At 43.5% G+C, this 54023-nt stretch overlaps 2 protein-coding genes across 2 annotated transcripts; both read right to left on the bottom strand.

Moving 5' to 3' along the window:
• Positions 1-2190: 2190 nt before the first annotated feature.
• Positions 2191-29639, bottom strand: KREMEN1 (kringle containing transmembrane protein 1). Its single transcript, XM_009910271.2, has 9 exons — positions 29412-29639; positions 20153-20315; positions 15584-15675; positions 8847-8971; positions 8215-8368; positions 5110-5442; positions 4543-4701; positions 3436-3520; positions 2191-2387 (listed from the first exon to the last, which is right to left on the bottom strand). Exons 1-9 carry the CDS (start codon positions 29488-29490, stop codon positions 2225-2227), a joined length of 1353 nt encoding a protein of 450 aa, XP_009908573.1. The 5' UTR covers positions 29491-29639; the 3' UTR covers positions 2191-2224.
• A 6979-nt stretch (positions 29640-36618) lies between these two features.
• On the bottom strand, positions 36619-53765 carry SUSD2 (sushi domain containing 2; the record flags this gene model as incomplete). Its single annotated transcript, XM_054173260.1, has 11 exons — positions 36619-36744; positions 43300-43482; positions 43951-44223; positions 45516-45761; positions 47299-47454; positions 48927-49070; positions 49465-49733; positions 50321-50406; positions 51524-51725; positions 53183-53357; positions 53598-53765. Coding segments are annotated over 11 exons (1997 nt in total), but the record flags the coding sequence as incomplete, so codon positions are not given.
• Between the last annotated feature and the right edge of the window lie 258 nt (positions 53766-54023).

The following is a 54023-nucleotide window of genomic DNA, read 5'->3' as shown; positions in this document are numbered from 1 at the left end:
AATGCTGTGTATGGGGAGGCAACTCCTTGGGATTGTTTTGTTGTCAGAGCAGTTGCTTTTGAAAATTGTGGCCAATGTCACACTTGCAGCCTGTCCAACCTGTCGAGGGAACTGCTAGGTAGAAGGTCATTCAGATACAGTTCCAAATTCTCTGCATTTATTTGCTCTTTGCTGAGGAGAAGGCTGTACCACTGAGAGCCTGGGGAGCCCATGCCCTCCAGCTGTCAGCACTCAGCTGCTGGTGGCAGAGGGGTTTCTGTATGCCGAATCATGTGGGATTACAACAGCTGTGGGTGTCAGATTTTCCTTCTCTCTCTTCCCAGCCCCTTTCTAGCAAAGATCATCGGCTATGCTAATGGCTGTCTGTTGGCCATGTACCACACCATGGCCGTGTTTGTACCAGGAGTGCGAGCACCACACCACACTTTGAGGAGATCCACAGCAGAGACCTGCCTGCTCTTTAGCCTCTCAGGCCTGTGTGGCAAGAAGTGCTATTTAAGAGACCCTGCATTTCTACCTATTGCTCTGCTTCCTAGTGTTAGAAGTGCCTAGAATCAGACAGTCTGAAAGATTTGGGAGGAACTCGACCATTGCTTTGCACTCCAGTTCTTTCAGGACTTTGACCTCCATGCTGTGCAGTACCTTATGCTTGGTCATTGTTGCGGCGGCCAGGGAATGTGCTGTGACGGCTGGGCTTAGGGGTCTTTCATACAGAGGTTGGATAAACATTCCCTAGAAAAGGCCCCATGAAAAATACTATTTTATTATTTCAAAAAGTAGTTGAGGATCTAAGGAAGCAATGCAAAACCTGTTTCTAAATTCTCCAGGGTTTGCATTAGCAGGAGCACTCTGTTGTTTATAATGAGCTTTCTCCACTTTCACAGTGAAATTAAATCACTGAAGAAGAGAAGTTTATGAATTCTGGTTTTCCTTCTGCAGTAGGTAGAAATCAGTCATGGGGTACTCCTGAGACCTTTTCAGTGTATCACCGTGAGCACACTGCTTTGTGAAAGTCCCTTGCACTATACCTAACTGCTCAAGAATATTTGATAAGACAAGCAAACAAAAGCTTCATCAAACATAATTCTTAAGGATCCAGCTTTGGACTGACTCTCTCCATATAAAGCATCCTTAGGAAGCAAAGTAATTTGCTACAGATCTGTGAGGTGGACTTTCCCCCTCCACAGCATGATGCAAAACCTGACTTTCAGAAAGCGAATTTCAGAATTCCTCTCGGATCTGGAACAGAAAATGTTTTTTTGGTCCAACCTGATGACATGTAGGAGATAACCAGCATGTTTTACAACTTGTCCTGTCTTGATTTTAGGCAATACTGTAATTATCTCTTTCCTGTACTCTCTCCAGCAGCTCATGCATGGAAGTACTCCATGTTCCTGTGACATTTCTTTTTTTTATATAAACAATTCCATAACTGCTGGCTGAGTAGAATCTTGGTTCTGTTAAACATTTTTTGTGATACTGTTCAGCTGTGTCTGGCTCTCTTCTGTGGTGCATAAATGGTGCTGGCAGGAATTCATTTCAGGTAAAAGACTAAGTCTGCAACGGCAAGTAAGGCGCAGAGCTTGGCCTGGTGAGCGTTACTCCATCAAAAGTACTGCAGCTGAAACTCCAGGGGGTGTTTTGCCTTCTGAATTTGATTGTATTTTCATTGTGCTTGTGGAAACAGAATATAAAACCTGCAGAGCACTGGGTGACCAGGCTGATAGTTTCTAAAGTCTTAGACTCTCATGAGACATGTTTGCCTTAAGAGCAACAAGCTCTAGTTGCTGTGGCAGCTAAACAGGTTATCAGCATCCACCTCTGTTCGGCCTTGAGAGACTAAAGTAGCCTGATACAATACAGTAGTACAGGAAAGCAGGACACAGTAAGTCCTCAACCTGCAGACAGTCATTCAATTACTTTTGGCAGGGGAAGAAGACATTGTGAATTTTACAGGTTTTGAACATATATTTTAAGTGCATTGGTTTAAAGGCAGTAATTAACAGCATGGCAGATTTGATGAGCACCAGAGGTTTTCAAACTATTGCCCTAATGACGTCTGTTGTCACCAGGATACCCAAGAGAACAGCAGATATGCAAAGTCACTCAAAGGCCCTTTGGAAATGGACTTCTGGGAAAACAGGTATCAGTTGGGGAGGAAAAAAAAGGATTATTCCCAGGTCACCTGGATATTAAGATTGATTCCTGTAGAAGAAGAGAGACTTCAGTTTCCCACTAGTGGGCTGCAATCGTCCTGTTGACTTTGGAACTTTTTTTTGAAGATGGATATGGATGTGGATGGCTGGTAAAATATACTCCAGATCTCACCAGCAGTAGTAACCTCACTGGAATCTTCTCTTTCTATTGCAGACGGGATCCGATGGGATCTAGGAAGCAAGTGTCAAGTGGTAAGGTGCTTGGGAAGCTGCTCGTATAGCTATGTCTGCATTACTGCTACACTGGTAATGCCAGTGGCTTCCATTACATCTGTGACACCTTTTCTACCTGCTGCACAGTGATGTGGGGGTTTGGAGTGCTGGTTGGTTGGTTCTGGACCAAATGCAAAGCCAGTTATTCCATAGCTACCCTAGTTTCAGTGACATTAAGCTTAGTCTGTACTTAATATACATTAATTTTGTTGCATATTTAAACCTGTTTATGGTATAGAAATACAATATTCAGCATCTGTGATTTGCAGATCCTCCACTGTTTCACTCAGTAAGCGTCCGTCTAGAAATCACAGAAATTATTCGGTATGACTGTGAAGAAATGTCCTAATAAAATTATGCTGGGTTTAATAGGAAAAAAAAAAAAAAAAAAAAAGTCATGCTGGTTAAGTCTCACACCATAAAGCAAGGTTTTCCTTCTTGTGATTCTGTTTTGAACCATTTTCAATATTTTTGTTACATATTAACCAGCCTTTATCTAACTTTTTTCCCCCAGTTCCCTGTCTGGGATGAGGGTTTTATTTATTTATTTTTTTCCCCTGTAGAGTATTATCAAAATTTGAGCTCCTCCCACCATTTTGACCTTTGATGGATAACACTGCTCAGTGGCAGAAAGGTTTTTATTCCTTAAAATACCAATCTCCTCAAAAGAATACCAGAAGAGGGGTTCTAGTAGCAAATAGTATCCTAACAGTCCAGAAAGTTTAAATACGGTCTTATTTAGTATCTTTTGTGAGGATGCAAATGTGTAACACATAACTCGGGTTTCAGTATGACTTCAGGCTTTTTGGGTGTGGTGTAAGGGAACTCTATGCTTTGGGATATATTCACCACTATGCTTTGTAGGTTGTTTGTAGAATAATAATAGCTTTTCCATTTAATCTATTCTATTCAATCCGACAGTATCAGAAGGCAGAGGAATTAAGTTCCACATGTGGCACAAAGCTGAGAGGTCATTTCTCCAGGGACGGTTTTGCTCCATACTCACCTCATGGTGATGTGGAGAAATATCTTTGCTATTATGGCTGTAGCACTTAGGATGAGCAGTGCTGTGAGACTGTATATTGTCCACTCTGTAAATGAAAAGGAAAAGAGTTGAGAAAGAGAGGCGACACAGCACACTGCAAGGACCTTAAATTATTAAATCAACTGAATAGAGGCCACCACCTTCAGAATTCGTGAAGCTCAAAGCAGCAAAACAAGGAGTCACAAGTTCCCGCCCACCTAATGCCCCTTCCTCACAGCACTGACTTTTCATCATTTTTACAGAATTTTGTAACTGCATAAAGTCCCAGGGCACAGTTGCATCCGAGGTCAGCATGCTCACAGTAGTTTAACCCCAAGTGCAGCTGCGGTAACTCAGGCCCTGGCCTGTGCCTAGTACCACTACATCTGCCCAGACCCCGGGCTTGTTCTGAGGCCTGGCTGCTTTTGAGTCTGTGCAGCTCAGGTACAGTCAAGCCCTTACATTTCAGACTCGGAATGCAAGCAGCTATTGCAGCATCCATGGTGTGACCAAGACCCAGCTTCGACAGTAAGTAAAAGCAGGTGCCCAGAGTAGTTTAAAGATAGAAGAGACTGACAGTGACATTCACCAGGAGTGCATTTCCAGTCCTATGTTATTTACAACTCAAAAACCTCCTGAATGAAGTAATGTCTTGCAGGTGAGTTCTAAAAACATCACAGCTCCCCACCCATTAACTTGCTTCCCCCTTTTTCTGGCATTTCTGCAGCTTTGGTGAGTGGGGGTCACCAGGCTCTGCCCTTTCCTCGGCACCTTTTGCCACCTCCCTGGTATGCACTGCTCGCTGATGCTAGTAAGGAGGCTGCTGTATCACATTATTCCGATGTGCTTTCACTCTCATGGGCTCTCCATCTTCACACTGTTTCTAACTGATTTATGCTGAGAAGTGAGTTTTGAAAATTAATGACAGCAGCGCAGTTAATGGCAATTAGACTGGAAAAAAAAAATCTGTCTATTAGTAAGAGACACAGTGGGTCAGATAATCTGGAGGAGGGGGCGAAGGATATAGGAGCTCTGGACCGTGACTTGGCAAGATATTTTTCCTGTTTCCCCATTTTCTTGTAATATTACCAGGCATGGTGCTACTAGGATGGCTTGGGCTGGTTGTGATGACATAAAGGATCTTTGATGACCGGGCAGCATTGATGCTAAGGTTTGCTTGTTCATTTATCTTCTCTGAAAGGGTCTGATTCATTGAAATCTTGGTTTGATGCACATTGTCCTTCACAGCTGAAAACACAAGAGTGTATTACAGTAACCATTTCTTAACAGGTGCAATTGGACCTTACTTGGTGCTGTGAACAGCGATGTGCTGCTCTCTGGTTCACTTGGAGAACTCCAGCAATCAAATGGTGTCTGGTGACAGACAAAGCCTAGACTTCACCAAGCTGGAATCCTAAGAATTTTCCTGGAAGCCAATTGTTTATCACAAAAGTAGGTACAACTCAAGGACTAAAATGTTTTCGCCTGACACCTTTTGATCTGAGTGAAAACAGACTGTTGGACTACTGGTTTATTTTGTTTAGTCTACACCAGTAGACTAGAGAGTTAAAATACTCTTCCACCCCCCCCCCCGCTGTGTATTTAAATTCTTTAACTGCTCAATGAGAGGTATAAACAGCAAAGTTAGCCTCTTACCTCTGTATCTGATAGCAAATCCCTGGGCTTGATTGATTTCATCTGAGAAAAAGTATAAAATTACAAAATCCAAAGAGATGTTCAGGGTGTGGGGAGGCCTGTTCTTGCCATTAAAACGAGCTAGAACATGATAGGTATAGCCATCCAGAAATTCCACCATATCTGTAGCATCTTTAATTTCAAAAAGGGCAAAGCTGAAGTGGATTTGAGATGCTCCTGGAACTTGTATAGTCCAGTAACAGACTTTGCCTGTGCCATATGTGTCAGGAAAATCTGGGGAATAAATCACAGCTGTAGCAGAAGTGTAATTCCCTCCACAGGCACCAATAAGAGCTGCAAAAAGGAGAGGGAGAAAAATGAGAAAGATGTTACACCTTCATTATGCACGGCTTTAGCACTCTGTAATGCTCAAATGTGACTTGAAGATGCAGACTTGCTACCCTAGCAGGATGCACTCTGACTCAAACTGGTATTCTTTACCTTCCACAGCACAGGAACGCAGCTATTGTGTGGTATTTGCTTGGAATACAACCATTCTCTTCCATTACTTTAAGACCTGTGTATCAAATCTCAATGCTGCAACTATCCTTTGTCCTTGTATGTAACCATGTACCCTTCCCTGGATCCCTGAAAGGACAGGATGAAACCAAGTCACTGATTTCAGGGACTTCTACTCCATCCCTATCAGGCAAGCAGGCAAGTGGATTAGTGAGTGCAATACTCACTGTTGAATTACTGCACTTCTTTCACAGCCTTAGCAAATTGAAAACAACAAATCTGCACTGAACAGCTGAGCTTGGAAGAGACCCCTGGAGACTGTTTAGTCTAATCCACCTGCTCGAAGCAGAGGACATTTTCTAGTTGTGTTTTGAGTCTCCACGTATAGAGACTCCACAAGCTCTCTGGGCAACCTGTCACAGTGTCATTCTCCCCATAGAGAAAAGCTCTTATCACAGAATGGTAGTAGCTAGAAGGGACCTCTGTAGGTCAGCTAGTCCAACCCCCTTGCTGAGAGCTAGGTTACCTAGAGTAAGTGACACAGGAACATATCCAGGTGAATGCCTCCAGAGATAGATACTCCACAACCTCTCTAGGCAGCCTGTTGCAGTGCTCTGCCATCCTCAAAGTGAAGAATTTTTTCCTTATGTTTATGTGGAATCTCCTGGGTTCCAGTTTCTGTCCTTTGCCCCTTGTCCTATCACTGGGCACCACTGAGAAGAGTCTGGTTCCATGCTCCTGACATTTGCCCTTTAGAGATTTATAGGTGTTAATGAAATCCCCCCTCAGTCCCCTCCAGGCTAGGAAGATGGAGCTCTCTCAACCTCTCCTCACAAGGTGGATGTTCCAGTCCCCTATCATTTCTGTGGCTGTCCACTGGACTCTCTCCAGCAGGAGGAGAAGTGTTTTGAAGTGTATCAGTTTTCACAGGCCTTTGAGAAAGAGCTTTAATAAATACAAACTAAAAGGGACCTGAGGGAATGAGAACAAGAATTAGCATATGACTGCCAGAAAAAGCATGTCAAAACATTTCTCTTTTCACGGAGCAAGGCTCATTCACAGCCTGAGCAAATCTCGTGTTTCAGTGCCTTGCTATGGAAACGAAAGAATATGAAAAAAAGAATAGAATGTGAAAGCTCCCACAGAGGTACTAAGGCCCACGGAGGGATTTGTCCTTGTGATTTTCTCCTTGATAAGAGAGCTGATTCTTTAGTCAAATAGGTATAATGGTTTGGATAGATTGAACTGATAAAAATTGAGATTTGTCCTAGTGATATAAAATTTGTACTTTGCAAATATCTTGTAGGTATTGTTACACTCGTGGCTGGGCTGTTTGTAATTACTGAATCACAAGATGTTCTTCAAACCAGCAAGACTAATTAAGAATGCTAATGACTACTGCTCCACAGATGCCTAACAAAGTACAACATTGCCCTGTATGGACTGGGAATGATTTCCCTCTGTCATTTCCCTCTAGAGCTCACAGAATACTGTGTTGTGGGTCTGAATGTTCCAGCTTTAGGCCACGACAGCAGTGCACAAAACCATAAGGTTAATGGAGCATGTGGGGATGGGTGTGTACAGGGTATGGGTGAAGGTTCTGTGGATGACTCAAGCTGGACACGAATGAGGTGAGCAGATGTTGCTCATCAGCAAAGGAAAACAGGTGGCAGTTACCAAGATGACCTCTCTTACCTGGCAATAGCTCTCTCCTTTGCTGTTTACCAGAAAAGACACTGTGGGTCCTCAGGGCAACATCTTGCTGAGCTCTCGGTCACTCCAGAAAGAGAAAGCTACAAAGGAAGTCTTTACCCATCAAGGATTTGAGAGGCCAAGAACAGAAGGAAACAGAGGATATGCAGTGTGAAGCTACATGCTATCTCAGCATGGAAACCAGCATGCAGCTCTCGGGGCAAACTGGGGAGAACTTGGACATGAGCAGCAAGCTGTCTCGAATGAAATGTCTCTTTGCCTCGCCAGCCAGGAGCCAGAGCTTCAGCGTAAGGGGATGGGAAGTTCAGTTGTGTGCTCAGAAGGAGGAAAATTATACCCCTTTTAGTTCCAGAAAGACAGCTTCTGGACTTTGACTTAGAAGGTAGCTTCTACATCAGAGGCAGCAATGCTCTATTGGTGCATCCTGTGAACTCCTTCAATACTCCCAGCTGCACTGAGAGTCTGTGCTGTGGCCGGACAACTGGGTACTGCTACAAGAGTTTCTAACTATAAGAAATGATGACATCAGCAACAGTCATAATAGCAGCCTAATCTGTTTGCAGTAACTTAATCATACACCTACTCTCTGTTTAAGATCAGTTCTGAAGGAGCCTTTCCATGGCGTGCCCTTTGTGATAGCTGAGTCGATACCACTTGTGGGGAAGTAAAAGACTCTCTGGAGCAGGAATCATTTGCCTGAGCAGACATAATTTCTTGGAAGAGGTATTTCACATTACTAATGGATGTGAATTTTATGTGAGATAGAAAGCAGCTTTATTTTGTACTGAATTTGGGTGTTTTGCTGTTATGTATGAACTTAAACCCTTTTCCCTAAATTTGCTGAACATGTGAGGCCTCTCCTTTGGGAAAAACTGAGCCTGTTTCCATACTTACTGTCAAAAAGAATGACTCTTCCATCCCCACCACAAGGCTGAGTATGGTCTCCAAAGCAAACACTGTTGCATTCTGTACTGGCTGCCTCCCCGTATCGCCAGTAGTCAGGATTATTTCCACAGAAACAAGCATAACCTGATTCCATGCCTGCAAACTTTGACAACAAAGATGCGTAAGGAAGAGCCTGATAACATTTAAAGGAATGACAGCAGGAAGTTGTGTGAGCAAGAAAGCTGGCAGCAGAATATATGTGTGTTGGAGGAAGATAATTAGTCAGAGGTCCCACCACAAACTGTTTTGTTTGAGCTGTCAGGACGCTTCATAAGACTAGCGAGGAACACGGAATAGGGGGCTGTTGGTTCACCTTATCACTCCCAGCTGTAGTTAACAAGCATCCTTTCACCTGGCAGTATTAATTGCTTGTTTGCCCAGACTGGTCAGGATGCAGAGAGAGGTTGGTTCCCTGGACTTGGGAGTAAAGCCACCTTAGATCTACTAAAGCTTTTTAAAACAAACAAATAAACAAACAAACAAAAGAGGGTGAGGAGGGAAGAAATATGCTTGAGAGCTCTAGGTATATTGCCATCTTTAGTATTTGAAAATATTTTGTAAATGCATGTCAAAGAAATCACCTTAAATTGCTGACTTCGGCAGGAACTGATGCATGTTTGGATAGTCAGCTTGTTGGAGGTCTCGCTGGTGCCAGTCAAAGGTGGTGGCTCTCCATGGTCTTTGTAACACCCTAGATTCCCTGGCACTGGCAAGAACAACAGACAATAGTCATTCTAAAGGTATGCCTAGAAACACCCACGACACAGACCACTTTATGCACTACCTGGTTTCTAAGCATCTATTTCTATGTTCTTGTCTTGATTCTGCAGTATGGGAAATGTTACTCTGTGCTAGATCCTTGTCACATTTTTCCAAACATGCCCAGGGATAAATGACAGATGGTGAAAGAGCATCAAATCTTCTTGGCAATATACTTGCAGTACTCTGTAGTTGGTTTCAGTAAGCTGCAGCAATACAGACAAGAAAAATACCTGGCTGATTTCTCCTGATAGAGACAACTAAAAAACCCAGAAGGCATCAAGTGGATTCAGAGGTTTTGTGGGGGTTTTTGGCTATGATCATGAAGAGTCTATCAATGCAGATTAAACACTGATTTCTGTGTTTTCTGAAAATGTGGAACCTAAATCATTTTAGGATGGAATTAGGAAAGGTGTATGGGACAGACTATAGACTTACACAAGGCAATTTCCTTGAATTTAAAACTTGAATTCTGATAGGAATTCTACACATCATACTTTATGGCATGTACCAAGAGACTGAAAATGAGCAATATTACTTTTTCACAGTTAACCAAGTTGGAAAAGACCTTTGAGATCATCAAGTCCAACCTATCACCCAACACCAGCCAATCAACTAAACCGTGGCACTAAATGCCTCATCCAGTCTTATTTTAAACACTTCCAGAGACAGTGACTCCACCACCTCCCTGGGCAGCCCATTCCAATGGCCAGTCTCTCTTTCTGTGAAGAATTTTTTCCTAACATCCAGCCTAAACTACAAAATTGTTTTAGAATCATAGAATTGTTGGGGTTGGAGGGGACCTCAAGGATCATCCAGTTCCAACCCCCCCTGCTATGGGCAGGGACACCTCACACTAGAGCAGGTTGCTCACAGCCACATCCAGCCTGGCCTTAAAAACTCCCAGGGATGAGGCTTCCACCACCTCCCTGGGCAACCTGTGCCAGCCTCTCACCACCCTCACGGTGAAGAATTTCTTCTTAACTTCCAATCTGAATCTACTCTTTTCTACTTTTTCTATTCCCCCCCAGTCCTATCATTACCTGAAAAGTCCCTCACCCTTTTCCCCCTTTCTCCCCTCAAACCTGCAGCACCTGGGCTCTGCTGGAGTCTCCTCCCACCCCAGGTGTGGCCACTTGGCCCTCCCCACCCACTCCCCTTTTTAATCCCCCCCAGGAAAGGCAGAAGCCCCAAGCTGAGCCCGTCTGGGCAGAGGATCCTCCTCTCATCGCTGGTGAGTGCCCATGGTGCACACTGGGTGATGGTGGTGGTGACAAAGGCCGGGGGGCCTGGTGGCCCCCCGGTTAGGTAGGAAGAGGGTTGATGGCCCTTCCAGTATCATCTATGGGTGCTGGCTGGGCCTCCTTACTGGGGCCGAGCTCCTCTGGGTGGTATCTTGGCTGGTGAGGGTCTTTTTAAAAAGAAACATCTATTTATACTGTATTAATATAACATGTTGAGGCTCCTTGGTCACTATGAGAGGTCCGAAAGTTTTCTCCCTTCAGTGCATATTTTGTCCTCTGTTTCGGGTTTGCACTTTTTATCAAAGCACTGGCATTTATCCATGACTACTGGAGAGAGGGTGTGAGGTACAACGTAGGGCTGTATTCATGGCATAAAACTATCCCTTGCCTACTTGTCGTATCTGCTCGCACTCATGGAATTAAATCGATCGCTAGCTCTGTGGTCAGATAACTTTTATTCCTCTGCCAGAGCAACAAGGATATTTTTTTGTGTCCACCTAATCACCACAGCTCTGTACAACACCTGACATGCTCAGAAGATGATAGTTTCATTTATTCATCATTCCTTATTTCAGTACTCAGTAAATTCTGAACTCTGTCTTGCGAACATCTTGTTTCAGGTTTTTGGTTTTTTTTTAAGGCACTGCTCAATCTGGGACTTTTGCAGCTTCCAATGCCTGACAGCACATGGATTAGCTCCTTCTGAAGGAGCCATCTCTTGCAGGGGTGGCTCTTCTCTCTCATTGGGTAACCTGTGTGCTAGCAAACTGCTCCTGCACTATTGCACTTTCCCACACATACAGTAGGATTGTAATAATGCTTCTTGTACTGAGCACTGCTATACAGTAGTCCTGAAAGCATCTCTTGATTGGATTCTGGAAGGCACAGTTCAGGGATTTCTCGCATGTGTCCATACGCAGCAGCCACTGAAACGATGCCTTGAACCCAGAACTTCTGTTTGTCTAATTCTGACAAAGCGAGTCTTGCTCCTATTTTGGAAAATTATATACTGAGCGTGTAAACTGATGTCATCTTATGGTTGCAGTCTGACCCATCCTGACACCTGGAACAGTTAACAATTCTGAGAGCTTGCTCCCACTCAGGCCTGTGCTCCCTATGGCAGCTTTCTTATCTTGAAGAAGAGGGCTAGCACAGCTATTAGTGACCAGCAAATACATTGCTGTATACATGGTTACACTCTTCAGGAGGATGACTACAGTAATATAAAGAACAACTAATCAAATTAGGAAGAAAATTAACATATACTTCTTTAATAATTAAGGTTTCTTCAAATATTGTTCATAAAATATTTTTGTTTTCTAAAAATGATACAACTTCAATTATAAATGCTTGCATGGAGTTATGGCTTTGATATGCCCTGCAGCAACATGCAAGTACGTACTGAGACTTCAAGTTGCAGCCTGGTTTAACATACCTTTGGAAATCCCCATGTGCAGCCCCACCCCAGTGGAGCACAGCTGGGCAGATAACTCAGAGTTCAGGTGTTTGTACAGTGCATAATTTCACTGTCCTGAAAAGCTTCTAGGAAGCCTTAACTTACCTAGCTCATTTTTCTAGGGGACCCGGGCTTTCCGAAAAACACTTTATTTTATTTAAATAGCGTCATTTGAGCCTTTGACCTTGTCTCCAGAAGAGTAGCACTTCGGTATGTTCCATGCTAAGAAACTAGACAAAGTAGTTTGAAAATGTCTTACACTTTGTAAGTAAATCTAATGTGCCCTTTTGGTACATCCTAAAGCTGATTAAGTCTCTTCAGGGTCCCAGCAGTATTTTAACTTTCTCCTGTCTAGCCAAGAAATGGAGTGTCATGTGATTGGGAACAGACAGGAGACGCATCAGTATAGCCCCATAGCAAACAGTTATTTCCATGCCAGTGCCCAGCATTTCAAATTATTTTGCTATCAAATGAACAACCTACATAAGTCCAAGACATGTACTCAGCTAGAAGCCCTTAGTAGTTCCACATTAAATACATGATTGAACACTCTTTGGAACTGGGACAACATGCACAGAAGAAATTACTCCTACTTTAGGATTTTGAGATACCAGTTCCTCCTCCTGCTGCTGATGGGCTGCTCCTAAACCTGAGATGCTACTGAGCTGCTGTTGAAGGGTAATCAGAACCCATAGTGTAAGCATAATAGCAGAGGGGAGAAGATCTAACTGGCAAGCACTACTTTTGTATCAGATCCACAGTGATCACAGATTACTGCTTTTGCAAGGATATTTTGGGCATATTACAATAACATGCTTCTCATTCCCCCTATATTCAACTGAATCAGGATGTAGTAGAGGGAGCCACTGGACATAAATCTAATGCAAACTAGTGTATGTTTCTGCGTGCCAAGCAGCACTGCAGAGGAGACCCTGGAGATGCCAACAGACTGGGAGCTGAATATGAGCCAGGAGTGTGCTGGGCAGCCAAGCAGGCCTACAGGCCTGTATTTAAAATGAGCACAGCTGGAGGTCAAGGGAAGTAATTATCCCCTACTCAACGCTTGTTAGGACCACATGAAGACTATTATGTCCAGTTTTGAGCTCAAATCCATGTCCCAGCTATGCTCATCTAGCTGTCTCTCAAGAGCCTTTCTAGCTTTTTGCAGGAGGTTCAGTCCTTTCAGCTAGCAGGAGCCATTCACGCTCTTTGAGCTGGTGTTAAAACTGTACACAGGGCAGCTTTACAGAGCCATTCATACAGCTCTGGGTAACATCTCTGGCTCTGCCATGGAACACTTCAATGTTTCAGTCAAATTTATTATATGACATACATGTGAACCAGAAATATGATTCCAGTAATGAAATCTATTTATGGCAAGAGACTCATGTGGGCCATAAACATGGCAATGCAACTAAGTGAGACAGCAAGCATTCCTTCCTTTTACCTTTTGGGAGTTTAAATTGTTATTTCCTTTGAGTTTTGCCCTGACCTTGTGGGAAAAAAAAAAGACAAAAAAGAGTCAGGAATAGCTGCATCACTGCACCGTCTAAAGCATTAAGGTCAGAATTCTTCATGTGATGTGCACATGTTCTCTCGGGACTTGCTGCTGCCTTCTTGCCTTTAATTTTGTTTATGTCCACTCCCGTCTGCCCAGCAGACAAGCCATTACGAAGAGGAGAGGAAGAAAAAGCAAACCAGCTTCTGCTGGGCTAAGTGCTCCTGCCTTCTGTCATTACGCCCATCCAGCCTCTCCTCACACAGCTACACTCTATATAGCATGTTTACACATGCAGAAATCTAGAGCACATTTCTGAAGGAGCTATTAGCGTTATGCATAAATATTAGTGAACAGGACACATGATACAATCACATGAAATCATCATCATAATGAAAAATTCTTAACTAGAGAGTCTTAATTACTGCTACAGTGAATCACTGCATGCAAATCTCTCCAGGCAATCGAGACATTTCATGTTGCTGGCATTGCGGTGGTATTATGTGGGTATAGTTTATAGGTAGATTATGCTCCAGATACTTGTCTGGTAGCAAATGTAATTACAGAAACTTATGTAAGACTTTTTTTACTTTTCTGAAAATTTAACTAGGATTTCTTTACACAATTGTTTTCTTGCTCAATCACAAAACTCTATCCTTTATTGTGCACTTTGCAAGTTGGTCTTCATGGTCCTATGATTTAGCATCATGTTTACTGAAAACACAAGATCTGGTAAAGAACAAAAGTCTTTCTTTACTTCCAGAGCCTCGTAAACCATGAGGTTTGTATTAAGACTTGGATGGGTTTGCAATGTACAGTTTGTTCTAAATTGCTGCAATTCCTTTTTCTAGTATCCAGTTTCAGTGCAATGCTTGAAGCAGCTGCTACTGGTCAAAAGGACATTTTGTAAATGTAAGTCTGCATTATCTGTGTAAGTAAGTGTCCAAGTTTAAATCCTCTGCTCCCCACCACAGAGAAAATGAGCGAGGCTGGTTTTAAAAGGACCCTTTGTGTAGAACAAATGGAGTGGAGAGAATTTGCCTTTCAGCTTTTTTACTGGTGCCATATCCAGAGAATTTGTTAACATCTGTGGTCTTTAAAGAAAATGCAGATTCTTTCATTTTAGACCAAGCTAAATTTCTTAATTAGGAGGGTCATATTTCCTAAATAGAAGGCTGGTATATTAGAGAATTAAGAGTAAGATGTCCTCTGAACAATGAGTATTGGAGTGTTGAATAATTCTGTGTTATTAGGTGAAAGTTCTGACTTCTTTTAAGGTTACATTTATGTACTTATTTGCCTCGCCTGAAGTTGTGAATCATTTGCTTGGATTCATAAACAGATCAAGCTGTAAACAAAGTAAAAATCACTTTTGATCCATTTTTCTTTGGTTTTGTTCTTAACGTCAAGCAAAAGGCACTTGCCTCTAATGGAAAATATACCTGAAGACAATTGTTCTGATGCTTAACAGTGTCTGCATAAGTTACCCCAGAAACAGAGAGTACTTGCACAGAAGTAATTAGGAAAGCAAGTAAAGGCATGGCTGCTTAGACTCAAAATACATAATTCGAGTTGCTAGTTAGCGTGCAGAACTGAATCTCTTTTTTAATATTTAGGCATATTTTAAAGAATGTGATTCTTAGGAGTTTATCCTGATACATTCAGGAACAAAGATTTTGGAGCATACAAATCAGGACAAAACTTCCACATTTTAAATATTAACTATGGCAAGGACACTTCAGGTGAATAACTTGTAAATTATCTGTTTAAAGAAAAAACCAAACATCAAAGCCCAGTTTGTGGTTTCAGAGCAATGCTAAGAACATGCACTTGCAAGGAACAGCATTTTAGCCCAGAGCTGCCATATACCAAACAAACAGCCACCTTTTCCCTGTGTGCTCTCAGACTGTCTTTATTTCTTCCATGCAATTCTGTACAGGATGCATTATACGCACTAAACTAATGCCTTCCAGTTTACGAGCTAGTTGCAAGTGAGGAACACGCACATCTCATAAATTTCATACTCACTTTTGTCCTCCAATGTAATACCTGACTGACATGTTTCTAAGGATTCAAAAAACTAGCAGTACTTCACAGGTTTCCAGTGACACTCTGTTGTTATTGGCAAATTCTCAAACCCTGTAATTCTGAGTCGAGATGAAAAGGATAGCAATGGACAACAACTCGGTAAGCTTCTCATCAAGTCACATTCTAAATGGTTCTCTAGAGACAGTCTGCAAATGAAAATAGCCTGCTTTGTCCTATCCTAGTTTCTGTTGGAAAATCACTTCCCATTTTTGTGTAACTGCCAATCTCTGCTCAGGAGAGATGCAGGCCTAAAGAACTGCACGGTGCTCTTACTTCGGCAGGATGGAATCTCACAGTATTTCCAATATATTCCATCCTCATGCTCTGCAATGTAGCACCATGGACTGACATCTCCATCAGGGTTCCTGAAAGAAAAAAGCAAGCGACTGAGTGAAAAGTCAAATACTTTCAAAACCCACATAAAGATAAATCTTGTTAAGGTTTAGTGTCATTACTATTTTTGCTGTAATACCTATTGAATACATGTTGGACTTGTATATCAAGAAAAATGCAAGAATGGTCAGGAATTTTGGATAACTTTAGTTATTAGAGTATGTAGCAAGCACAAAATGCTAGTGATGTCTAAAATGTAACTTCTCTTTGGGTCTAAAAGGTGTGCAGCTATTTCTGGACAACTGAGAGGGAAATTTTCATCCCCACATCCTGCGTGGAGGTCTCTTAGACCCCTAAATTTGGTTTTTGCTTTAGTACAAAATAGTTCAGACCTCAGCTTTCCGTAAGTATGAGATGACAAGAACTAAGCAAGACTGAGGTCTTTCCTTCTTCAGTAGAACTGAATATATTTGTTCCAGCGATCTGAAACATTGAGGGGTGATAGAATTCCTTATGTGGTTTTCTGATGATTCTGATAGAATCATCACTGCTGATTCAGTCTGATTACTCTCTGCTGTTGTGTAGCATCATTTACAATTGCATGCCTAATTAATCATTAGGTTATTTAAGAGCTTTTTCTATGTATTCTTTGAAAATCTTTTCACACTGAAAAGATCAATTTGAGAAAATAAACAGTTGTTTTGGACAGTCTGGGTGAAATATGGTCTCTTTTTGGCCAACTGCAATCTTTTTATCATGTATTTTGTCATGAATTCTATTAATGAGACTCAAAAACATCAGTTCAGCGTGCACGCTGTCATTTGGCCAGATCAACAACTCTCTGTGGCAGATCCAGCCTTAGAACTGCTGGGGATTATTTTTTTTTTTTTTTTTTTTTTTTTAAATAGCAAAACACTGAAGGCAGAGAGCTGGCTGAGTAAAATGTTGCTAGTTAGCCTTTCAAATGGACTCGTAAAAGTAGTGGATGAGGAAAGACTAAGACTGGTGTCCTAGCAATTTAGGTGTAATGACAGAGCTTCCAGTGGCTAAAGAAAGACTAAACTCAAGGCAGGTTTGTACTCGAAAGAACACAGTTATCCTTGTGTTTACAGTTACAAGATGTTTTGCATTTACACCTGCATGACAGAAACAAGGCATCAGCAACTGAATCCTGGTAATGGTACTTGGCAAAAATGTGCCTGAAGATGTAAGGCAATTACAGAGAAATGCGATGAATGTCTGTAGAAATCTTTGCCCTGAACCTCAGAAGCGTGTACAGATAGCAAACAGTTGAGTGTCTTTCAAAAGTTCCAAAAACTTTGGTCTGGATAATTTCGTTATGGCTGAAATGTGGAACATTGTGAGGCATTTCCATCTTAGCAAGGTGTCTTGTTGCAAAGAAAGTATTCCAAGTAAGGCTCACCCATGGAGAGATAACATGCTTCTGATTAAAGCTTTAGTGTAAAATCAGATTGCTCAAATGTTGTGCCTAAACTTCAGCCTCACAGCAATGTGTTATGCCTTTAAAAAGAGCCCTGTAAGATGTGTGTTCCCTCAGAGCAGGAAGATCAACTTGTTGACTGCCGTCAAGCAAAAGAAAGGCTTAACCATCCTTCCATACATCTGTGAGAATATTCCTGGGCCAAGGCAAACGTCCTCGCAAAGAGGACATTCTAACGCCTAGCAGACTGAGGTTAGAAAGCTGTGTTTGGTAATCAAGCCATTTCTCAGGCTTCTATACCGGATTATAGGCTCCTTGCTCCTTGTAACACCTAGTGATTGTTTGATAAGTGAGACTCTAGTAAGGATTACTCTAGAATAAACATTCATCTTGTTCTGCACAGTTTTGCATAGCTTGGTTAGTACTTAGTACATGGGTTGCTTGGTACTAACCTAAGCATTAGCCAGAGATGATAGCCAAAAGTAAGACCCTGCAGATAAGTCTGTCTAGGATACTGCCATACAGTGACAATCAAAATGATGTTCTTGATTCTGGTACTAGTATCAGAGGAGGCTTTTTATAGCTCTGGATTAGTGTGAGTACTGAGACAACTCTCTGCATGTCAAGGAAATTGTTACGCATTTGCCGTCACTGGGATGAGGAAGTCTGCAAAGTTGGTGTGAAATGTTTTGGATGAGAAGAGTCCTTCCAGTGCTTACATGCCAGCCTGAAACAAGACAGCTGGATGGGTTGGTTTGGTTCCAGGACATTTCCTAAAGAGAATGATCAACTTCTGTGGAGTTTCTCTTGTTGGTTTTGTGTTTTTCTTTGCTCCTGTAAGATGCTGAACTGATTCAAAAGAGAGTCAATTCAAAACTTGGCAATACTGCTTTCTCCTGTTGCTGAGAACAGAGTCCACTGATGCAACATATTGAACAGTATTATCTTGGAGCACTGCTGCATCCACTGGAAGAGATTCCAAGTAAGTCTTTTTCTTCCCTGTCCTTCGCCAACATTCCTCAATGAGAAATATCTTCTGAGTCATCAAATACTCTGGAAATGCCACCAACTCCTTTCATCGGTGTGCTCATCTGTCTGCTACATGTCACAAGACCTCTTTTGTTTGCATTTTCTTGCTGATTCCCCATTAACTGGCTGGCTCTGCCGTATTCTGCCCAGGTCTGATTAAATACAGAGAAGTTCTTGAATCAAGAACCGGGCCCCAGTGTTCATGGTGCAGCAATTTGGTGACCTCCTGAGTATTAATTTTGACTTGCTTATCCTTGTTTATATTGCTTGCAGCAGAATGGTTTCAACACAAAGGTGGCAATAACCCCAAAGTAAAAGCACCTTCCAGGAGAACTGAGGCATGGTTTGAACCTCCCTGGGAGGAGACATTAAAGCTTTTCTTGCTATGCCCCAGATAACTCAATTCTCAATCTCTTGTTCTAAACATCTCTGTTGCCGTTAGTAAGTGACACCACTCAACTTTATATGCATCCTAGATGAGGTGGTGATTATCACAGCTTAAGGAATGTATCTATCACATCTATATCTTCCCACAGTAAGTATAGATGGACCTAAAAACTTAAGCGGTCAGTCCTGCAAAGGCAGAATTCCCTGCATAAATGTTGCAAAGCAGGAAAAAGCCTGCAGAGCCTAAACATCTCTGAACTTAGCTTCTTATCTGGCTCCTAAATTCAGAAGGTCTTAAGTTTCATTCTGAGCTCTATCCATAGTGATGGAGGACTTCTCTAGAAGGCAAGCAAATGAAAGTGGCCTGGTTGAAACTGCTGTAATAACCACTGACAGTTGAGATTCTGAATTCAAATGACAACTCTAGGTCACTGAGCAGCTCATGTTCACTGTGAACTTTTAGTTACTAACTTTCATTAGCACAGAATTTGGCAATGTAACACGTAACAGAACGTGACTTGTGGGTAAGGATACAAGCCCTAATGTTTCAGAGACTCCTGCAGACATTCACCAGTGGTCCTGTACCTGTGACTTGGACAAATTCTTTATTTAAGTAATCTATAGAGTCTTCCTCTGTCATGCCAGATTATAGCTTGGATATATGATATGGACTTTGGGTAACAGTTGCATAGAAAAGGCATGAGATTTAACACATCCAAGTGCCGGGTTCTGCACATTGGCCACAGCAACCCCATGCAGAGCTACAAGCTGGGGTCAGAGTGGCTAGAGAGCAGTCAGGCTGAGAGGGACCTGGGGGTGCTGGTTGACGGTAGACTGAACATGAGCCTGCAGTGTGCCCAGGCAGCTAAGAGGGCCAATGGCATCCTGGCCTGCATCAGGAACAGTGTGGCCAGCAGGAGCAGGGAGGTCATTCTGCCCCTGTACACTGCACTGGTTAGGCCGCACCTCGAGTACTGTGTCCAGTTCTGGGCTCCTCAGTTTAGGAAGGAGGTTGACTTGCTGGAACGAGTCCAGAGAAGAGCAACAAAGTTGGTGAGGGGTTTGGAACACAAGCCCTACGAGGAGAGGCTGAGGGAGCTGGGGTTGCTTAGCCTGGAGAAGAGGAGACTCAGGGGTGACCTCATTACTCTCTACAACTACCTGAAGAGAGGTTGTAGACAGGCGGATGTTGGTCTCTTCTCCCAGGCAGCCAGTACCAGAACAAGAGGACACAGTCTCAGGCTGCGCCAGGGGAGGTTCAGGTTGGATGTTAGGAAGAAGTTCTATACAGAAAGAGTGATTGCACATTGGAATGGGCTGCCTGGGGAGGTGGTGGAGTCGCCATCACTGGAGGTGTTCGGGAGGAGACTTGACAGGGTGCTTGGTGCCGTGGGTTAGTTGTTTGGGTGGTGTTGGATTGGTTGATGGGTTGGACGCGATGATCTTGAAGGTCTCTTCCAACCTGGTTTATTCTATGTATTCCATTAACAGTGTTTGCAGACCCAGGGTACTGATTACAGGATAAAACTTCTTAGATATCCATGGTTCTGACATTCCTTACTGTATGATAGGAAGTTTCCTAATTGTGTGTCAACTATTTAAAGAAACATTAAGTTTACAGGCAACGTTAGTAGCAACGAGGTATTTCTTACCTGCAGTAGTTATGTTCTCCAAGCCCTCCCTCCCCATTGGGATATTTCAAAGTATTATAAGGGTGCTCAAAGGTCTCATTCCAAAACAGACAAGGTTTCCCTGCATACTGGGAGGTCTGGTTCTGAGTGCCACGATAGTCAGCCCCATTTGCAGTGTAACATTCTGGGAAGAAATGGAAATGGAAAAAGAGAGAGAATGTCTATAGGTTCAGTGTTTGGCTATTGTCCCCTCACCTGCCACCTCATCCCCCGGAACCCAGGTTCCCTTTCACTAATGCTTATCGGATTGTTCAGAACCTAAGGATGCTGCCTGGGATTTCAGTTTTCTCTTAGTCAAGCATCTATTGAAGAGATTATGATTTCATTACTTTTCTAAACAATGTGTAAGACAGTTATGTCTGAAGAGTGGTTGATACAATTAGCAAGCACTTTCTGAATATTTCCTGAATTGCACTATTTTCCTTGTGTACTACTCATTAGGATGAATCTGTAACTTGTTAATTTTTACTGAGTTCCTACACAAAATCTCATGCCAGTGTAACTAAAGCAGTGAATATCTGTACTTTATGAAAGCAGAAGCTTGTAGGCATGGATCTTGAAAACACTTACAACTTGATTGAGAAAAATTATTAAACATTTTTTTTTCCTCTGGCCTGAATTGCCTTAGAAAGGGACCTCCTTTAGTAGAATATAATCCTGACACCATGATTTGCTACTAAAGCATCTATGTTTTCAGGTTAAAACTTACAGGTGTTCTTCTGTATCAGTATTCTTCTGCCCTGTTCAGATTTTTCTCCCATTCATGTTTGGTTTTCCTATCTTCCTAACGCTCGGCAAGTTAGAAATCCAAGCGGAGAATGATGTGTCTAGTCATTCAATGCTCTATGCCCTGCTAAAGTACAAATCTTACGTTGCCTGACTTTGCTGTGTCTTACTAACAACACCTGAGCAAAGAAGTATTCACATGTGAAAACACAAAACATTGCTGATTACAAACTGTGAGGGTGACAAAGCATAGGAACAGTTTGGCCAGAGCCGTTGTGGAATCTCCATCCTGGGAGACATTAAAAAAAACCAACACAACACCAACCATCTGGATGTGGTCCTGAGCAACCTGCTCTAGGTGATGGTGCTTAAGCAGAGGACTTGAACAAGATGACCTCCAGAGGTCAGTTCCAATCTCAACAGTTCTGTGAATCTGTGATTGTCTTTCAGAAGTAGTCACGATAATTAGTGCACCGTAGAAAACACCATCCTATTTAGGAACATTTATCATCCACACATTTGTTTTTAAATAGTATTAAAATACAACAGTCCATGACAGCATTAAAACTGCTGTAAATGCTTCTTTGTACTGAGTGGCACTACTGGGGAAAGTCACAAATGTTTCCTTCTACAGGCTGTGCAACCTTCTGTTTTGTCTGATAATATTCTCTGTAGAAACCATGCAACAGCTACACAAAAGTGTTACTGCCCTGAGGGAAAAGGAGAGCGCTCTTAAGTGAAGTATGCTGATGCCAGGTGTCCCTCATGAGATGTACCTTACAAAACAGGGCCACTAAAACCTCTGTGGCTGCAGTTGGAAGAGAAAAAAAACCAACCAACCAAACAACAACCTACCCTCAGCTCAACCCTGATATTAACAGCTTTTTTGTATTTAAAAATACTGTGGAAGAAGGGAAAAAGCATTATTAAAACCATGCCTTTGAAATTAGTTTACTCTGGGCCCACAAGTGTCAGAATGGTGCAATTATAATGATTATTTCACAGTTCTATTACACAGCAGCTGAAAGCTGAAGTTTTTTTTGCCTTGACTGCACAATTTCATGCCTAGGCAAGTTAAAGTTTCTATTAAATGGAATTCTGTTGCTGAAGGCACACAGAAGTTGTCTGCAGAGCCATTAATGTACACTACTATGATCCATGGTCAGAAAGCTATCTACACAATCCCAAGCTTCGAGTCAGTGCTCCTCCTTACTATAGTTTATCTGACTGCTTTTGCCATGCAGGTGGGCTACAGACATTGCCTCAAAAATGCAAATCTGCATTTTACAGTATTCAGGCTGCTACAGATACTTGCATTAACATATGAAAAAATAGTAAAGTCACCACAGTGCTGCAGCTTCCTTCAATACCTCTCTGGCTTTGTGGTTAATTTTTCGAGGTCATAGTTGAAAACTATAGGCTGATGAATTTGGCAGAAAAGAGGAAAACTTAATCAAACTGGATAAACAAAATAATGTACAGTACAAAGAAGCAGTTGTGAGATGTGACAAACACACCCAGAGAAGCTGTCTCCTTCAGCTTAGTGCTAGGCCTTCTTTTGCTTCTCACTTCTGATGAGAAGCGGTGTGCAGGAACATCTCCCCAGCAACGTGAGGAATGCGGCAATACCTGAATGGAATCTGGCACACAGACTAAACTGAATTTATCATCAGCCTATTCTAGGATCTACTAAGACCGGGCCATGCTTTAACTTGCAGTCGCAACTGCTTTTCACTTCCGTGTCAGCTGTTTTTTTGGGGGGGTTGGTTTGTTTTTCATAGGTTTTCTTCAAACTTCACTAGTACTTAAAGGAGATCATTGCACAAAAGGAAGAGTTAGAGCTCTCTTCCCTCTCTGAGCAGTAGCTTTTTGTTCCCAGGACAAAAGGTAGCTGTAACAGTGCCTCCTGTGTTCTTCTGCAGTACCAAGAGATTTGGCAAAAATGTGCCGGCAGAGTTACGGTGAGAATGAGGCTACTCTGACTGTGTTAGCTTCTAGATGCAGAAGGGGGAGAGGTAGTGAAATATCACATAAATCTTTGATTATCCCAGAAAAACTGAAATTAAAACTCTTTTTAAATGGAATTTAGCAGCTCTTACCAAATTAAAAATTATCTTTTTGTGTTACAAGGAATTTGCTAGACATCTTCATTTCATACTGATCAGTGATAGTGTTGCCGTGGTGTCGGAGTACAACCTCTTCAAGTAAATAGTGACATTTAAAAATCAGTTCCTCAGTCCTAGAGACTCTGACCTTGAACTATCAGCTTTAAGATCATCTGAGAAACATTCTGCACCGTTCTCTATAAAATTACTAGTAACACGGATACAGACCTCTCAGCATATTGAATATCTTGGCTGTAAGTAGCTGAATTCTTCTATTTATCACACTTAGCGGCTTTGCCATATTTTGCTGCATGACAGCCAAGACGCTACCTTAGCATGCTATTTCACTACAGAATTAACATTCCTAGTGTGTTGAAAGTGCAAATTGAATGCTTCACCTGCACACTAACTACTGTCCTCTTCATTTCAAGTCCATAGGCTGCACTTTAAAGACAAAAGTCCAAAGAGATTCTGGATAAAAAGAGGTTTGAACTTCCACCCTTCTTTTCATCTTACACCACTGGTGCAATAATTCTGAGAAAGGGTGAGCTTAAGAAAGGTCACTCAGGTTTGGGTGCATGAGACAGAGTGGAAAGACCACTACTGATAGAACTCATGGGTTTACTCAAATGACCTTATTTCTCTTGGGCAGATTATGATCATGGGTGGGGGGGAAATACAAAATTACTACCACCTGTCTGGCACCCACTGGGTTCAACTCCCTCATGTTGGTTGATACTTCCAGGTTACCTTTAGGCCATGAAGCCCTTCACTTGGACTCTAACATTCCAGCAGTGACTAAAGGGAACTAATACCAGTTCAGTGAATTTCAGAAAGCCTTATTCTGTGAAGTTTCAAGAATATGGTATACTATGACAGAACTTGCACCATGTCCAAGTCCTCTCTGGGTGGTAATGACAAGGGGAGAAGAGGCCCTAAAGCTGACCGCTTCCTAGAAGGCATCAGAGTGCCACTGTGCTTGACAGATGTCACGTGGCTTCTGTTCATGTCCCCAAGGCTCAGTTTCAACTATCCTGTCAACTCTAAATCTATGGTAAATCACTAGGGTGTTAGAAAGGACACAGAGAAAGCTGTGACCATTCAACTCTTGAAGTTTCCAACCTTCTCATATTTCTAAGATCTTAACTCACATGGGTCTCAGAGTCTGAATTAGAGGCTTTGTGTCAAATCCACAATTAAAACTCAGCGTCTGTGATGATTTCACTCCATGAACTGCCCAACGACCCTGTTGTTTCTACTGTTACGTGTGGATGTCTGCAAGCAGAATTAATCCGAGACAGAACCACCGCGGTGGTTCTAGTCACGGAAAGCTGGAGGGTTCCAGTGGGCCCCGTTCAAGGCAATGACAGAACACGCACAGTGGCATGAGGTCAGGGCTGGTTTATGTGCAACAGATCAGGTGTCATGGCTGACAGAAAAATTACTTTTTAAAATTAATTGTGTGACTAGATCTGTATTGAGTGGCAACTGCTGTAAAGAAAAAGCAGAATGGGGATGGCTGTCCACTCTGACTGCTCAGTGTGTGATACAGGTTCACAATTAGTTTTATTAGAGCCAGATCAACATTTTGGAGATCAAACAGCAGCTGTAGTAGAAATTTTTTCCATCTGTCTTGGTTTCTTCTTCGATGTAGGGACCTTACAATGATCATTTATGCGTTAAGTTGGGACTGTGTGGCTGCCTGCGATCCACATGGACGCCACTTTAGGGTAATCTGAAGTATTAAGGTAGTGCAGAAAATCATGGTCTGACTTTTTTACTGAATGAAGCACTGATGACTGAAACACTGATATTTCAGAGGCTGTATTGGCTTCCAGTGATTTTCTAAGATGGACTTCCAAATACTGGTTTAAATCTCTAAAGTCCTTCATAGCAAGAGGCCCATTTACCTGAGAAATTCTCATTTCATGCCACATTATCACAGACAGAAACAATACAAACATTTTAATTTAATCTGCAGTCCTTCCTGCACAAATGAGATGAGAAGCAAAGAAAACAGCTATCTCCTTCTCAAACACTCTTCCTTTTCTGGCTGACAAGTGGAAAATCTTACGAATCTTCTGAGCATTCTTTGAGATCTGTATTTTCTCAAAGACATTTAGTGACATCACAAATTGCAGATTGAAGAGATGGAGGTTTCAGGATGGTTCAAACGAATTCATAGAGTACTCTTGTAAATTTGGGGCAAGCATGTAGCTTTTGAGATTGAGAACACAGAACAACGAATTTGTTACTATTTCAGTGAAAAAAACATAGTTACTTGCTTTGTTTGTTTTAAATTCTGGAAGCTACTTGGAGAGTGGATTAAAGGTTGCCAACATATGTCAAACAGAAACTAGTCTACCCAGGACGGGAATTATCCTCCCAGCTACTGCTCAACAAGAAGAAAGGTTTTCTTTTGAAAACCTGTAGATAAAAAAAAAAAGCTAAATGAAAGTGGCTGCTATTTAAATCTTGGGTTTCAGTACAGTGGTGTGATAGTGACAGCCAGAACACAAAAGGTTAACGGAAGAAATAAAGGTTCCTCAAATCTGCATGTTGTAACTGCCTGCTCAGTTCTCACTTGTTTTTTCTTACAGCCTTTCAGAAGCCAGAGAAGTGCTTAAGCAAAGGTGCCAGGTTCAATGACTGGGCATCAGCTGCTTGATGCATGTGCTTGCATAGTGTTCTAAGAAGAGTTTGGAGTAATTTCCTTTCAATCTAAACTGTTCTAGTTCTTGCTAGAGATTGTGATTTAAGCACTCCTCCTTAAATGAAAGCACTGCATCTAGGTGCAGATGGCAACGGTTACAGGCACTAACCAGATGCTGCAGTCTTTAATTTGATTGAAAGGGTATAATTAGACAGCAGAAACACTTCAATGAGAGAGTAATGCACAGAGGAAAGGACAGAAACCACTTAACCGATGCCAAGATACCCCAGCAGTAACAGAAGCAGGGGCCCACGGATGGAAGGGGCAGAACACCAAATTACCTTCATCAGATGAGAACATTTTTGTTTCCCTATGGATGCGAATAGGGATTCTATTATCATAGGTTGCCACAGTTCTTCATGTGGGGAACGCTGATTAAAACCAGAAGAAGCTTCAGGAGATCAAAGGCACAAATATGGCTTCTGTGGTCATTATTAAAAATATTTTTAGCAGTGTGCTGGTTTTCTTTGAAGATGCAGTTTTACTCATTGAACCAACAGGCCATTTGCATACTGCAATGGGATTGGCCAGGAAAAACCCTCCTTCCAGATTATATTATGATACAAAATACATGCATTTGGCAAGTAAAAGGCTGGTTTAGACCTACCCAAATGAAAAAAACGAAACACTGTAGTACTTTCATATTTAAATACTACTCCAATTTATACATAAGTCCTCATCATGCCTACACTGTAACTGCAGAAAAAGTGACAACACAACAATTGATATAAACTCACGGGGAAAACAAAACAAAACAAACAACCCCCAAAACCAAAGGAAAGAATAACCTTTGTTAAAAACTGCAACTTTCAAAATCACTGCAAAATAACTCCCCATTTGGCAAATCAGCCAAATTCCAATGTGACGGTATGAGGGCTTGTGGTTAGCTTACCATTTCTCTTGCAGTGTGGGGGCACTCTGTGTGTAGTAAAAATCCTCTCTCATTCAACACGTCCACACGGACACAAACACATCATTCAAGTCCTCAAACGCAAACATTTTTGCTAATCAGAACTAGAGCCTTGTTTAGTGTTGGTCCAAACCAGACAGTAGTCGCAGTGAACGCTCACCTGACATTCGATCAAACCTCAACTTAAGAATCTGTCTTAAGCATTCCTGTAGGAATGTGCATTCCTGGGACTGTACAGACATGTGGAGTCCTACACTTGTGCTCCCTGGCAGTGTGTAAGTTTTACATATGGGAACTTGCTATTCTTGTGAAACTTCGATTACTAACTTTCAACGCAAACACTTACTCATCGCTCTTCCCTTTCGGGTTTTGTTTAGGGTTTCTTGGTGGTTTGGTTTGGGGTTTTTTTTTGTGGGGGGAGAATGGAATGTTTCTGAGTTAGGTTTTTTGGTGGGGGTGTTTTTGTGCGGCTTTTTCATTTGTTGTGGTTGCTGTTAAAAAAAAAGAAAGAAAAAGAAAAAAAAGAAAAAAAGAGAGGGGATGGGGGAAAAAAAAAAAAAAAAAGGTAAATGCTACCTGACCGGCCAGACCCTTTCTGGAACATGTTGGAGGCAGGCAAATTAGCCAAGGAACACGAGAGGTGGTTACCATTATTTCTAATGCTTACAAGTATGTATTTTGTACCTTTTTTCTTTTCATTAATACAATGCAAACATGTTATATTAACCACAGCTTTGCAGCTGCTGGCTGGACTCAGCTGCAAGACACAAACATGCCTGTCTTGTGACGTTTTTATCACTGGAAGGAAAACTGAATGATGTGGCCACATCAGAATCCAGGCCCTTAATACACCCATTTGATTGCTTTATTAGCAAGTTTTCAAAATCTTGCTCCTCTGTCAAGTAGGGCAGTTTGAATCCCTTCATAAGTTTTATCAGGACGGGCCACAAGCACTGCGTGCATGGAGGCAGCGGTCAATTGCACAGCCATTGCGGTGTGACATGACAAAGAAGGCAAATTTGGAAGCTGGCAGCATGTAATCCCTGCCTCCCTTCCACTTCTTTGGCTCCATCCTGATTAAACCATTCACGTAACTCATTTGTCAGTTACATTCTATGCATGTACAAGCATGATATGCTCAAGTGTCTGACTGCTACTTTTTCTACCTGTCTGGTATATGTGATCCCATTTCAGTCCTGTGGGACTAAGGGTAAAGTAGATCCTGAGGTATGGTTTGTGCAGATTAGCAACTGCTAATCAATACAAATTATATGTCCTTGAAAGGTAGCTTTGTACTGTTTCCAGATTCTTTAGCAGAAGACACACAGGTGACAGTACTTCCTTAATCCATTATGCTTTGTTACCCCTTCATCCAGAAACATCATATATTCTTCCTCCCTTCCCCTGCCCCAGCTGCTCGTGCTCAGGCATCTCCCTACGCTTTAGTGGTTGCCACTGCACACAGAAGTTGTCTAGAGGAAGGAAGTGCAGGTGCATAAACACAATCCTCTCAATAGCCTGTGCACCAAACATTTGCCCTTGGATATATCCTTCATTTGCTATCATGCAGCCTGCTGCAAGGGACATGGTCACAGTTCTGTCTGCAGTTCTGCTCAGAAACCTTACAAGAAGATGTTCTTCAGCTTAAGCAAAGGATTAGCTACTGTGAGCACCAAACATGTCCTATTGGTACTAGGAACAGACAGACTGGTCTAGCTATGTTCTAGTCTAGGCAGCTCTCAACAGGCTTATCTGAAAACACTCTCATATTTTACTCACTTCAGGTAACTACCGAGAAGTTGTGAAGTTTACCTTCTGCGTTCTCTTTCTGCTAAAAGGCGCTTTTCCCCCCACAAGAAAGTCTACGTCGGTACTCTCCAAATCTAATTAAATGTATCTACAAAAGCTTGATCAGCAAGCATCTGTTCATGGCAAAAGAAGTAGAGCAAATTCTATGTTATAAGGAATAGCAACAGTTAGACTATGCAATATGTATCCAGGAGGACAATACATCTGATAGCTGTGACACTTAATTATCAGGAACGGCCACCTCAGATCTTGCAAAGCAGTTGTAAACGTTTATCAGAGGAGAAACACGGAACTTGAAATCATCAGTAACGGCTGAGAAGAGGACAAAAGGGTACAGAGAAATTTTAAGTAAAGAAAAAAAAAAATAAATCACACTAACACGTAGAAAAGCTTCAGGCTTTCCAGATTCCTTGGCTGAGTAAGAATTGGAACGGTCAGAGGAGTCTGTGCTTGACCGGGAGCCGGGGCAGCATGTCGCATTCAAGCGAGACGGCCACCCTCCGACCTCTTGCTTCTGCAGCCCCAACTCCGCCCTGCTGCCACTGGCTGCACCCACCCTCACACTGCCTGCAGACGCCTCTGTTCTGCAGATGTAGCTACCAAACTTGTCTGATAATGCTTACCCCTCTGCCTCACGCTTTCATGCAGTTTTCTGAGCACTCAGCTCAGCAAGCATAGAGAGATACTCGAATACCCACACTGCCAACAGCCCCGAAAATACCCGCGGCACGTTTGCAGGAGCTGCTCCGAGCCCGGCACCGACCTGGCGAGCAGGAAGGGCTGTCGAAGGGGTGCTGCCGGGCGGCGGAACCCTTCCGCAGCCGCTGCGCGCCGGCTGGGCATTCTGCACAGTTCGGGGAGTGAGTGCCCAGCTCCTTCATCCCTCAGCCCTGCGAGGGGACCGGCGAGCAGCCCCAGACGCGCCCGACTCCCGGCGCCCCGCGGCGCGGCACTCACCGGAGAGAGCGGGCTCCCGGCAGCAGCTCAGCGCCAGCCCCGAGAAGGCCAAGACGGCGGCGAGGGCGGGGGGCTCCATGGACAGCGGCCGCCGGGCCGCACCGCGCTGGCAGGCGGCGGCCCCGGCGCTCCGGGGGCGAGGTGGTCACGGACGGCAGGGAAGAGCGCGAAGTGCGGGAAGCGGAGGCCCTACAGCATGTGTCCTGTAACTGCGCCCCGGCGAGGTGCCGAGTGGCAGATGAGGGATCCTATTACTAGCCATGTGACAGGAAAGGATAGAGACCAACATCCCAACCTGCTGCAGCGCGGCACCGCTGCTCTTCACTTTTCGTTTGGCACCGACGGGTTTGGGCCACCGATGCTCCCTACGGGGCCGGCGCAGCGGCTCTGCGGAGCCCCCTGCACATGCAGGGCCGCCCCGCCAGCGGCCAGGCAGCGGCCCGGGACACCCCCCCCCCCCCCCCCACTCTCCCGCCCCACAGCAACCCACGTCTCGCTCTCGCTCTCGCTCTCCCCTCTGCCCTCCCGCACCCTGTCCCGCACCCTCGGAGGAGGGTGGGCCACCCAGCCCCTCGGCCTAGCCGTAGGCTCTGCCTAGCCGTGGGGTCTGCCTGCGGCCAGCCACTGTGCGGCTCTGCGTTCGCCCTGCACCAGACTGGGGTCCCGCGCAGGTGCAGCGCGACCGCATCTCCTGGGGCGCGGGGAAGAAGGCTACGAAACGGCCCTGTGCAGCTGCCGCCCGCGTACAGCCGCTGTGCGTGGGCGCGGTGGGGCCGCGAGTGCACGCCAAAGGGCTTCTCCCGAGCAGCGCCTTCCGCGGCTTCGCGGGTGGCCAGGCGCCAGCGCCGCACGCCGCGGTTTCGGGCGTCGTTCTAAAACTCAAAAGGCATCTCGCTGCATCCCGCTACAAACGGCTGCGCGGCGGAGCCCCGGCGGAGCGGCCCGGGCGCAGCCTGGCGGTGAGAAAGCAACTCTGGCGCGGCCGCGCTGCAGACACACGCAGCCCCCACGCTCTGCCCGCCGCACGGGCTGCGGGCACCACGGCACCCGCAGCGGTGCCAACAGCGCTTAATAATAATCATAGAATGGCGTAGGTTAGAATCGTCTTTAGAGATTATCTGCTCCAACCTCCCCCACCATGGGCAGGGACATCTCTCGACTAGACTCAGCTGCTCAGGGTCTCATCCAACCTGGCCTTGAAACCCCCGGGGAGGAGGCATCCACAACCTTCCTGGGCAATGTGTTCCAGAGTCCCAGCACCTTCGCACTGAAGAACTTCTTTCTAAAGCCCACTCTAAACCTACTCTCAGCTTCAAATCATTCCCCCTTACCCTATCGCTAGACACCCTCAGGAAAAGTCCCTATGCAGCCTTCAGGTATTGGAAGGCAGTTCTAAGGTCCTCCTGGAGTATTCTCTAGGATAAAGAACCCCAGCTTCCTCAGCTCGTCCTCAAAGCAGAGGTGTTCCAGCCCTTCCAGTAAGATCTTGCTGCTCTCTATGACTACCTGAAAGGAGGTTGGAGTAAGGCTGGTGTTGATCTCCTCTCCCAAGTGACCAGTGACACGATGAGAGGAAATGGGTTTGAGTTGTGCCAGGGGAGGTTTAGACTGGACATTAGGAAAAAAATTTCTTTACTGAAAGAGCGCTGAGGGGTTGGCATGGGTTGCCTGGGGAGGTGGTGGAGTCACCATCCCTGGAGGAGTTCAAGAAGCTGTAGATGTGGTGCTTCAGGATGCGGGTCAGTGGTCACGGTAGTTGGGTTATGGTTGGACTCAATGATCTGAAAACACTTTTCCAGCTGTCATGGTTTTATGATTATTACTTCTTTAGGCTGAATTCCTAGTGTAGAATTTTTAGGCTGGTGAAATACTGAAAAAAAAAAGAAAAAAGTATCAGTGTTCCATTAGCTTGGCTATGTTTTCAAAAGTTATTATTGAATGGTAAGTGCAGAAATACTGAGTTCCTTCTCACATACAATTGGAGAATTACCAAGACCAACCAGAAGAAACAGCCTGGGGGGTGGCGGGTGTTGTTTTTACCAGTGCTTTGTTTATGATGGGCTAAGTTAAATCACTCTGATTCCTAGCAATCTGCTGTGGTCTCAGATTAACATACACATTTTGAACAGGACTGGAGTTTTGATTCTTTCCATGTATTCCCTTCCCAGTCTGAGCTCTGTCATCAAGCACTGCCAGGATTCATTTACAAGTCATTCTGTGTGCATGCAGCACTTCCTTGTGGTACATGCTGCCTACATAGGGCATGGTACTAGGTGACTCATCCAGTCTCTTTTTAAACACTTCCAGTGACGGTGACTCCACTACCTCCCTGGGCAGCCCAAATCCAATAGCCAGTCTTTCTTTGTGTGGGCGTGTGAAGCATTGCTGCTTTGTAATGTAACGATCCACAAAGCCTCCAAGGATTGGGACCCCACTGTGTTGCCTTTTCACCCAATTTCAGGGCCACCTTATCTGACAGTCTGTTTTTGACACTGTATTCACAAAACCTACCTGACATATCTCCAAGAGGCCAGTTCAGTCTTCCAGTACTCCTAGGCAAAATCACCTTTGCTCATCCTTCTGTCCACCTTCTCCACCCTGCTGAAGTGTGTCCACACAGCCGTAATATGCCAGTTTGCTGCTAATCATCGTTCCCCAACTCTCTTTCAAAGTTTTTCTTTTTCTGTTGTTGGGTTTTGTTTTGTCTTTCACAAGATTTTTTCCCCCTTTCTGTTGTACAGGGTGGTTTGTATTTCAGCTGACTGTATTCAAGATCACTCAGTCGTGTTTTGTAATTTTCTGCTTGTGGTTTGTTGTCTGTGTTCATGAACAACAGCAGTGGTAGCAACAACAGCAGCTAATTAATGAATATTTTTTTTGCCTCATAATAAACGGTCTGAGGCATTTCTTTCAATTTGTTTCCTTCCTTTTATATTGCAAAATTTGTACTGTTTCACTACTTTATGTTTCCTGTACATTTGGTAGATAGTTTGTCCTTGCTTTCTGAAACTAGCAGGATTTTCTGATAGCTGATGTGTTAAAGACCTTAGGAAGATAGATCAAGTGGCCTGCCAAAGTTAGTCATCTTTTTAGTATTGAAGCGAATTGCACAATACAAATCTGACTTTACGAAAGTAAATGGTGAACAGTTGGGTTTTTGTGTGTGTGTGTGTGGATAAAAAGATTCTTTACAAGGCAGTAGCTGAGAAATGACTTTTTAATGAATTAAACACTGTAATACAGTTAGATATTAAGAAAGACTATGCATGTTGCAGTTGTTCAAGGACAGCATTGCAAGTTCTGCAAGACATTTCCAGTGCAGGTAACTAACTGCACAGCTGAGTAAAGATGGATTAAAAAAAAAAATAAATCCTTCCAAATGAACCTTGAAGGGATAGTTTCAGTTTCCCTCCCTTTCCTCCAATTGCTAAACCAAAAGTGCCACTCTGAGTCTGTGTTCGGCAACCTGCTAAATTATACAAATGCAATGTTTAATGTTTAAATATCTTCATTATTTCTTCCTCCCTATTAAATAATCCCAACGATCTGCAAATTCAGCCCAACTTCAGTCCGTCTGACTGTGAATCCACTCTTGCATGTCTGAATCAGCCTTGCGTGGCCGCAGAGAAGGCAAATGTCTCTAGCATCTCAGGCAAGGATTTTTTTCATTTTACCAGCTTTCAGGTTAAAAAAAAATGCAGAGAAATCAGGAACTCTCTCAGTTTCATCAGACCTTTGGTTCTTCTGACAGAGCTGTGGCCGGTAGAAGAAACTAACGCCTGTGACTTTGAGATGGCTTTTTTTCAGAAACATTTTCCTTTGCTTATGCCAGGCAGCACCCTGAGCCTACCACGATACAATCCTGGCAAGCTGGTTAACATTTTGTGTACAATTCAACATTCATTACAAAGAAAGCAGAAATCAAATTATATTGTCCTGTATGAAACCAGTACTTGTGTTTGGAAGGTCCATCTTTGTGGTCACGGATGATGTAGTCCTCTGCTGTGCTTTTTCTGTATTTCATTAAAAACTCCTCTCAAATGTCATTGTTTCTTGTTCAGATATGACTGGAACCTCAGAAACAAGTTTCTGTTTGCCTTTGTGTCTTCGGAAGAAAAGACAAGCACAAGGTTTTGTTTGGTTTTGGTGGGTTTTTTTGGTTGTTTTTTTTACAACAAGCCAAACAACAAACCCTACAACAGACCAAAAGGCTCTTCAGGGTAACTTAGTTGCCATAATGTCATTGGGTAGATCAGGTTGAGAAGAAGAATGGGTTAGACAGAGTAGTAATGTTGTACCTACTTTTACATTACCAGTTCTGTGTAATTCCAGTGCATACTTCCCCAAGGAACAGTATCCCTCCTGTCATACACTACTGTACATTCAAAATACATAAATTGCCGAATCTAGTGACTGCAATGTGTGTACCATTCCTCTTTGAACAATATTTGATGGGATTAGAGGATACTGAAGGTTTGCTGGTATCCCTCTGCAGCAGTTAGTTCTGTTCTGATGGTCTAAACTCCAGGAGCAAGAGAATAAACGGGGCAAATATCACCAGTTTGAAAACACTGATAGCGAAGGGTCTAGAGAGAAGGTTGGGAGTTTTGGTTCTAACAGGATAGCAGAGAAACATCTGAGTGAGCAGGGTACTCAAGAATCAGTGGCAAATTCTGGACCTTATGTTGGTGGGTTTTTTTGCTAAGATACATAGAATACATAGAATAAACCAGGTTGGAAGAGACCTTCAAGATCATCGCGTCCAACCCATCAACCAATCCAACACCGCCCAAGCAACTAACCCACGGCACCAAGCACCCTGTCAAGTCTTCTCCTAAAAACCTCCAGTGATGGCGACCCCACCACCTCCCCAGGCAGCCCATTCCAATGTGCAATCACTCTTTCTGTATAGAACTTTTTTCTAACATCCAGCCTGAACCTCCCCTGGCGCAGCCTGAGACTGTGTCCTCTTGTTCTGGTACTGCTTGCCTGGGAGAAGAGACCAACATCCGTCTGTCTACAACCTCCCTTCAGGTAGTTGTAGAGAGTAATAAGGTCACCCCTGAGTCTCCTCTTCTCCAGGCTAAGCAACCCCAGCTCCCTCAGCCTCTCCTCGTAGGGCTTATGTTCCAAACCCCTCACCAACTTTGTTGCTCTTCTCTGGACTCGTTCCAGCAAGTCAACATCCTTCCTAAACTGAGGGGCCCAGAACTGGACACAGTACTCGAGGTGCGGCCTAACCAGTGCAGTGTACAGGGGCAGAATGACCTCCCTGCTCCTGCTGGCCACACTGTTCCTGATGCAGGCCAGGATGCCATTGGCCCTCTTAGCTGCCTGGGCACACTGCAGGCTCATGTTCAGTCTACCGTCGACTAGCACCCCCAGGTCCCTCTCAGCCTGACTGCTCTCCAGCCACTCTGACCCCAGCCTGTAGCTCTGCATGGGGTTGCTGTGGCCAATGTGCAGAACCCGGCACTTGGATGTGTTAAATCTCATGCCGTTGGACTCTGCCCATCTGCCCAGCCTGCCGAGGTCCCTCTGCAGAGCCTCTCTACCCTCCAGCAGATCAACTCCTGCCCCCAGCTTGGTGTTGTCAGCAAATTTACTCTTCCAATAATATATTAATAGATACATTTGTGACCACTTAGCAACCTTCACAACTAATTGAGAGGGAAAAGCTCAAACTGCGCCAGGTGAAGTTTAGGCTGGAGGTGAGGAGAAAGTTCTTCACAGAGAGAGTTGTTAGCCATTGGCACAGGCTGCCCAGGGAGGTGGTGGAGTCACCATCCCTGGATGTGTTCAAGAGGAGATTGGACATGGCACTTGGTGCCATGGTTTAGTAGTCATGAGGTCTTGGGTGACAGGTTGGACTTGATGATCTTTGAGGTCTTTTCCAACCTTATTGATTCTATGATTCTATGGTGTTTTGATTTCTTGCCATTTTGGTGCTATGTATTGTGTTTCTGCACACATACATTCCATCTCTGCTCTTGGAATCGTGATTCTCTGAGAAATTAATCTTTCACTTTCAGCATATAAAGATGGCTGGGAAAAGCTGGAATATATAACCCCTAGTTTTTTTCTGTTTGTTAAAGGAGAAAGAAATAGAAAAGCTTATAGCATTCAATGGTTAGGATTGTTGTATCTCGGTGTTGGTCTTGCTACTTTTTAAGATACTTCACCTCATCTTACTGTGTAAAGCATGTTCCTGGCTGTGAACACCCAGAGCAGCTCCTATTTCTTTTTAAAATGTAGCCATTTTTATATTGGGTTTATGTGGGAATGCCAGTGACGAGCAGTGTGAGCAATCTGGCAGTGCAGGCCTGAGAGCCTGACAAGGTGGTAGGCCATGCTCAGTATAAGTGCAGAGCCAGTTACCAGTATGCCAAAACAGTGCTGTGCCTGCAGCACTGTAACTAAAACAAGACGCTGGTAGCTAGAAACATAGTGAGTTATCTCGGGACAACAGGACATGCACCTGCATCAACAAACCTCACGTGTCATCCATAGTTGGACCAATAATCTACAATAGCGTGATGTGTGGTCACTCATAGGGGACCAATGAGTCCATGCCAACAAGGCATACCAAGGTTATATAAATTGTAGCAGTTTCCTTGCTACGCACTTCTTTTTCTGCCTGTCCTGTCTCCTCTCCTTCCATGCTTTACTGTGCCATGCTTTCACCATAGGCCTGAGCCATAGGCCTGCAATACTGGAACGATAAAGGATCAATACCGATCATATTGGTCAGCCGTATTGATTCCAAGAACCTCCGTCGTCGCCGTAGCTGGCTAAATCTGGCGCCCGAACAGGTTTATTTCTGCGTGGTAGAATGATTCCAAGAATGGGTAGCAAGCTGACCTTTCAAATTCAATTTACCTCTTTCACACAATAGACATAAGCATTGTCTATGCAAATTCATGTATGCCTACAAGTGGTACTATAGTCAAAGATCTGTGGCAACATGAGCACACCTGTTCTGAAATCAGGGAGCCTTATAAAACAACCAACCAATCAATCAATCGATCATGTTTGCATGTCATGATAACACAATTAAAACTTTCCTCCATAGCCTTTCAGCAGGACACAAGGACTATCCAGACCTGATGTTTCCCAGAAAAGATAGTGTCAGGAAAATACCATGTCTGAGTTGTCCTTGGGGAAAAAAAAGAAAAAAAGAAAAAAAAGAAAAGTCATAACACTTGCAGGTTCATTTGTGTTTTCAGTTCATCTGAGTCTCACCTCTCCTTCCTGCATAAGAGAGTCAGACGTGCCAGGACCGCAAGACCAACTATTCCAAATACACAGCCAAGGAGGATTATTTGTCTGATATCTGAAAAACCAAATGCAAACACAATGAAACAAGAAGGTGCTGGTACATTTATTCACATTTGTTTGAATGCAGTCACATGTGCCAGTTGTTTGAAATGTCCATATAGTGTAAATGCTACTGTTCTTTGTGGAATAAACTGGTGAAGAGTAAGAACTCAGGTCATGCATGTGATAGGTACAGCAGGTGGCTGCCAAAGCTGTTCTAACACAAAGAAAGGATGCTGGTTAAGCATCCTGAAGGTACAGTATTTGTGTACAACTGCCAATCCCTGTAACTAAAAAGAAGCTTCAATCCTTTTCCCAGCCTGTTCGATTGGTTTAAAATTTGCCCCTATTTTGGCATTAAAATTTTTGAAACTGCCTCTGCTGCGTGATGAGAGCAAAAGTGACTGTTGTGAGTGTGGTGAGCTGCATCAAACAGTATGAGCATGCTAAAGTGCCAATTTAATTCTGCAGATGCATAATAAGGACACACAAAAGAGAGAAAGAAACCAGCTATGAAACAAATTTTGAATAATAAATCTCCTCTTCTTTTAAAGAGTTGCAGGTTGCCAATTTTGTCACTTTCCCACTGATACAGGACAGAGCTAGCGGGATGCTTTGTGGCTGAGAAAAGGAACAGATGCTAAAGATGTCACAGAGGTAAATCCTTCATAACACATAATACAAGTTTAGGCGGTGCAGCATCTGGATTGACCTGTCTGGGAAAAACAATGATTACTGAAATTTGTATCCCTTAAGAAAAGTACCATCACTGAAAACCCACAGCTCCCAGTGTTACCAATCTTTGCCTCAGACTCGGTGTCAGTGAAAAAGAAGTGGCTCTGAGACACTACGGAGTCCTAAGGTCAATGAAGATTCAATGATCTGCTCCTGGTGATGGCACCATATGCATGCATTAGGGAGCATATAGCTTATTTAGGAACAGGTGAGCAGTGGTTCATCTGAACTGTCATGCTTCTGGGATGCATTTTTGACAGCCCTTCATTCCATTGCTTTGTAATGCCTGCAGGAAGAGCTGCCTAGCACGCAGTGACAGCAGAGTGCTATAACAGACCCTTTCATGGGCTTAGAATAGATAAGTTGGTTTCTAAATTGGTTTAAGCAAAAAAGAAGTGGGATACATAAACTGTTTTACAGGTGTTAGTCCTTCATGATGTAACTTCTGTACAAGGCTCAAACCCTTCTGTTTGGCTTACACGCAGCTTACAGGCAGGTGCCAAGTGATGAGTACCCTCCACTGGCCTCCATAGTTTGCTCTGGTGGTGATTTGCCTCCATTGTGGAATCTTTGTATTTAGTTTATAATCTCTGATTATATTTCTTGATTTTATATGTTTTGCTTTCAGTTTCCTGGAAATGAATGCTGTGGTGCTGGCAAGACTTGCAGTGGGATTGTAATTAGAAGCCTAGTAAAATAATTATTAGCAGAGGATTTCCATGTGAACTTTAATTTGAGGAAGAAAAACTCAAAAGTAACAGCGTGCAGGCCCAACAACATAATCTGTATTTGAAATGTCAAATAAAGAAATGGGTTGTGCAAAATAACTGGCATTCAGTTTTCTTGTTTTCCTTCAGCCTTTCACATTCAGTATTCACAGTCCTCGTGCCTTTATTTCAATGGTTCTAGCTTTTGGAAGTCAGAAACATATAGCAACTCAAAGAATGCAATGGGTTGCAATACAGACCTTCAATGCAATGTGGCACAAAACTGCAGCAAGAAAAATGGGCGCAGCACTGTCAAGAAGTACCCCCTGGAAGCTGAGAATAATAGAGGCCTGGGCCCTGTGTACTTGACAGGCATGAAAGAAGGAGTTTGAAAAGGAGTGTTTTAAAAGTTCATGCTGGAAGTAAAAATGTGACCACTAATCACAGTGGCTAGGTCGGTGGTCAGGTGCCCAGAGATTTGGAAGTGCTGCCCATTAATTTTGTCAGCATTTTCCAGGCATCAAGACAGCCTTCTGCGAGAAGGCTTCGTAACCAGATGCTGGTGAGACAGCAGCACGTGAAAGAGGAAGACAGTGAAGAAAACTGACCTCAGTAAGAACAGATTTTTGACAACATGAAGGCCTTTCCTGTGCTTCTGCTGAATTCAGAATCAATGTAAGGAAAGCTGGCATTGGATTTCAACTGTATCTTAGACAGGATCCAAAAATGTTTTCAGTGGAACACAGGTACTAGCTGTCCACGTTACAAAAATACTACAGGGCTAGACATCTTTGAGATGAACTTTGGACTGGTTTGCTTATCTTCTCTGGAGAGACCTAGACCTGTCTCAGCCAGAGACTGATGTGCACCAGCATATCTTATGATGCAAAAAGGAAAAGGCAGCTAGATGCGAATGTCATTATTAAGGCACAGAGTTTAAAAAATCAGGAATTGTGCGTGCAATTTGTATTTTATATTGTCTCTGTCAATTGTCAGTACTGTCAGTATCCTGCTGCTGTGGGCAGCATTGCCATATCCAGCTTTCTGAGGATGATAAAAGCATCATTTCTGGCTCAGTTTACAAATGAACTACAACCCCAAATATCAAATGGTAAGGATTCTTTCACATCCTGTTGTGCTTTGTCATATGTCAGGAAAACACGTGCTGCAAAATATTGCAGTTTTTGCTTGCTTGTTGATAAAGCTGTGGCATGTGTCCATCATTTGGAATGCAGTTTATCTCTGCATATTTCCCAGCTCCTTCCCCCCCTTTTCAGGGCTGCCTTTTTGCTCCTCTTTCTCTAGTGCAAATGTCAGCATCCGGTTTGTTTATTGAGACTGCCTGGCTCCTATCCAGTATGCGTGCGGTTGATGGCAGCAGTGGAAAAGTGTTAGCTTTCAGCTTGGCAAAATGCTTTGCCACTGGCTTTTTAAGGTCTGGCCTTAGTTTGTAAAGATTTTGTTCTCCTCAGGCTTTTGACAGATCATCTACTATGACTGTGAACTATGAAGCATGCTAAATTATCTGCTAAACTTCTGACTCACTCATATTCTCGACGGTTAACTGAAGCGCTCCGTATGCTCTGGCCTATCATATTAAATAGAAACATTTTGAAACACTTCTAGTTTCCCTCTTTCCAAACCAGCATCACTACTGAAAGAAGCCCCTGTGAACAAAATCAACTGCATATTGATTGCTAACAGTGGCTGGTCCAAGAAAATATTCAGTGTATAGAATAGAATAGAAGAGAATAAACCAGGTTGGAAGAGACCCTCAAGATCATCGTGTCCAACCTATCATCCAACACCACCTAATCAACTAAACCACGCAACCAAGCACCCCATCAAGTCTCCTCCTGAACACCTCCAGTGATGGCGACTCCACCACCTCCTCAGGCAGCCCATTCCAATGGGCAATCACTCTCTCTGTGTAGAACTTCCTCCTGACCTCCAGCCTAAACCTCCCCTGGTGCAGCCTGAGACTGTGTCCTCTTGTTTTGGTGCTGGTTGCCTGGGAGAAGAGACCAATCGCTGCTCCTGTTCACTCATCTATCTGAAATCAAGCAGGATTCCCTGGTTTGTGTGCGCAAATGTGCAATTACTTTTCGAGCTAAGGTCCCCAGCTTGCTGCCTGAACCCTCTGCACTTCTTCTCACAAACATCATGAAATGTGCCAAACTGCATGGGAAATCAGAAGAGTTGGTGCAGGCCTGCAGAGGCTGATCAGCTGTGTCAGCTGGCCAAAAATTCATGGCTGATGTGTTGTGCACTTTCTACGTTTCTTTGGAATGTGCTCAGAATGGAGAATCCGTTGCTATGATTTCTATGCTGGGTACTTTCAGGACCAATTAACTCAGCATTAAAAGCTCCTCAGCTTGCCCCGTGGCCTTGCATGGCCCTGGTGTTCTGAAACATTGCCATCTGGAGGGTATCTGGAGTGTGAGTGGCCTATACGTGAAAGGGCTGAAGGGGGCAGAAAATGTTGGGCAGTTTCATGTAAATCGTAGAGACTGCTGCTAAATCCCACAGTCCCAGACTGATCGATAACCTAATACTAGTGACATAAGATGGGTAGTAAATGTATGTTATTTATACTAACTGCCATTGCATGGTTCACAATAGTTTTACTGCTATGGAATAACGCATTGTGTTTTGAGATAACATAATCCTTTGGAACCAGAGTGCAAGTCTTCAACAAGCATCGTCTGTGTCTGCTCTCAGATCACAGAATCACAGAATGTTTGAGGTGGGAAGTAACTTCTGGAGGTCATCTTCCAAATTCCCTGTTCAAGAAGGGTAACCCAGAGTCAGTTGCCCAGGACCATGTCCTCATGGCTTTTGAATGCCTCCAGGGAAGGAGACTCTACAACCTCTCTGGGGAACACAGAGCCAGAAAAAAACATTTCCTGATGTTCAGAGGGAGCCTCATGTGTGTTATTGTTTGCCCATAGGCTCTGATCACCACTGGGCACCCTGGGCACCACTGGGGAGACCCTGGCTTCATCTTCTTTGCACCCTCCCTTCAGGTATTTGTACACATTGATAAGACCCTAATACCCCACCCCAGCCCCACCCTGCAACCCCAAGGCTTCTCTTTTCCAGGCTGAACAGCTTCCAGCTCTCTCCGTCCCTCCTCATAGCAGAGATACGCTATTCCCCTAATCACCTTCTTTGGATTCTCCAACATGTCCGCAGCCCACTGGACACGGCACTGCAGGTGTGGCCTCACTGGTGCTAAGAGGAGAAGGATCACTTGCCTCAACCTGCTGGCAATACTTTACCATGAATAGAATAGAATAGAATAGAATAGAATAGAATTAACCAGGTTGGAAGAGACCTTCGAGATCATCATGTCCAACCTATCATCCGACACCACCTAATCAACTAAACCATACAACCAAGCATCCTGTCAAGCCTCGCCCTGAACACCCCCAGCATCGGTGACCCCACCACCTCCTCAGGCAGCTCATTCCAGTGGGCAATCACTCTCTCTGTGTAAAACTTCCTCCTAACCTCCAGCCTAAACCTCCCCTGACGCAGCCTGAGACTGTGTCCTCTTGTTCTGGTACTGGTTGCCTGGGAGAAGAGACCGACCTCTGCCTGTCTACAACCCCCCTTCAGGTAGTTGTAGAGAGCAATAAGGTCACCCCTGAGTCTCCTCTTCTCCAGACTAAGCAACCCCAGCTCCCTCAATCTCTCCTCATAGGGCTGTGCTCCAAGCCCCTCACCAACCTTGTTGCCCTTTTCTGGACACGCTCCAGCAAGTCAACCTCCTTCCTAAACTGAGGGGCCCAGAACTGGACACAGTACTCGAGGTGCGGCCTAACCAGTGCAGTGTACAGGGGCAGAATGACCTCCCTGCTCCTGCTGGCCACACTGTTCCTGATGCAGGCCAGGATGCCATTGGCCCTCCTGGCTGCCTGGGTGCACTGCAGGCTCATGTTCAGTCTACCATCAGCCAGCACCCCCAGGTCCTTCTCAGCCTGACTGCTCTCCAGCCACTCTGACCCCAGCTTGTAACTCTGCATGGGGTTGCTGTGGCCAATGTGCAGAACCCGGCACTTGGATGTGTTAAATCTCATGCCATTGGACTCTGCCCATCTGCCCAGCCTGTTGAGGTCCCTCTGCAGAGCCTCTCTACCCTCCAGCAGATCAACTCCTGCCCCCAGCTTGGTGTCATCAGCAAATTTACTGATGATGGACTCGATGCCCTCATCCAGATCATCAATAAAGATGTTAAAGAGCATGGGGCCCAGCACTGATCCTTGGGGCACACCACTGGTGACTGGCTGCCAGCTGGATGTGGCACCATTCACCACCACTCTCTGGGCTCGGCACCCATGAACCTTTTCTGTTGCAAGGACACATGGCCAACTAAGGTTCAGCTAGGTTTGTAACAGGCCTCCAGGTCCTTTTCTGAAAACTTTCTCTTAAGGCACTCATTTTATAGTGTGTGACTTCATAATGGCTCAGACTGGACATACGTTTGCCCCAGTTAGTTGCAAAGACAGTAAACACTGTAATAGCAATGACAGAATGAAGGATGACAATGAATATGCTTGAAAAATAGCTCAAATGATGTGGGTACTGAAGGTTTTGAATAATCTCTAATTCTCTACATGTATGTATATTTGCATACATTGTATAGTTATAAAGTTGCTAAAAGTACATTTACATAAGAACATGGCATTTAGATTGTGCTGTAAATAAAGATTCTTCTTGTAGCCTTTGTGTTTTTTTGCTATGGAATTATTTTTAGCTAAGTGCTATACTTTCCTGTTTTTCTAAGACTGAGTTTGAAATTTGTTTTAGGTCATCCACTCAAGGAGCATGCCTGAGTTCCTTTCAGCCAAACCTAGAGCAAGGGAACCAGGCGACCCTGATCCCTTAGTAAGAGTAGTTATACAAAATAAAAGAAACAGACAGAAAACCCCCAAACCGCTGTAAACCGACCATTGCATAGATTTGTATACTAGTCTTCTTAAAAACCCAGGGATCTCATGTTCAATGGCTTCCCAAATCAGAGAAGTTGCTTCTGTTGAGGCCCATCATCTGCTACTGAGAGACTGCCTTGTTTATTATAATGATTTTTTAAAATGTCATTTTGTAACATTTGAAAGGAAACAGACCTGTTCTGGGGATGCAGCTGGGTGTGTCTCCAGACCAGGCCCCCGGCACTTGGCAAACTCTTTCTTTTGACCCAATGAGGTCATAGCCCTGACTGCAGATGAAGCCAATAGTTGAGCCCAGCAGGTAGTTAGTTCCATTCTTTCTTCCGTTGGCTGGATGATCCAGCCAGCCACAAGAGATCACTAATAAAAGAGAATAGCTGGTTAAAGTATTTTGGATTAGCAAATCTCCATCACAATGGTTCGAGCGTCATTTTAGTGGCAACTTGCGGAAAGACAAAGACTTTTAAGCTAACTGAAAGACAATAATACCTTTTGATATATATGTATTTAAAAAAAATAAATAAAATTTGATTTTTGATTCTGAGGGACAGGTGAACGGCATGGAAAAATGAAAATATAGGTTCCATGAAAGACATGGAAAATGAAGATACAGGTTCTACACAGTAGTGTACTAGTGGAAGAAATGGAAATTATTTTGTATTTGCCTGAGTATGGTACCAATTTTCCTGGTGAAGTTCCTCCCCATAAGAGTGATTACAAGTGGATACACCTACAGCTGAGCAAAAGATCTCCTTGAACCATGTTAACTATTTAAATGCCCTGTAGAAAGAACAATAGTGATGGATAATCTGTGGAATGTTTTATCACCTGGCTCTAGATTTTCTACCAGCTGTTTGTGATTCTGATGAGATGCTTTTGTGGAACTTCCCACTTGGAGGCTTCTTGTTGTTAGAACATCAAATCTGCAGAACGGGTCAGAGCCACAGAGCAAGACTGTCTCCTTCACCAGGTAATCATCAGGGTCTTCATAAGGAAAGAACGTGGGCAGAAAGGAAGCATTGTGCTTTTCTCCATAAAAGAAATTCTTCAGTAAGTACTCTGTGTCATAAGTAAAGAGAGAACTTCCATTTTCGACAGCCCCTTGGGAGAGGGAGAAATAAAGAGAGATTAATGTGCAATGTTGCCTGCAGACCTGTTCCACCTTCTGCTATTAATCCAAGTGCTTTGTTACATAAATGTAGCTGGAATTAGAAGAGGTCTGTGGAGTCCACAGCTTCTTTCCATTGCAAGATTATTTTCCTTTTCAGAGGCAGTATCTTAACTTAGCACAACGATTAGTATTTGGTTAACTTGGTGTTTGATTGATTACTTAAATCTAGATCCAAATAACTGTGTAGCTATAATTTTACATAGAGATGGTTTTACATGCCTGCTGACAAAACGATGGTAAAGAAGTAGCTCAGATAGACCTAGCCAAACCAAACATGACAAGTAACAGAAATCCTGATCCTGCATGGCCCTAAATTTGTCATGTCTGCTGTGGCCCTACTTTTTGTTTTCACTCTGCTGAATCAGAAACCACTCGAATTAGGAGCAGTGAGACTCTTAAGTACGATCTGGAGTATAGCTACATTGCTTGATACAGACATCAACTGCCAGCTAGAGAAAGTTTTGCATCATGTTTCTGGCCCATCTTCCTAATCTGATGTTTGGGGGAATGCTGACCAGTCTAATACATAGAATACATAGAATAAACCAGGTTGGAAGAGACCTTCAAGATCATCGCGTCCAACCCATCAACCAATCCAACACCACCCAAACAACTAACCCACAGCACCAAGCACCCCATCAAGTCTCCTCCCGAACACCTCCAGTGATGGTGACTCCACCACCTCCCCAGGCAGCCCATTCCAATGGGCAATCACTCTGCTGCAGCCTTGGGTATAGCAGCCTCATCACTTTCCTTAAATGAAAGCGGATGTTCTTTTACACAGATATACCTCCCTTCTTTCATAAAGGGACGATTACGAAGTTGTGATTTAATACACGATGGTTTGAAATGGTAGCGTGGTACTTGATGGAAACATTGCTAATCTTCTGGAAAAAGATGCCTGACTCTGGCTGTTGCTATGTTCCTGCAACGCTTTGGCCTGGTGATGTTGTGTTCAGCTGATCACAGTAGACGGAAGTCTGAAAGCATTATCTGTGAAATATGAGCTCTGACTCTTGATGGAACAGAGTGCAGGATGCTCCATCTTGGTTCTGTCTTTAATCATTCAGCTAGGTGTGTTTCCCACTTGGGCAAAGGAGGGTGTACCTCTCTTACTCTCATCTCTTCCCCCAATATACCATAGCCTCCATTAGCTAGCTAGTCTGTAAACAACATGCTGGTTTGAATTGTGAGGAAAATGTAGACCAGAGAAATGACTTACAGTTAGCTCCAAACTCAAACAGCTGCTGGGGACTCACATGAACTGGCATGGTGGTTTTATTCTTAAAGGTATAATCATCCTCTATATTGCCATTCATTACCCCAAAGAGACCCTGTGTGTGATTCATAAACTTCGGTGGAAGCAGAACTGTCAGGGTCAGAAATCCTCTGCTTCCCCTTATTTCCACTCCGGACCCAGAAGAAAACATCACTGTAATGTTATCAGCTGTGGAGTGGAGAAAGAGTCCTATAACAACGAGAGGAAGAGAATAAAACAGATGACCATCCATAGAGAACAGATTGTTGCAGCATCAGTTTTACGTGTTTTTCATAAACCTTTTCCTCTCTCCTGCTTTGGATTACATTCTGAGAAGCTTTTAAAGGGAGGCCACACCTTCATATCTACAATTGCTGTAAGACAGTTACTGTAGAGTAGTAGCACAAAAAGGTAGGCAGTTGATATAAACTGCACCGTCTTTTATCACTATCCCAGAGCAGAACATTTAAGACATGAGATGATTACATGAGAGAGTGGCTGTGATCTGGAAGCACTGTTCTCAGTGGTCACAGGTTTCCTCTGCTTCTTGATTGTGAAGACCTCCATGATATGGCTTCTTATCCAAGCCCCATCGCTGGCTCTTAAATTTATTTTTCCCTCCCTGCATCTCTCTGCTTCTTCAGCACCTTGTCACTGTAGCCTTCCCTATGTTCTTCATTATATTTTCCAGTCATTTGAGGAATACTAATTGCTAGGGAAAAAAATCCCTTCCCCTGCTGAATAGGGGACTTACTGTTAAAATTCTGGTAATCACAGAATCACAGATTCATAGAATGGTAGGGGTTGGAAGGGACCTCCCGAGACCACCCACTCCAACCCCTCTCCCAAAGCAGGATCACCTGGGGCAGGTCACACAGGAACACATCCAGGCTGGCTTTGAAAGTCTCCAGAAAAGGAGACTCCACAACCTCATCTGGTAATGTTCAGAGTATTTTTCAAATGATTATTAAAGACTAAACAAGTGATCGCACCCCTGAAGAAAAAAACAAGGTCAACTTTTCATAGTCTTTTCAGCAGAATGGAGGACATTCTGAGAGAGATGAATGAGTCACAGTCCATCCTGCTGGCAAAACGGAAGACTCTGCCTCTTGCTGGGCTTCCAGTGACAGCTGTGCTAGCTGCCAGCCGTGCTAATGAGAAGCAGGGAGGTGGTCTGTTCTGGTATACTCACCTGAACTGACTCCCTGCTACACCTCTCCGTTGGAGCACAGCTACTGTGTGTTTCTCTATAGCATGTTTGATTCATGGCTAATTGCAAGATGTGTAGTCTGTAATTCTGCTGCCTATATTCCTGTCCATATTGTGGCTGTCATCAGTTTCAAAGGGAAGAGAAATTTATGTACTGGGCCAGTTTAAAGACAGAGCCAGGTAGGCAAGTTGGATGTTGGATGCTCTCAGTGTGGTGTTTTTTTTTTTTCCCCTTTTTTTTCCTTTTTTTTTTTTTTTTATTTTTTTTTTTTTATTCCATGGCCCTTGCCAAATCTGGTTCTATCTGGCAGCAACTGAACTGAAGAAAGTAATGTAACATTAAAATAAGTTCTAATGAGCTGGGACATTGCCTCTCCTTTCTTTCACTCCTTACTTAATTATTTTGGAGTGATCTGCAGCCTGTTTCACAAGAGGACACTAAAAAGAGAATACAAAAGCATGCACCTAGAGATATTTCTAGCTACACATGAACTGCATCGGAATACAGTAGCTTGCAAGGCTGATATTTGTAACTAACCTTTCAGGTCCATCCAACTTTGCTCAGAGAAGTTGACAACCTTCTGGTTCAATAGGACCTCCAGATTCAAATCCTCTGAGTAGCGTACTTCGATCACATCAGAGCCATTCTCCTTCATGGCCACTGCAGACAAGCCTGTCACCTGCGCCCCAGTTCCTTACAAATGAAGAAACACCCCCCCCCCCCAAGATACCCAGCGTGATAGAAAGCAAACATGTACAGCAAGAATAAATGCTCAATACTTCCTAAAAATAGTTCAATTATATTATTTATATTTGAGGGAATTGCTAAGCAATATAAGTCACAGAAAACCCCACACTGTAAGTTTCCTGCCAGTATTTGGACGAAGAATTGAAAGTGGAACACTTAATGCTAAAAAAAGTCAGGAAATTTTAAAGTCTTCATCCAAATGGCAGGGGTTGAGCTATGCAAGAAGACTGGTTGATCTCCTTTTTGAGTGTTCAGTACTGGGAGTAAGGACTGGGAAAAATGAAGGATAATTTCAGGGGCAGCACGGCAGAAAAAAAAAGAGAGTGAACAAAAATGTATGAAAGTGATCTTCAGAATGAGCTGCTCAGTGGCTCATGCCACTTCTACCACAAACACAATAAAATCTACCAAGGACAAAAGACTTTCTTAACAATCTTCATCCTATCCAATGTCATATTTAGCATAAGCATTCCTTCATCTCCACATGGCAGTTTTGGGTCCATTTGTGTAGTAATACCGGGAGTATCAGATCTTAGATGTGCATCTGTGAGGCCAGCTGCAATATTCTTTCCCGAGGCAGGCCTGCTGTTTTATGCACCATAAAATAGCTCTAGGTACAGGAAGAGCATTAACAAAAATATCTGACATAAGGCTTTTCAGGTTGCCATGAGAAGCGTGAGTCTGTTCTGCTGTGTCATGCTCTATTTCCCCCCTCATTTTGGAATTCGGCACATGACTATCTTCTGACAGGCTGGTGTGCTATCTGCCCGTTCAAATCATGAAGACCACAGGTGCCTCCAGAAAGCTTCTTCTGCCCTAGGTTTCATTTTACAAGAAGTCAAAAGACATGGACAAGAAGGCCCTTTGAATAAATAAAAAAAAAGAAATAAAAGAAAATCTCCTTAACCGACTTCTCACCAGACATTCAGTACTTTGCTGCTAGCTTGAGGTACTCAGAAAGAATTTTTTCCCCATCCAAAATATGTCTTCTCAGCTTCTTCTAGGATATTTTTGCATGCATGTATGCCTAACAAAAAGAATATAAAGCAGGTCATACACTACCAAAATGCACCAGCTGATTCCTAGAACTGACCTTTTGTTTCTGTTGAGATGGGAATGGGTTTAGAGAGAAATCAGTTTTTTGTTTTTTTTTTTTTTACTGACTTCTTAAACACAACAGCAAACCTCACACTTCCATTACTCGTACACAATAAAAATAGTAAGTAATCTTTGACTAGGAAGTTAATTTTTTCCTGAACAATTTGCCTGCCTTCCCATTGGCTTCAAAAACACTGACCTCTCACAAATGCCCAACAAAGGGGAAAACTAGAGAAGATGGGAGGAATTCTGTAAAGTCTAAATCAAGCAACCTCAGAAGCTACTATTTGCCACCGCTACTTCATCTCTTACCAACTTACCATTGGGAAAATGTGCCTGCTGAGTCCTCCCTTGCACACTTAGGGATGTGAGCTCAGACTCTATCAATGTGTATTCTCCTTGGCCCTTGAAGGTGAAATTCAGACCATCAAATGTAAGGAAGTGGGGGTCCCCAAATGCAGATGCTGTTTTTAAAAGAAGAAAGAGAAAGAAGAACAAGCAAAACCCACAACACATTACTCAGGTTCGTGAGGTGAAAAAAAAATAATCTCCTAGTGGTGCTCCAAAGACTGGTATTTAAACAAAGGAAAAAAAATGCTGGCAGGAAGTCGTGGACATCAACTATTGGCTATTTAGGTTCCAGGGGTTAATGAAATACTCAAGAGCAGAAAGTCTTGCAGGACAATTAAAAGCCACATACAGATGTTGCCACTGCTAGATGAGTAGAAAGATTCCATGGAGATGTTCCACAGGACAGGGCACCATCTCTGTTGTCAACTGACATACACACAGAGATGCTCTAAAAGCCAGCAGGGTATCAGAAAGCTACACACCACAACGGAATTCTGAGGCACTCACCAGCTCGTGGCGGGTTGTAGGTCCTGCAGTCACTGGAGGGCCTCCTTTTCATGTACAGGTGGCAATTATCAGACCACAAGCAGCAGTAATAGAAGCTGATGACATCGTAAAGCCAGTGAGAAAAGCCAGGTATCCGGGGAGGCTTCATGAAAGGGGGTGAGCCCCAGTCATGGCCTCGGTCAGGTGTGCTGCCTCCTGTGGAGTCCTGTGTGAGGACTTGGGTCCCTGTGGAGTCGTAGCAGCACTGCTGTCCTGCTGCGTACTGGGGGCTGGTGAGGAAAGAAAGTCATGATTCAGCTCTGTGAAGGCCACTCTTGTTTAGAGGTTAGCTATTGCCTTTTAACAGATACAGCTCAATGCTTAGATTGCCAAGTTTTGTAAGATGTCCAGAGATGACACCTTCCAGTTAGACTTTCTTTCCCACCCCTCCTCTGCTCTTATGAATTAGACCAGGTTAGGGACAGGGGGAGAGGGGTTTGTAACTGAGGCAGTAAAGAAGTCCTGTGAGCCTTAGAGTGACATAAACATAGCACTCTTTAATATTGCTCCAATAGAAAAAGTGCCAAGAACCAACTTGTTGACCTCAAGTAGACCAATACAGGAAAGGCTTAATTAGGCATAATCAAATCTCTTTTAGACATTAGCCCTTGTTTACGTATCCTAGGGTGCAATTAATTGTTTACTAAATCTAACATCTCAGCAATGAGGGCAAATACATGAATAAGAGGGAAGTGGCGGTTGCTATGGATACGAGAATTGGGAGTCCAGAGACCTTTGTGACTTCTGTGATGCTGTGCTGAGGTGGAACAAGTAATAAGAAAAAGAGCAGTTAAAAACAAACAAACAAAATCTTTACCTGGCTTGAATGGCTCTTACACAATGTACAGCACCGGGGTGATAAGTACACACGCTGCCCTTTTCAATGTCACAGCCATAATCTGCCTGAAAGAGGTCAATGATCATGCTCAATGGAGTTCTTCTGCCATTGTCCTTGCTATTTTCATTTCCTCTCCCCACCCTTTGTCTCTGACAACGTATGTGGAAAGTCTAAAGGAGGAGCTGGTAATGGCTGCATGTTGGGAAGCATAGAATGGTAGGAAAGCCTGTGAAATTAATGCTCAGACGATTAAAGCAACATGTTAGTCCCACCTGAGCGTTTGGGAATCTGCTACAACCAACCTTAAAAAACAGATGCAGCTAGATGGGGAATTTGCCTGTAAGTGCAAACCGAACACAGATTATGATGGACCGATTTTGACTTTTGTCCTGTATTCTTAGACAGAGACGGTGTAGTAGATCTAATTTTTTCCTCACATGCTTTTACCTGTGTCATTTAAAATACGCATCAAGTTTGGAGCTTCGTAACCAGCAAAGAACGGTAACAAAAATTACCTTTTCAATTTAAAAAAAAAAAATAATAAATGCATAAACTGCCAGATTTTAGTATCATAAAAAGGACAGGGAGTTACCCTATCTGGCCCTCAGATCAGTGCTTTAAGAGAAAGCATAGCCTAAATACCAATTACTTTCTTAGCTTTTGTCAGTTCCATACTAACGGTGAATCTGGGAAGGAGAAAGGAAGCGGGAGACAGGAAATAAGGGACTATGGCTGTGGATTTGAGCTCTGAAGTAGAAGGCGGAAGCATTTGCAGCAAATTATAATATATTAGGCAAAGATGCAGCCTGCTTCTTCCTGCATGGGATATGACCTACAAAAACAGACTGACCCCTTGTAGGATCAAGAAGTCATCCCTGCTCCCAGCTCCACAGAACTCACTGCCTTGCTTAGGTGTTTTCTGTACGCCACAGGAACTACTGACTTCATTCCCTGCTTGAAACTAATTTCCATTTCTTGTTCTACAGGCACTTGTTTTATTCATACTACCTGGATGAGATGCATCTGTCTCTGTCACTTGACATGTTACTTATGCAAATTTAATTTAATTTAATTTCTTTGTAATGACTTTCAGAGAGGAAATGGGGCTGTGTGGGGAGTACAGTATTCCCTAAGCTTCTACTTGGTATCATAAAAATCCAGAGGCATCAAGTAATAGCTTACATGGAACCTGCCAGTGTCAGCCCTTGCCTGTGCCAAAGTGCAAGGGCAATCTATAATTTCTTCTATGAAATTTGGAAGCTTCTCCTCCTTTCTGTCCCATTCTAAACATTTCGCAGTCGCCCATGCATTTGGGTTACTTCTGAAGTCTTCCCCAAGGTGCCAAGCCAGTGCATGCTCTGAGCTCCAGATTGATGGAATATTGCTGGAAAGGGAAAAAAGCAGCAAAACATGAGACCTGATAGCTGAACAAGCACTGTTTTGACAGTAAGAGTGTGTCTTAGTCACTAACTGCAGTTCCAAAGAACTGTTCAACTGGTGAGTTGTTATTTCATTACAGAGGCCACTGCTTTCTTTTTCCTGCAGAAAGTTACACAAATTCAGATTATTTTTTTTTCCGATTTAGAAGGTGACATGACAGCATACAGCAAGTATGCAATGATCAGAACACATTGTAACATTTGTGACTCTAGCCTATGTGGATCTTCTCACAGATAGGTTTTCTGTTCATGTCTTATCGTATCATAGATCCATTTGGGCCAAAATGAAGAGCATCTGGATATTCTAGCAAAACCTGACCCTGTGCCCCAGGAGTATCAGGCCTGATGGCAATAGATGGGGACAAACCATTCAGAAACCCACTATGAATGTCATAAACAAAGTGTAATTAAAAAATCACTGTAGAAAGAGGAAAGGTTACCCTTCTGTGGGGTGGCAACTCCTAAACTCTAAACCAAGTTCTGTTGTGTGAGTAGTGTATTCTTGACACCAAAGAGGTGACACTCAGGTGTTCACAGGGACAACGCTATTGGCATCCAAACCTGTGGACTTGTGGAAGAACTCTGAAGGAACGTTCATGCAAGATCAGAATACGTATGGAGTACTTAAAGAGGTAAATCACCAAAAATCATGGGGAAATGTCCGATGAAATAAAAGGAAGTGGGCATAAAACGTGTAGGGATGCCAAGGCACGCTTACAAAATAGAAAAAAGTCAAATGCAGAGGCTGCAGTGACAAAAGTTCTGTGTTCAGGGCTTTCTCCATGGTTGGAACAAAAACATTCAGCAGGTTCTACTTTGCTGAGGGCACGGGATTTGGCTGAGATGGAGTAATTTTCTTCACAGCAGTCCGTACAGTGCCATGTTCTGGATCTGGGACCCAAACAGTGCTGCTGACTCCCCAGCGTTTCAGCTGTTGCCGAACAGTGCCTGCACAGTGTCAGCGCCTTCTCTGCGTCTCGTGCTGGTTCTCAGGGAGTAGAATAGGGGTTGGCAAGAGGTTAGGAGGGAACACAGAAGCCAACCCAAATCGGCCAAGGGTATCTTACATGCCATTACCCGCCCTTTTTGGCAGAAAAAGCATGGGGGAGTGTTTCCAGAGAAGCTGTCACCTGGGGATTAACTGGGCATAGGTCTGCCCGTGGCAGGCGGTGAACGATTGCTTTGCCTTGCTTCCTCTATGCCTACACCTCTCTTTACATAGTAATCCGACTTTGTGTCTCAACCTGACAGTTTTTCTCACGTTTGCCCTTCCAATTCTCTCACCATTTTGTTGTCATGTGAAACGGAGCATGAGTCCCAGAGTCAAACCCCAAGGGAGAAAACAGCTTTAATACAGGAAGCAATAGGGCACCTATGCTAAATTAAGATGGTGACAACTTGCCTCTGCCCATCAGAATAATTTCTGGGTGTAATCCTCAAAATTCCAAAGTCCCACGTGCTGTAATCTCCTTTAGCTGGTTCAGGAATGAAAGAAAATTTCCCACTATTGGGTATATCTCTTGCCAAAGTATAAAGATACTTCCATTCAGCCAACCAATTTTCTGAGTAACTGTCACCTGTCACACAGAGAAAGCAAATTATTTTGAATGCTGGAAACAAAACAGTTGCCACAAGATCGAAATGAGCTGTCTCCACGCCTGCGCTAATGAAAAGGAAAAGCTGAGGTTCTTGCTGTGAGTGATTTATACTTGCAGATCTTGAGACCGCAGTGAAAGCGGCTGCGTTCCGTGCAGACCTCTGCATGCAAGTCACACCTGCTGACTGCTTGTGTGCGGGTAGGAGGAGTGTCACTTTACCTGTTTCCTGGTATCCCCAGACTTCTATGTTGATGTGGCTTGCTGCAAGTGCCTGCTGCATCCAGGTGAGAGTTAAGTTTCCATCCGTGTTGTGGGTGCCATAGTATTGCCATTTTGTCTGATTGACCAATGTGCATTTTTCTCCATCTGAAACTTTGCTGTGATGTACTGCATTACAGAACAGAAAAAAAGGATTAGTGATGTTTCTGCTTGGCAGAGATCTGAAGCAGTGCCGGTATGTTAAGATTTATCAGTATTTTCCCTGTGTATGTTTTCTAATGTGATGCACAATGTAAGAAGAGTAAGCGGAAGCTGCAAGAATGCAACCTGTACAATGTGCGCAGTCCTTAGATTGCTACACCATGATGCAGTTATTTTCCAAGAGTGGTTACTAAGAGGTTACTGGTTTGGTCAGCCTTATTTTTA

The sequence above is a fragment of the Dryobates pubescens genome, chromosome 25, assembly GCF_014839835.1.
Source record: "Dryobates pubescens isolate bDryPub1 chromosome 25, bDryPub1.pri, whole genome shotgun sequence".
Taxonomy (NCBI): Eukaryota; Metazoa; Chordata; class Aves; order Piciformes; family Picidae; genus Dryobates; species Dryobates pubescens.
This window is presented reverse-complemented; position numbering and strand designations above follow the sequence as displayed.

Coding starts and splice junctions, on each gene's coding strand:
- KREMEN1 (XM_009910271.2), bottom strand. CDS start 29,490: ATGGAGCCCCCCGCCCTCGCCGCCGTCTTGGCCTTCTCGGGGCTGGCG. Junction 8,972..15,583: donor TGAGATTCCATCCTGCCGAA/GTAAGAGCACCG, acceptor TGTTCTTGCCAG/TGCCAGGGAATCTAGGGTGT. Junction 8,369..8,846: donor GCCGAAGTCAGCAATTTAAG/GTGATTTCTTTG, acceptor TTGTTGTCAAAG/TTTGCAGGCATGGAATCAGG.